Genomic DNA, 72,089 nt, shown 5'->3' with positions numbered 1-72,089 from the left:
AGCCGAAAGTTGGGGTCTACATTATAAGTGAAAACTAGTCTCTGTATGTTAATACGATGCATTTTTCATATTGGGTTTATTTTTTATTGTTGATCCTTTCTGGTGTGAAACGCCAAGGTAATATACCGTTTCTTTCACCACTGCGATTTCTGTTACAGTTTGGGCAGTTTTTTACAAAAATGGTATGATGCAGGCCCATGCCTGGCCACCAGTACACTGATTGTAATTCTTCCAGAGAATCTTTTAGTTTGAGGTGTCTGAGACCCTCGCCCATATGTGCGTCTGCTATTAACAAGCCTCTCCTGTCCATGTTTGGAATTACTCTATCCCCCACTCCAGGGATTCGAGCAAAAGGAACGGAGTTTGCATCGATTATGTATGTATATTTGAGTGGGTAACTGATCGGTAACGCTGGGCAGTCGCCTTTTGATGACGTTTTCACCGCCAGCATTGTTTCACCGTCAATGTATTTTACTGCACGCTTTTTTCTAGCTACGGAAGCCGATTCAGTTGCTACCGTTGTGGCTTTCTCAGCCAATGAATTCCCTGCAACGTGAACGCCATCACGCTGATGACTCAGTGAGTGTATCACGTGAGTCTTTGGTAGTTCTTTTTTTAACAGAACTATTTGTTCCCAAAGCAGTTTTTGCTTTATTGTTGCACCTGTGTCATCTTTGTAACCGTTTTGAATCCATTTCTGCAAATCGCTGTTATATGATTTGACGCAGTAATATGAATCGGACACTATAAGTGTCGGGAATTCGGGATCTGCATTATCTAGTGCCATTTTCAATGTTATTATTTCAGACTGTTGTTCTGAATTAGTTTCTACTGAGTGTGTTTTTGTTAATAGAGGTCTTAGTATACCTCCGCGCCACACTTCTTTTGTAATCTCACATGTGGGGTTGTATGCTTGTTCTCCCCAAACGGAGGGTTGAGCATGTCCGTCTGTATAGATTACACAAGCGTACTGTCGTAATGGCAGAATGTCGATTGGCAGAGGGAATGTTCTTTCATATTCTAGATATTTTAGTTCCTTTAGTTCCGGATCAAAGTAGTATTTTACTTTGTCCATTGTAATGGAATTCACCCATTGTATCCATTCCGGATTCAATGCTGTTGTTGGTAAATTACACGGGGTTGTTAATGCCTCAAAGGCTGATTCTGCTGTTCTGACTGTGATGTGTCTACCGTCAGCTTTATCTTTTTCTCTAGCTATTGCGGTTTGAACTGCATGAACATTGTTTTCTTTAATGCTGAATTTCTTTTCAGCTTCTGTGTACAAGTGTGATTTGAATGCAATTGGTACCTTTTCTCCCTCGTTAGAGGTCAGGTATGTGAATCCGCATCTTCCTGGGATGACTCGAATCACAAGGTTGGTGTGTTATCACGTGTTTCTAATTTTGTTTTAATTAACATATCTTTTTGTAAGGATCTCAGAATTTCTGTGTGTATTTGAGTCCAATTGTTTTTTTTTAAATCTGGTTTTATTAGATCATAAAGGGGTTTGACCCTTTCTGCGTAATTTGCAATGTATGTTCTTCCGAAATTTAGGAAGCCTAGAATTGACTGTAGGTTTTTTAGTGTTCTAGGTGCTTGGAGTACGGCACATTTCTCTAGGAAATTGTCAGCCAGGCTTTTGCCTTCACTTGATAATTCATATCCTAAGAACAGGACTGTTAGATGGGCAATTCTAGATTTTTTAAAGTTGAATTTGTAACCCTCTGCTGCGAACCCAAGTATTATGGTGTTCACTCTCTTCAAGTGAGTATCCAAGTCATCATCTGTTAGGTATATGTCATCGACATAAGATAATGCTTCGTCATCATATGTTTGTAGTAACTCTGTTACTCTCGCTGAGAATAATCCTGGGCTGTTCTTGTACCCCTGGGGTAACCGACAGAATTCTTTTTGAGCGCCTTTTATTGAGAACGCTGACAAGTATCTGCTCTCTGGTGCTATATTTTGACAAAAAAATCCATTAGAGATGTCTAATGTTGTTTTATATTTTTTGCGCACTATGTTATTCATTAGTGCAGCACTATGCGAGTTTTGCACTGCAAAAGTTTTGCAACATGAGTTAAGGTGTCTGTAATCCAAAACTAGACGATATGAATTGTCTGGTTTGGAGACAGGAAACAAAGGGTTGTTCATTTGTGAGGTGCAAGTTTCAATCACCCCCTGGTATTCTAGTTGATCTAGAATTTCTTTTACCTGTTTTTTAGCTTCTTGCTTGATCAGATACTGCCTTTGTGCAGTAGGTTGTGATTTTAACTGGATTTTGTGTGGAGGAGATTCCTCATCCCATCCCACATGATTTTTATATAAAGCAGGAGCTTGAGCTACTGCCCACTTTCTTGCAAGTGTATATTTTTTATGAATTGGAATATGATTTGAGAAGGCAGGCATAATTATTTCTTCGCCATGTGGGCACTCCCTGACAAACTCTGGTGGCCAATCTTTTTCAGCTAGAAGGATGTCATAGCCCTTGGAGAGATTATCCCAAAAAAGGCCCCTTATTTTTCTAGTCTTATCCCCTTCTATACGTTAAGTTATTTCATATATTTTGTGAGGTTTGCTAACTCTGGTGTCTGCAGTTTCCACTTGAATGTATTCATTCGTGTCCACTGTCTCCAGATGATTCATAAGGACTTTGCGTGCTATGCTCACTTCTGCTGCGCTGTCTAGCATTGTCTGAGCCCACTCTCCATTTTTCAGCTGTGTCCTCAGTATTCTCGGCATTGTTGAATACTTTAATACTGGCTACCTTCTTCTTTGGAAACTGTAATTTTTTATTTGGATGAGCAGGTTCCTTGTCTTTGGACTTGACGTGCCCTTCCCTGGGTTCCGATCGTCCTCTTCTTTCCGATTTCTGCGAGAAAGTCTGAAAAGATTGAGAGGGACGTGTATCAAAATCTTGATATCTATCAGGTTTCTTTATGTTATCCCTATTTCTAAGGTTTTATCTTTTCACAGAGGGCTCCCTTTGGGGAGACTTGGGTCCTTGGTCCGGAGATCTTTCTCTCCGCCGAGGAGACCTTCCTCTGGACTGGAATCTTTTTTCTTTTGGATTGGATTGTTTGTTTCCATCCCAGTTCTTCTTTTGACTGTTTAGATTATTTTTAATAAATATTTTTTCAGGACTTTCAATTAGTTGGGGCTTCACTGGTATTCCACCCAAACTATCTCTACCTAGTTCTTCATAGGATTTTTCTATAATTCTGGCAATTTCAGCTGGTTGGTCTGCTATATCTGTCTCTTTTAACCTCTGGCGGATCGCCACATTCGCTGCTTCTCCTTTTATGTTGGCTAGTAATATTGCCGAGACCTGCTTGAAGTCTTTTAGTAATTTCATACCGAGAGTTAAAGCGGGTTCTGGACCGTATTCGTCTTGAATTTGTTTTAGCACATCTGGTATTACTGACATGGATGGAACTCCATGTGTTTTTGTGTAAATGGAAGCAAAGACTGTACCCCAAGTGTCACAGTCCTCCACGTGTGGTGCAATTCCCATTGGAAGACAGATAGTCAGAATCCTGTGTTTTTCTACCGGGGTGGTATCTGGAAATACCGCCTCTATTTGGGTGATTTTTTGTGCTAACCAGAATGGTATTTGTTCCCGTTTAGCTGGTACTTTACCTAGGCAGGACTGTATGTTCTGTGGTGTAATTTTATTTGTGTTCCCCTGATGAGGGGTCAGCTGTGGAATTTTAATTGCTGGTTGGATTGTTGAAGTCCGCATTACATATTGGACTAATTGTCTATATATTTTGATTCATTGTTTTAGTTGTACTAAAAGTTCTGGTGCAGGCATTTCTTCTATGTCTGGATGTGGTGTGTATCCGGCTAGGACCGGCCACGTTGCTCCTGGTCTACCTAGTGGACCGAGCCTGGTGATGTGTTTGTTGTGTTTTAGGGCGCCATTAAACAAGAGCAGGTGCTCTTGAAATTTTAGTGGTACTTCCACCTCCTCGAAAGGAGTGTACTCATTAGGAGGTTCCTCTATTTTATAATAGTGGAAGTCCTTTGTTACAGCATTTGCTGCTGGAAAGTTTATCCATGAAGAGAATACCTCTGTCTGCCGATATTCGTGTGCCTCTATTACGAATATGACTGTACCACCTCTTGGTGTCAGTCCATTTTCTATAAGTTTTAACGTTATAGATCTTCTTATGTTGACCGGGATGAGTTTTATATCCGGGTCATTTTCCTGCAGAGTATTATCAGCTTCTATTAGTTCAGCTGCTAATCTAACTCTCTCTCTTTCATCATCACTTTCTGACATTTTACTGTCAGGAAGGTTATTCTGTTTGTTTGCAGATCAGGTTTCTTATGGAAACAAAGATTAGATGCACAATATTTTGGAACAGTGTATCCTTCAACGTTGATTGAACCAAGAACCATACATAGGAGTTCCCTCCTGCGAGGTTTGGCGGATTTTACCTCTCACCCACTCCAGACATCTTTGGAGTATTATGGGAAAAAAGGGTCTGAGTGAAAGAGCACGACTGAGTTACTCTAAAGTCTTGAGTTAGTTTCATCGCCTTTCCAAACGTTGGGCGCCATGTAGTGTAGTTCCTATTATCCCAATAGGCTCTGCGCATTGGAATAATACCTCCAATAGTATAGACCTAGACCAGACGTTAACTAGGTCTTCTACTGTCGATATTAGACTTAAAGTTTTGGGTTTGCCAGCTAGCTCAGAGTTCACTAGAAACTTTCTCGAATAGGCAAGGAGGAGTTGAACCTCCCTGGATAGACAAGAAGGGATTTAGTTTCTGACAACCATAGAACATGACAACTTTGCTCTCCCCTAATCAAGAGTGTATCTCTAGAGTCGTGTGAAAACAAAAGACAACTTATTTTACTCAGTCAGTACGTGCATTCTTAGTTTCACCAGTTTGTAGAGAAAAGGAAGAGACGGGCGTGTTCAATAAAAGATGTTGTTTATTGATCAGTCTCTTTTCTCGTACAAGAGAAATGGATCGATATTATCGCAATACTTATGGTTAAGTAAAGTGCATACAATAAAAGCAGAATTATGAAATAATACTGTAAAAGCATTGATATGGTTTCTAAGCCATATGCTATTTAAAATGGATAAAATATATACATACACATATACATTTGACTAATCGTACTCAACTGGTGCTTCTAACCACGCCTACCCCGGTGTACCTGACCTAAGCCTAATACGTGGGCTGGAGTAGAAAGTAGCAGTTTGAGTTAAGTTTGTTTTGCCAAGTGACTGACTCAAGAATTCTCTGCAAGGGGTTATTCAGTTCTGTACCTGAGATCTAGGATGGTTGAGTGATGGTATCTCTCGTCTGTGGTCTCGATATTCTAAGCTGCCTGCAAGGGCTGCTCGGAAGCGCCGGAGCTGGATTTCTCGGCAGGAGAAAGGCAGCGTCTCGTTCTCAGCGCGTCAGGAAGGCGGGGCAGCGCCAGTGGGCTTCGCTCTCTGCTGGGCTTCGGCAAGTCTCGCTGCTCCGATCTCGTCACCACCGCGTGTGTTTGCTTAAGGCAATGTCGGTAATATTTATACCTGTAAGGTGCCGAGATTGACGTAAGGATGGCCATAGATACGTCAATAAGGATGTCATACGAGCTGGTCGTTAGCACATTCTTTTACTGAAGTTCTTTGAGAAATCAAAACAATGGCCGCAGGGATTTTCCCAGGTTGTCATAGGTTTGATTTGTTTTGAGAACTCCGTATGCCTTATCAGGGGCTGGAGGAATATTGCTTGCCTAATTAGATGGCAAGCGTTATGACCTAATCAGATAACGCGCTCCTGTGCCGTGGTCTGGCTTAATCAGATAACGGTTTCTGCATCATGGGATGGCTGCTAGTTAATTTGTTAACCAGAATAGGGTCAGGAATAGGGGGATCGATACAGAACCTATAGGAATACATCACAGTACCTGGTACATGGGCCTCAGCAAACCAGCCAGAGCCTAGCACAGCATATATTTGAGGTCCAACAAGCATCCGCGTTACCGCTGCTCTCTCTCCACAGCCCCTCATCGTGACTGTGCCGACACCTTGCATCATGGGCAGATTGCACTCGACTGCTAGGGTCCAAACATCGGCCACTGTGCGGCACACCTCTCCACCCTGCGATGCCCTGTGGAGTGGGAAAGAGGGAGCAGAAACCCTCACTACATCGGATAAGTTAGACAAAGTGCTGGCAGCGATAGAGCACTCCGGGGTCACTATGGAGAGATTCGGAGCCCTGGTGGCCGATATCAGCTTTCTCCAGGACAACCATCATAAACCCTCTGATAGAGCTTCGGATGGTGAGAAAGCTCTTGCCACCCTACAACTGTTTGGAAAAGACCATAAGGCTGCAATCCGAGACCTCCAGGGCTGAGTAACCAAGCTGGAAGACAAGACAGACAACTTGGAGGGTCGCTCCCCAGAGGACTGATCTTCGAAAACTAGGGCTTCCAGTGGGAGATACAGGCTCCAATCCCATTGAGTATTTAGAAATTTGGTTTAAAAACTTCACCACGGCCATGGAGAAGAAGTGCTTGGTGCAGCTAGGCAGATGGGGCCGCCGCAGGTTGAGGATAAACACGCCATGTGTTCCGCGACTACAGATGCTCTGTGCAGTGCCATTGCTCTTCCTTCTTGGAGGTGAAACATCGACTTCGGCATTGCAGAATAAAATGTTAGTTGCTTTTCCCAGCATGCCTTAGGATCATCTTTCAGGCACCACCCTCTTTTTCATGGACACCACTGAGGCATGGGACTGACCAACATTCAAACAACCCCGGGATGATGCATGTTGACCACACCCATAGTGCTCAGGAACCTCAGGATGAGCGGCGGCGCAGAGAAAAAGCCTAGCCAAGCAGAACACCCCTGTCCCGGACGGCCTTGACCAGCTTTCACAGTCCCGAACAAACCATAGTTGATCGCAGATGAGCCCTGCAGGCAACGGTGAATATTGGGCTGGGCTCCGCAGCCACAGATGACAACAAAGGTCCTCACAATTGCTCAGGCAGCACCTGCACTAGTTCACCCACACCTCCTGTAGTGACCACGCAGACGGCAGACACTCTCATCGCAATATCGAAAATGGTGATGCTGCCTCACCTTTTATATTATTTCGTAAACTTGCCTGTGATACTTCCACAATCCATTTTTAACTCTCTGAATACTATACTGGTGAACCTCATCTGGGGCACTGGCCGCAGACGCATTGGCCTGCGGAAGCTATACCTGGAGACACAGATTGGCGGCCTGGGGGTCCCTGACTTCAGAAGTTATTACTATGCCAGTCAACTCCAGTGGCTCTCCTTCTGGATGGCAGGGAGGAATCTGCAAGAGATTGGGTTTACGCCTCAGAGGTTGGACCAGGGCCAACTGCACTCTTTACTATTGCCAAAATCCAATATTCCCGTAGATAGCCCTCCCCTATTAAAAACAGCTTTACACTGTTGGAGGAAGGCACTGTAATACACCTCTGCGGCAACCCCTTACGCCCCGAACATCCCCATCCTGGGGTTCCCTACACCACAAGGATAGGCTCACTAGGGCCAGAATACAGGATTGGACAGATAGTGGAGTGGAGGATAGCGGTGTGTTCTTCGGAGACGGTATTTTACTAGATCATGACTCCTTTGTGCAGGCTACAGCGCGCACCCCCTTGTCTATACTTATCACACGCCACAGTGACACATTACATTAGAAACACATGGGCCCCACAGTGGAATGAACCTAATCAACATAACCTAGTACAGCTCTAATACTATATGGGACCTGGGGGGCATTTGGTACAGTGGCTGTATACTGGTGTCTGAGCACATGCAGCCTTTGCACTCACCTCCTTAAGAGCGCAATGGTCAGGGGATGCTAATGTTGAACTCACTGATAAGGCATGGAAAGGTATGCTGGAACACCCCAAGAAGGTATCGAGTAACGCGAAACTGAAATTCATCCACTCAATGATTCTTCATAGATCATTCCTTACTCCTAAGAGGATCCATCGCATGTTCCCGGACTCCCCTCATTGCTGCCCTCGCTGCAGAGGAGATGAGGCAGATTTCTTGCATATGTTATGGTCTTGCCCCTGTCTCTGAGCCTATTGCGTGGGTGTGTCCCACACATTGACTACTGTCACACAATTACAGATCCCAGCTGACGCTTTGAACTGCCAAATAGGCCTTCGTGAGCGCTCAGGACTACAGAAGGTACGGCTAAAAATTTCTAGACCTAGCCCTCATATTGGCAGTGCGAGCTCTCACCATGAGGTGGAAATTCCCCAGATATCCTGCGATCACCATTTGGAAAGCTGACCTGATCCAGTGGGGTAGAGTGGAGGGCTCAGCTCTTCGCAGAGAGGAAGAGAGGGGGCTGAGAAAACAGCATATCTCGTTGGAATGGGAGGCTATGCTGATTGAGTTGGAATCAATGGACTTAGTACCCCTGCAGGATACCCCGCCTCCATAGCGCATATTACCACCTAGTAACTCCTCCACCTCAGACTCTGTGATATAGGCCTACACTTTATACCCCAGGAAGCTACAGCCTGCAGAGCATGCTGTGTATAATGAGTTACCCTAGTTACCTTCGCAGTAGAGAGCAGGACTGGTCAGGAGTGGGAGTGGGTGGGTTAGGGAGGGAGGTGTTGGGGTTTTGCAGGTTATTATGGTTCACTAGAAATGTACATGGCTTTGTGTTTGATGAATTCCTGTATCGAGTCTTTTCAATTTATACTACCAACGGTATTACTTGAGATCGTGATTGTTTGGAAATATAACTTACACTGAAGGATATACACAGAATCCATATACAGCATATGAGATGTAACCAGTGTTGGACTTGGCCTTTTCCACCCAAATTTTTCGCTTTTGACCCCCTTATCTAGATTGTCTCCCCCATGGGATTAAACCTGTATAGGCCATGAGTGGTGTGAGACCCCTTGTGAAAAATGTAATTACATGACATAATGTGAGCACTTGTAAAATCCCCCATTTTAAAACTGCACCTGATTGAAATGTATTGTATTTAAAATGGATGCCATGGCCCTGGGTGTTGCCACTGGACTGACATAGGTCAGCGGACTAGATAATATTACCCAGCTACCCCTAGTTTTGGAGGGAAAGCCTGGCACCCAGGGTGCTCAACCCCTCCCCTTGAGCCAGTGTGAACCAGTTATCCCCAACATTCCGGAAGGTGCTGGCTCTGTGAGGGAGGAGGGTATAAATAGGGAGAAGTGTCACCAGAGAGTCAGTCAGCGCTGGGACAAAGAAGAGAGGGGACCTGCTGTGAGGTGCTACCGCCACATGGGCCTGTGAGCTGGGCCCTGCACCCCTATAAACCCCCCCCTCTGCTGTCCCCATGGGCCCCTGACAAGGGAGGGCCCCTATCCAGGTCACTGACGCTATTTGACCGGGTACCACGCCAACGCTGAGGGAAAGAGGTGCCCAGAAGAGGAGGAATGCTGTGGGCTTGAACCCCCCCAGGAGGTGAGGAGTGTGCCCCTGGGGCTGGCTGTGGAACCGTTCGCCCCCCCCCTCCGTGAGGTGCGCCTGTCAGACGTTGTTTGGGGAGGTTGGTGCCCCCAGGAAGCTGTGGCCCCTTTGGAAGTGCTGCCGCTGCATTGCGCTTAAGCGTTGGACTGTGAGGAGCTGCGTGTCCTTAGAAGCCCTGGACTGCCTACCCAGCGCTGTGGGAAGAAAAGCGCGTTGTTCTGAAGGCCTGCTGTGTTCCCCCTAGGAAGCGCTATAATCTGGAAGCGCTAATCTGCCCCAGAACTGCCGTGTGGGCGCAAGGAGCAGTGCGCTGTGAATAGCGCCGTGGTTTGAGGAGTAGTGCGCTGTGGAAAACGCTGTTTCCTGAGGAGATTGTGGCATCCTGTGAATAGCGCCGTTTGAGGATGCGCGCTTTTACCGTTATATAGAAAATTAACTGAAAGGGAGCCTACCCCTTATTGCCGCCGGAAATCACCGCCGCGGCCCGGCGCTATCGTGGGGATTCCCCCCACTGCTGTGGGGATCGTTGCGGCGGCCCCCGGTACCAGGAGAGGGCCGCCGAAGTGAGGGAAGGGCCGCGCTCGGCCCTGAGGCCGCCGACTCCCGCATCACGTGACGGGGGAGCCAGGCTGCGTCATCGGCCCGCCCCCGCCACGCACGGATTGGCCTGCGCGGCCGTGACCTCTGAAGGCCGCGCAGGGATTGGCTGTTGGCCGGGAAGGCCGGAGAAGCTGAATTCAAGCCCCGGGTCCCCGTGAGGTAGGAGGGGGACCCGGGTGAAGCGCTGTTGCGGGGCCCCCGTGGACGAAGGGGGAGCCCCGAGGATTGAACGACCGGAGCGGGAGGCCACCCCGCCGGTCTGTGGCTGTGGACTGGGGCCGGTGCCGGGAGGACGTGCTGCCGAGGGAGGCGGGGCCGGGGCACACTGTCGGTGCCTGCCTCGCAGCCGGACCCGAGGAGAATTGAGGCAGCTGCCTGAAGCCGCCGGTGAAGGCGGAGATAGCGCCCCCTCGCGCTGCCGGTTGGGCAGCCAGGAGAAGCAACCTGACAGAGTGGCAGGGCTCCCGGGAGGTCGAGGGAGAGCCCCTCCCTTCCAGCACCATCGCCGGAGGGCCCCAAAAGAAGCCTGGGTCCTCCCCACACCGGAAACCCATGCAAGGGCTCCTGTGTGAGCCGAAGATGTCAGGTAAAGCCCGGTGGGTAGGGTAGCGGCACAGTAGCGGGAACTCCTAGGAGCGAGGTGGAGTACCTGGAACCGCCCCTCCCCTCTGGGGAACACTGCGAAAGGGCCCCGTTGGCCCTGCTTAGCCACAGGAAACGCCGGAACTGGGCAAGAACAGGGACAAAGCCCTTTTAGTGACGGCCTGGCCATAAAAGTTAACCCCTGGTTGGTTCCTGACAGGCGGAGATCAGGTTGATGCCTGATGAAATGCTTGATTCCTAGAGAAATATTGGGATCTGAAGAAGTGTTTTGCTTCCTGTCTATTCCTGCCTGATAAAAGTAACATTACTGCCTAATGAACTGTGGCCTCCTCTTTAATGAAATGTTCCTGTCCAGTGGCATACTTATCCTGGTCTTAATGGAATGGTTGGTTATCCAGTGAAATGTTATCTAACCTCTAAAAGTGTTACAATTGGGCACACGTTTTACATCTGCTGGAATGTTGCCTGGCCAATTACCTGAATGGGTCTACTGCTCCTCTAGGGAAGTGTTAATTGCACAGGGAGATGTTGCGTTTACCCTGATGAAAAGTGTATGCCCTATGTTAAGGAGCCAGCTGCACTGATCCATTACAGGTGTTCCTGTCTGGTATTATATGATGTTTTTCCCTTACAGGGGTTGGGTTGGTGTTGTCACGCATGAGGTGTACTTACGCTAATGTTGCAACTTACAATTTCAGCCAACCCCCTAAGGATGAGAGCCTGAGTTGGCCCCGCCAGATTGGCCCCAGGTCTACTGTTATTTAATCACAATTTTTCTTTATTTCAGCATGGACTTTGGACTCAACCCCTTTTTGTCCCATGTAAATAATTCCCTATAAAGTACTTGGCTCTGGTGCCAGTTGGCACCTTGTTGTGACTACCACTATTCTATTTCTTTTTACCTTGCAGGTTGGAGACATAACTAAATGTAATCTTTTTCCAACCAAAGGTGGTGTCGTGACTCTTTTGTAGTGTGATTGGTGGGTCGTCTGTGTGTACTGCGTGAATGCTTCACATGTCCTCGAAGTTTGGCCTGCCCGCTTGATGCCATGCTACCCCCTTTGAGCCTTGGGCAACCCCCATTTCCAACATTTGGTGGCAGCGGTGGGATAGGACTTGTGTTTGCGCAGTACCACAGCGGCCACGGGTTACACTGCAAATAGAGCTTTGGATGTAATCCGAGCCTTGTTGTGGGGATTATTGTTGTTTGCTAAATTGCTTCCTCCTGAAAGTGTTTGACAATTGTGTCCCCTTGGTCCACTGTGGGTGTGTCCCGGGTGTATCTCGCCACGATGGGGTTGATTTACCAGGAAGTGGAACTGATGGAGTACACCGAACAGGAGGTGATAGACTTCCTCCTGGAGAGAGGGATACCCCCAGTAGGGAACATTAGGAGGAATTTGTTTCTCTATGAGGCCCTCAAGAGGGGAGAGCCCTTAGAGATTGATGGGGACTTGTCTGACTACCCCCCCGAAGTTTTGAAGGGTCAGTGGGTTAGAGACCAGAGAGAGGGCTCCCCATCCAGAACCCTGGGAGGTAATTGCTCCGATGAGGAGGAGGAAGAGTCTAGCAGGGCAGAGACGCCAGTAGCTGTGGAGGACACCGAAGATAGGGAGTCTCGCACTGGGTCCAGTCCCGGGGGCACTGCCCCATCCCTTTCCCTGTCCCCAGAAGAATGGGTAGATAGGAGAGAAGAGAGGGAGCATCAGCTGGCGCTGGCAAAGCTCAGGCATGCCGAGGGCTTAGCGCAGCTGAGGGTAGAAGAGCAGCGACTAGAGACTGAAAAAGTCCTAGCGCAGGAGAGGATGGCGGAGGCGGAGAGGGCCTTCGCCAGAGAGAGATCAGCTCAGGTGGGTAGGTTGTCCCCTGAGAGTGGTTTTAGGAGTCTGGATTCACCGAAGAGGGTGGGATCCAGTGGTGGCAGCGAGTGTAGGTCCAGTGCAAGGAGTCCCACTCCCGAAACCCAAGAGACTGTGCCTGATTCCCCGGAAGAGGAGGACGGGTTAGTGTTTAGGGGCAGGGGAAAGCTGTTCCATCAGTCCTGGGGAGAGTTCGAGGAGGAGTGTTGGACTGTACTGGAGGATTGGGTGGTGAGGAGAGCAGTGGAGGATTGGGTAGGGCTGTGCCATGCCGTTATCCGGGAGCACATGCTGAGGAGTTGTTTCCCAAGACTGCGTCACCATCTGTTGCGGTGCGGGTTCTCAGACCCCAGGGAACTTGCACGGGAGGCAGACCTCTGGGTAAGTGCCAGAGCGTCTGGGAAGGCTGAGGGGAGTGATCCTGAAGGGAGTGAGACGGGGGGGTGTCCCAAGGTGCCCCAGCTGTGGTCACCGGGCTGGAGTGTTCTTTAAGAGAACCCCAGGTTGGGAGTCTAGGCTGTCCCGATGTGTCATCCAGAGGAAGGGATCCCCTCATGTCAGGAGGACCCGGAGCATCAATAATTGGAGCTCCAGTGGTTCGGGGGTCTGACCAGTCACAGGATTTAGATCCTGGACTGGGGTTCCAGGTTAAGGGGTTGCCTGACCTGGAGGGTGGGGTACCTGTAATTCAGGTCCCTACCAATTTGACTCCCAGGGGTACTACTCCCAGTGGGAGGGTGCGGAACTCTGGGAGGGGGTGCAGAGGGAGGAAGGTCTCTTCTCTGTCACCAGCTCAGCCACAGGGCGCAGATCCTGGGTTGGGTGGCCAGGGACAGGGGTTGCCTGCCCTGGTGGGAGGGACCTCTGTAACCAGAGTCCCCCCGGAAGTGACTCCCAGGGGTACTTCTCCGGGTAGGAGGGTGCGGAACTCTGGGAGGGGGTGCAGGGAGAGGGAGGACTCGCCCCTGTCACCAGTTCAGCCTGTGGGTTTCGACTCCAGGTTGGGGAGAGAGTTGTGTGAGGGTGTCCCCAGGCGTAGGAGATGGAGGAACCCTTGGAGGAGAAGTAGGGGGAGGAGAGCCTCGCCCCTAAGGGCTGGTCAGTCTGAGGGTGTAGACCCCAGGTGGGTGGACCAGTGGCAATTTGGAGAGAGAAGAGTGGTCCAAGAGAATTACAAGCCTGAGGCTAGAGCCTCCCACTCTAGGAAGGAGAAACATCCCACTAGGGAACACCAGTGGGGTGGTTTTGTTGGTGAATGGAGGGTTGCGAAAGAGAACCATTGGGTTCCAGAGTGGAGGAGAGACTGCAGGTGCTCCTGTAGTTGCAGGCCTGCGTCCACCTTTTTCCGCCCCAAGCAGGGAAGCCCATCAAGGCATTGATCAGTCTACCCTGGCTTTTGGCTGGGGGGGAGTCGTGTTGGACTTGGCCTTTTCCACCCAAATTTTTCGCTTTTGACCCCCTTATCTAGATTGTCTCCCCCATGGGATTAAACCTGTATAGGCCATGAGTGGTGTGAGACCCCTTGTGAAAAATGTAATTACATGACATAATGTGAGCACTTGTAAAATCCCCCATTTTAAAACTGCACCTGATTGAAATGTATTGTATTTAAAATGGATGCCATGGCCCTGGGTTTTGCCACTGGACTGACATAGGTCAGCGGACTAGATAATATTACCCAGCTACCCCTAGTTTTGAAGAGAAAGCCTGGCACCCAGGGTGCTCAACCCCTCCCCTTGAGCCAGTGTGAACCAGTTATCCCCAACATTCCGGAAGGTGCTGGCTCTGTGAGGGAGGAGGGTATAAATAGGGAGAAGTGTCACCAGAGAGTCAGTCAGCGCTGGGACAAAGAAGAGAGGGGACCTGCTGTGAGGTGCTACCGCCACATGGGCCTGTGAGCTGGGCCCTGCACCCCTATAAACCCCCCCCTCTGCTGTCCCCATGGGCCCCTGACAAGGGAGGGCCCCTATCCAGGTCACTGACGCTATTTGACCGGGTACCACGCCAACGCTGAGGGAAAGAGGTGCCCAGAAGAGGAGGAATGCTGTGGGCTTGAACCCCCCCAGGAGGTGAGGAGTGTGCCCCTGGGGCTGGCTGTGGAACCGTTCGCCCCCCCCCTCCGTGAGGTGCGCCTGTCAGACGTTGTTTGGGGAGGTTGGTGCCCCCAGGAAGCTGTGGCCCCTTTGGAAGTGCTGCCACTGCATTGCCCTTAAGCGTTGGACTGTGAGGAGCTGCGTGTCCTTAGAAGCCCTGGACTGCCTACCCAGCGCTGTGGGAAGAAAAGCGCGTTGTTCTGAAGGCCTGCTGTGTTCCCCCTAGGAAGCGCTATAATCTGGAAGCGCTAATCTGCCCCAGAACTGCCGTGTGGGCGCAAGGAGCAGTGCGCTGTGAATAGCGCCGTGGTTTGAGGAGTAGTGCGCTGTGGAAAACGCTGTTTCCTGAGGAGATTGTGGCATCCTGTGAATAGCGCCGTTTGAGGATGCGCGCTTTTACCGTTATATAGAAAATTAACTGAAAGGGAGCCTACCCCTTATTGCCGCCGGAAATCACCGCCGCGGCCCGGCGCTATCGTGGGGATTCCCCCCACTGCTGTGGGGATCGTTGCGGCGGCCCCCGGTACCAGGAGAGGGCCGCCGAAGTGAGGGAAGGGCCGCGCTCGGCCCTGAGGCCGCCGACTCCCGCATCACGTGACGGGGGGGGCCAGGCTGCGTCATCGGCCCGCCCCCGCCACGCACGGATTGGCCTGCGCGGCCGTGACCTCTGAAGGCCGCGCAGGGATTGGCTGTTGGCCGGGAAGGCCCGGAGAAGCTGAATTCAAGCCCCGGGTCCCCGTGAGGTAGGAGGGGGACCCGGGTGAAGCGCTGTTGCGGGGCCCCCGTGGACGAAGGGGGAGCCCCGAGGATTGAACGACCGGAGCGGGAGGCCACCCCGCCGGTCTGTGGCTGTGGACTGGGGCCGGTGCCGGGAGGACGTGCTGCCGAGGGAGGCAGGGCCGGGGCACACTGTCGGTGCCTGCCTCGCAGCCGGACCCGAGGAGAATTGAGGCAGCTGCCTGAAGCCGCCGGTGAAGGCGGAGATAGCGCCCCCTCGCGCTGCCGGTTGGGCAGCCAGGAGAAGCAACCTGACAGAGTGGCAGGGCTCCCGGGAGGTCGAGGGAGAGCCCCTCCCTTCCAGCACCATCGCCGGAGGGCCCCAAAAGAAGCCTGGGTCCTCCCCACACCGGAAACCCACGCAAGGGCTCCTGTGTGAGCGGAAGATGTCAGGTAAAGCCCGGTGGGTAGGGTAGCGGCACAGTAGCGGGAACTCCTAGGAGCGAGGTGGAGTACCTGGAACCGCCCCTCCCCTCTGGGGAACACTGCGAAAGGGCCCCGTTGGCCCTGCTTAGCCACAGGAAACGCCGGAACTGGGCAAGAACAGGGACAAAGCCCTTTTAGTGACGGCCTGGCCATAAAAGTTAACCCCTGGTTGGTTCCTGACAGGCGGAGATCAGGTTGATGCCTGATGAAATGCTTGATTCCTAGAGAAATATTGGGATCTGAAGAAGTGTTTTGCTTCCTGTCTATTCCTGCCTGATAAAAGTAACATTACTGCCTAATGAACTGTGGCCTCCTCTTTAATGAAATGTTCCTGTCCAGTGGCATACTTATCCTGGTCTTAATGGAATGGTTGGTTATCCAGTGAAATGTTATCTAACCTCTAAAAGTGTTACATTTGGGCACACGTTTTACATCTGCTGGAATGTTGCCTGGCCAATTACCTGAATGGGTCTACTGCTCCTCTAGGGAAGTGTTAATTGCACAGGGAGATGTTGCGTTTACCCTGATGAAAAGTGTATGCCCTATGTTAAGGAGCCAGCTGCACTGATCCATTACAGGTGTTCCTGTCTGGTATTATATGATGTTTTTCCCTTACAGGGGTTGGGTTGGTGTTGTCACGCATGAGGTGTACTTACGCTAATGTTGCAACTTACAATTTCAGCCAACCCCCTAAGGATGAGAGCCTGAGTTGGCCCCGCCAGATTGGCCCCAGGTCTACTGTTATTTAATCACAATTTTTCTTTATTCCAGCATGGACTTTGGACTCAACCCCTTTTTGTCCCATGTAAATAATTCCCTATAAAGTACTTGGCTCTGGTGCCAGTTGGCACCTTGTTGTGACTACCACTATTCTATTTCTTTTTACCTTGCAGGTTGGAGACATAACTAAATTTAATCTTTTTCCAACCAAAGGTGGTGTCGTGACTCTTTTGTAGTGTGATTGGTGGGTCATCTGTGTGTACTGCGTGAATGCTTCACATGTCCTCGAAGTTTGGCCTGCCCGCTTGATGCCATGCTACCCCCTTTGAGACTTGGGCAACCCCCATTTCCAACAAAAAAGAAAAAGACTGCCTCTGTACAATTTACTGTATTGTATATGATAATAGAGTCACCAATAAAGTCTGTTAAAAAAAAATGTCAGACACTCTCATTTAACTGACCCTCGGTGACCCATCTTTGCTACCGAGCGCCGGCGGTGCAATGCTGCATTAGTGTACCTTGGCATGGCTGGCAAACTTCATTTCTGGTCATTAATGGGCACTTCACTTCACCACCTATTTTCTTGGCTAAAGAATTAGCTCACCCCGACAATACACTAGAACATGCCACGCACATTATGGACATTTATACCCTTAATACAACACACAGACTACCTAGGTCTGGTAATTTCAGATCATTACACACACCTCTTGGCCCTCAAATGGAGGCCCCCCTTGCCTCCCAATTCCACATGAAACTGCCTTGAGATTGTCTCAAGGATCCTGTGTTGTGCAAGGAACAGTAGACTAGTATTCGTAATAATTTTGCTGAAAACCAAAACACGGTGTCCACCAGGATGCTAGAGTGGGATGATTTTAATGTAGTGGCCAGGGGAACCTGTATCCAACAGATTGCAGGGGTTTGAAGACAGCAGAACATGACGTTGCTACCCTTAGTAAAGCAGCCAATGCTAACCCTACACACACCCCGTTTGACAGGGACAAAAAACACCTATGCAGCCCTCCTTAAAAATCTGAGGCAATATCATTTTAAGGCTGATGCCGCCTAAGTGCACATAAAGGGTGATAGACCGGGCACAATCCTAGTGTGGCTCATCCGGCAAGCCTCAGTGTCCTGCTCTATCATGGACGTGATCGCCCCCAGCAGCATCAGGGTTCATGCTCAAACTGAGATCTTGGAAGCCTTCTACGACTATTACTCCGATATTTACTGGCTGCCACTCCCATTACAGTTACTAGATCACATCCCTCTACCTCGAATCCCCTCTCTCGCGAGGGACTCTCTGGATATGGAGATCACCCTTGCTGACGTAAAACAGGCAATACTGGACCTGGCACAGAACAAAATCCCGGGCTTAGACGGCCCCCTCTAGAGTATTATAACACATTCTCAACCCTGTTGAAGCCTTGATTGGCTACAATATACAGGGCAGTGCTGGAAGGTGGCTACCTCCCCACTCCCTCTGCGAATCCCTCTTTGTTTTGGTCCCAAAACTGGATAGGGACCCTACCATATTGGCATTCAAAAGGCCAATTTACATACTAGGGCTGATTACAAAATCCTAGGTAAAATATTGGCTGATCGATATGCTCAGGTTCTCCTGTAGCTTGTGCACCCTGATCAAAATGGTTTTGTTCTCAACCGAAGCACTTCCTAAAACAAATGCCACCTGTTCCATGTCCAGGACCTGGTAGGAGGTTGACTGCCCTGTGTCACCAGCCCTATCCTTGAATCGGAGAAGGTGTTTGATACCCTGTCTTGGCACTACTTATTCTCAGTACTCACCAGCATGGGGTTGGGGCCCAAGCTCCTAGTGTACACAAAATTACTATACTCAAGTCGCACCTCTCGGATCTGTCAAGGCTGTCTCATTTCAGTGCCCTGCCTAGTAGGCCAAGGCACACGTCAGGAGTACCTGCTCTCTCCCCTACTTTTTGCGTTAGCCATGGAGCCTTTAGCCAAATGCCTGTGAAGAGAGGGGCTAGAGTGTTTATGGTGGGAAAGACTCAGTGTGCCCCTGTATGCCGATGACCTGTTTCTGTACTTAATTGGACAAAATCCACGCTTTACCTGCTCAGTCCAGATTTGCCACCACATTACGTGCGCATTGGAGACACCTGCCTTGTCTGCCATGCACAGGCTCCTCGCTACCTGGGACTTAACCTGTATCATGCTCCTCGCAATATGTAAGAGGGTAATCATTGCAGGGCCTTGATAGGCACATACTCCCAACTAGCTTTTTGGATGACTCTCCCCCTGCCTCCATTAGCAAGAATGCTCTGGTGAAAATGGTCTTTCTACCTCACCTTTTATACTACTGTTCTAATCTTCCAGTCATCCCACATACTATCTTCTGCTCTGTTCCCTCATTTAGGGTGCTGGCCGACGGTGAGTCACCTTGGCCAAGTTAAAGCTGCCGATGGACCAGGGAGATTTAGGAGCCCCATAATTCGAAGCATATTTCCTGCCGGCACAGCTTCAATGGCTGTCTCCCTGGACGGCGGGATGCTATCTCAGGGAGATGGCCTCAGAGGTCGGGCCTCTTTCGGCAATTCGCTGTTTACTCTTACCGGGGTTCAGATCTGTTGCAACACACCCATTGCAAGTGGTCATAGCGAAAGCCAGGAAGGCTGGAATACACTGTCTATCCCGAAACCACCCACTCTACACCCCTCTATTATCCTTGGCTGGCTTGCCCTAGGGCCTTGGAAGTGAAAGACCTTTTTGCAGATGGTCATCTTCTCCTCTTTTCCCAGCTAGCTGAGAAGAGCAGCCTTCCAGAGTGAAGTTCCAGCTCCACAGGTAGCTTGTACACTCCTTCCAGCACCTATGGGATCTGTCAGGGGAGAACCGCCGACACACCCAGTGCTTCAGGCTATCTTGACTATGAGACCAGGCCTTCAGCTCATCATTTGGTTGTACACAGCCATATGTAAGTTATCGACCACATCACTAGACACACTTTGCCAAAAGGGGGAGGACGAGTTTGGAAGGGTGCTTCATGATAAAGAATGGGACAAGGCTCTAGAATTACCCCAAAAAGTCCCACAACACTACCAAGAATATATAGTTTTCCATCCTCCATCTCCCCTATCTAACACCAGCACAGCTAGCTCCTCCACCATTTTCGAGAGTCACACTTTGCTTGCCCCCGATATCAAACTCTGGATGCAACACTTATGCATATGTTATGGTCTTGCTTGACCTTACAACAATATTGGCACAACATACATGCTACAACGTGGGAGGTCATGGGACTACAGGATATATACACTTAAGAAGCCTGCTTGCTAGGCGTCTTTAAGTACAGGAAGCAGCAGAATGTGCCCACGGGATTTGTGACTCTGTCCCTTATTTTAGCCAAGCACGCGATCATGCTCCACTGGTGCACACCCACGGGACACCCAGTGGAGGCATGGGTGGGGGCGGTACACAGTTGGGGCATGGCAGAAGAGGAGGCACCTTGATAGAAAGAGTTGCATCAGATCCGCAAATGCCCTACCTCCCCACAATGGGCTCTTTTGCTCGCACACTTCCGACAAACCACAGACAGGAACCCAACACCCCCACCGTCATAATGCCCAGTTGTGATACCCGTGGGGTGCCTGTCTCTGCAGTGTCGAATGCTCAGATTCCGCGGGGGTCGCCCCCGGTCCATACTTAACCCTACCACTATTTAATAAAATAGAGACCCTTGATGCAATAACCCAGAGCCCAGTACTGTGCCCTCTACAGCGAGTGTTAAATTAAAACTACACCACCCTCCCTTCTCTCCCTGTACTCCCTAACAGATTTCACCCTGTGTTAGCCGTTTTGTTCCCTTTTGTTTGTGGGTGAGCCACACAAAGACACCATCAGTCACAGGAGCGACTTCTACTGTACGCAATTGAACAACTCACTATGCTTTTGGACTAAAATGGCGCTTTATATGTACCTAGATACACATGATCACTGTCTGTAATGCTACTTATAAAGTCTGTAAAACCCAATCAAAATGTTTTTAAAAATCAGGGAGGGCACCTCCATACCTGTATGCTTATTGTCTGTGGGATAGGCTTGTCAGTCTGGGCCTCCTTGAAGATGGCCCACAGCCTTAATAGTGCCCCTCTCCTGTCCTTCTTCTTCCTGTGTATTTGGTCTGTACATGTGTCCTCATATGTTCGATTATGTTAGTGTCAAATGTTTCCTCCTTTGGTCAGGGAAACGTGTGTACCTTAGTGCATATGTGTCACTTGTGGCAATACTTGCTAAATACTTTAGCCTATATTAGGAACCTGATTTGCATGTGCTTTAGTGGTGGCTCCATGCTAAGTTCGGTACTTTTTAAGCGACAGATGCACCCTGGTTTTTCCTGGTTGTAGGTAATATTTAAGTTTTACTCTGGTCGTGGGGAAAGATCATATACTAGGATTGCTGGCTCTAACTACTTACTATGAGCTTAACACTATTTACAGATGCATCACAAACACAAATAATAATGCATACCTAGAAGAAAGTACAATTGTGAAAATGTCATGAAATTTGTCAGCAAATATATGATATGAAATACTGATATTCTGAAATAGCAATGCATTCATATAGCACATTGAGACATCGAAACAACACAATACTCAAGACAAAATGCAGTTGTGTTTATTTACCAGCACCACTGCATCAAATAACATAAAAATATATCTTGCATCAATTTTAGTGCTACAATAGGAAAACAACTTGACAGAGAAAAAATGTAGCATTTGTCAAAAAACTGTATTTTTGACTAATCCAAAAAATGTTCCCTGTCTTTGCACATGATATCTCATGACCAGGGCAAGCCCTGCGCAGTACACAGGAGTAACTGAGCCCAAACATCTGCCAATATTGGCTCCGGGGCAAAGAAAATTAAAATTGTTTCATGGAGAAAAGGACTAACTCAAACAATCACAGGCCCCTCTTGGTCAAACACAAGGTGAAACCGATCACCCAAATCTAATTCTCTATTCCTAATGTCCTAATTGCACCCTGTTACACACCCAGGGGCTTAGTGTACCATCTGTGTCACCCCCAGTGGCAGTCCAAGCGAACAACACCTGTGACTTCTTTCAAATACCAACAGTGTTAAGAATCTGGTAGCACTGAGAAAACCCTTTAGACTAAAAAGTAAGATTGAGATCCTGGCCCTATATCACACCATCTGTGTTACGCCCAGCAGTCCAAGCAGTGAGGCCTCAACCTTGTATCACACCCAGGGGATACGTGTACTCTCTGTGTCATGCCCAGCAGTCCAAGCAAAACTAGTATTCACCCTTGCTAGCATGCTTACTGTCGAAAAAGGTGACCACTGCGGAAACGCCTCTGAGGCCGCCTTGCATTTACTCAGTTCAGGCACTTAAAATATGTAACATGCCAGAGTTCTGTCAATGGCAGGAAACTCAGGTTAGCCTTTTATGGTTCTTCCTAGTATGCCATCCGCCATTTACTGGGGACTAAGGATCAGATGTTGTCTCTTACCCTTACCCTCTGATGGCAGTTTCAGGGCAGAAATCCGCCCCACGGATTCTGCAGATCTTCCAATCGTTTGCAGAGTCTGCTCACCTTCCTTGCTATGCCGATGCTAGTCTGTCAGGGCAGGATCCCTTTCCTTCAGCTGCAGTCGTGTCCAAAGTACCAATCTCTCCTATCTAGCTTACCAAAATGTTGCTCAAATGTGAATTTACCTTGAAAAAAACAAAAAGAAGAGGCATTTGGCAAAACAGGAACAGTTGGTTTAATTAAGCACTTCAGGCGAGAGGACTGTCTCAAAGTACAATCAATCTAAATAAGCCTCCATACAGTTTTGTGGTTGTCACAAATAACTTCTGATGATTCTTTTTTTAGGAATATAAGGCAGCCCATGTTCGTGGAGTCATAAATAAGGCCTCTGCTAACAAATACAGGTGTACATCGATCTTGCGTGGACACAGTGGTGGACTGTGGCTAACGTCTCCAGATGTCCGATATGAGGGGCGCATGATCACTGTGTGTGCTGTGTCCTGATTGGCTATGTGTTCCTAACATTGTGTGGCATCTGACTTTATGATGGTTTGTGAGTGCGCGCACGCCTCTGGCCATGTGTACTTTATTGGTGCGAGTTTAATAGTTATGCAATTGTGCTCATAGATGCGAGTTTATCATTATAAAATTTGGCATTAATGTTATCAATATTAACACTAGAACCTACAAGGAAAAACATTGCCGTCCTGAGAGACCTACCTAAGTTAGGCGGTGGCAGACAGAGGAGGGGGGTGGCTGACCCAGGCAGAGTTCTTCAAAGTGCAGAGGGAGTGCCTTACTCGTGAGGGCCTTTCGCGACAGACTGAGGTCCATGCAGCTGGCAACACCTCTGGTGATCACTTTATTATGGGGAGAATGGTCTCCTGTATGATGAGCCTAGGGTTCCTGAGGCTGGTTCAGCCCCTCCCTTAGTGATCCCCTAGTGATTGCTATTGGGCCTTCTTACCGTAGTTGGCTCATGATATTCCTCTAGCAGGACATCTGGGGCAGACCAAATCCTTTCACTGACTGGTCACCCACTTCTTTTGTCCTGGATGCATATGAAGTCTGATGCCTTCTGCAAATCTTCCCCCTGGTGCTAGGTCAGTGAGAAGTCAGAGGCAAAGTACAAAGCCCCAATGCTTCCATTCCCAGTAGTGTGAACACTATTTAAGAGCGTGGGCATAGATATTGTTGGGCATCAGGACCACAAGATTTCTTTACTATACTCTATTTACTTAAAAAAATATATATAAACATTAAATGTCATCTAAAAGCTGTACAGATGCCACGTATTGAATTTTCTTAAAATCGCCTACTATTGACTTAGGGACACAAAAACAAGTATATAAGTGCTGACCACAGACAAAAACCTAATATGGTTCATCCAGCCTATAGTACAGTTTATTCATATCATGCAGTCATATTATTTACGTTTCAAAAACTTACAAGCCAGAAGCAGTAAACTTTAAAAAAGAAAATACATTACTAGGCATACTCATATTGCATTTATCACAGATCCTAAGAATGTATCCGATATGAAACAGCAGTCGTACAGGTGCAAGGATACAGCTGAGGTTTTTTTCCCTACCCTGCCTCGTAAGATAGCCTAGCTAAATAAAGTGCAAGTTCTCCAGATACTTTATAATAAAAAAGCACAAGTTCTAAAATCAATAAAAACACAGTATACAGTAGAAGGAAAATTCACATTACGGTTTGGCTATAGTGAAGGTAAAAAAGTAAATTTTTGTCAAATTGGCGATATTTTCTCCAAGTGTTTAGCAATGGAGAAGACAATGACCAGAGATGTGTCCGCTCTACATAATCTTATTGCAACCCTAAATTGCACAAACACCTAAAAGAAGGCACAAGGGAATGATCCTACGCTACTTGTAATACTTTGGACAGAAAAAAAGAGAAGATGGTTGTTGGTTTATTTCACGCTTCTAAAAGCAGGACCTCTCTGATTTCCTTTCCATTTAGCAGTAAAGATAGCAAGAGGTAGTGTACCCAATCTGAATCTTATACAAAGAGCTTTTGTGAATGAGGGATCGATATCACTCATATCATTTTCAAAGTACGAGGCCGGCTTGAACCCTATAAAACAATTAGTCATGTGGCCCAAGAATCCCTCTTTGGAAAATGTGGCCTCCTCAAGCTCTCAATTATTAGCTTTCACTTTATTTGTTTCGGAGGATGTAATATTTTCAGGGGACACCGAATACTCATGTAAATTCATGGAGTGTAAGGCCTGCTTTATATTGTCCAACCAGGGTAAACAAGACTCCTTGTGATACATCCAAAACATCTATTAGACCCAGCCTGTAATCTAGCAGATCGGCGGTAGACCAAATTTATAGCCAGTACAAAATAGGTTTCAGGTGTGCTCGGGGAACAATAGACAGAAAACCTAGGTTATGTTTAAAAATCAATGGTGTGCTTTGTGGCAGTTTAAGGGCTGTTCTTAGAAATGTATTCTCAGCTACCTCCAGAGCTTTTAAATTGACTTGGCACAGAGGAGTTCCACCCATATACTGCAGTTTCTGCAGCTTTAGCTCTCCAAACCTCAATGAGGAATGAAATTGGGTGGAGCAAGGTCTAATTTGCAAATTTTTGAATGGTTGCTGCACTGTTCTTAATATAAGGGTACCTTTGGTAATCTGAGGATCTTTGCACAAGAGAGGATACTGCCAATATAATAAAAATCTAGTACTTTCTCCAACTCCTCCCCTCCCAGCTTTAATGATTTTCTGAAGTCTGTATGAGGGTGCATAGCCGTTAATATTTTCTTACTCACATTGATTGCCAGGCCATGATATAGGCAAAATATATTCAACATAGTCAAAAAGAATTTCTAGGACCTTTTTTTTATACTGATAAAGATTCATCTGCAAATAGTAAGGCAGGTATTTTAGTTCCACCTAGAACCAGAGAGTCATTATCACAACCCTAAAGGTAATAAATAGAGCCATTTATAAACAGCAGGGACAACGTGGGGGGTGAGGTAACATCCTAGCCTGACTCATTTTTCAACCTTAAAGGGATCAGTATTTTCCCCATTTATACTTCATCTAACTTGTGCAAAGCTGTTGTGGTAGAGCCCAGTAAATAAGTCAAGGAGGGGACGGGAACCCCTAAATAACCTGGTGTGCACCATAACTTATCTCTAGGGACCATGTTAAATGCGGTTTGAGGTCTACAAAAGCAACATAGGGTTATCTCTCCTTCTGAGGACTTCCTAACACTTTATTAATTGAAACCTGAAAGCTAATTTTGAAATGGAATTCACCTGAAATTGTGTTAAAATTCTATTTTTATTGATCCAAGTAAGGAGCTGATCTAGTAAATGCTTGCAAAAGATTTTTGGGCTGGAATGAATGAGACGTATTGGTTGGTAATCAGATGGATCAGACTTTGGGTCTTTCTTATGGGTATAAATAAGTTCTGCCCCTTTCCATGAGGTTGGTATCTCACCTCCTGATAAAATAGCATTAAAAAAACATGTAAGGTAAGGTGTCGAAATTACCTGTTCAAACTTAAAAAGGTCCACCAGATTTGATCTAATCTTGGTGTCATTCCATCCGCTGTGATCTAATGGCCACAGACACTGCAACCTCGATGAATGCCTAACCAGCTTTACCAGTAACTGGATTAAGAGAAGAAGTCTTGCCAGGCATAGGAGTCTGCATAAAACCAGGGGCATCAGGGTTCCGAAGAGTCACTCTGGGGCTGCTAAATGTAGATTTAAAATGGTTTACCCAGTCTTGTGGAAGAATGTGTGATTCTGGTTTCATCTTAGTTGTCTTTGCATGATGTGCTATTATATGCCAGGAAATGGTCTGGTGTACTGAGTGTATTGAAGACAAAAAGCCACTCCAAATTTCTCTGTCAAATGAGGATTTTGCTTCTTTTCAGGCTAATTTATAGTCTGCTGTAGCTGACTTTATGTCATGAGGGTACACTACGGAGATTAATCTTTGTTGACCTACAAACCCTGTTTACCATGTGGGATCAGCCTTCTGTGGGTGATTTTTACATTGGGGAGGTTTAGTAAAGAAACACATTTTCCCGTACCATTTGCAATGCACATCCTTTATCACATCGGGTGCTACCTCCATGATGGCCTAGGAACTAGGTCTTGGTATAATAGGTATACTTGGACTCGTTATCCACAATGCCCTCCCACTTAACTCTCCTCTAATTATTGCTCACAGTAAGGACTCCCTGAGGCAATTGATGAGTCTCACTACCCGCTCACCACTTCCATGAAGGGAAAGGTGAAGAGGGAAGTGGCCAAGCTCATGTCTAGACAGAACTTCCATATCAATGGTATTTCCCCATAGTTGAATATCTAGTAGAAAATAATAATTTTGGGTCTGGTAATTGTTTCTTTTAAAAGTGAGATGCATCTCTAAGTCAGATTTGGTTCTGCCATTACAAACCCTCAAATGGCAACTCATACAGAGATCCATCAACTGCAGGGTAACCCGTGCGAGGAAGGTTAAGAATGGCCTTGTAATTTGGGTATTCCCTCAGTATTGATCTTCTTCCTCTTATACTGCAATGTGGAGTGTAGATTAGATAACCTACATTGAAATCCCTAGCCACAATCACAACTGCTTCTTCCTGTGGTAAGGTGGAAATATAATCATTCAAAGTATGGAGGACAGGGGAGTCAGCTGATTTGGAAGCTCTCTTAATATATACAATAAAAAGAAGAATTTCAGTTTTATCAGGGATGGAAATCTCAATCCTTACAAGCAAAAGGAGCCCTAGGGGGAAGAAAGGAGGAAGCCGCCCCCACTCAATCAATATTCAACAATCAAGGCCTCCCCCACCTAACACCAATTCATGTACGACCAGTGGCAGAGTTAAACGGTCAATTGTACTGTTGCCCCAGATGCGTTACTTAACACTAATCTATCGGGTCATGGTGTGTTTACATAAAAGATTTTTACCCAGGTCTAATCCCACTCTCAATAGTGAAAAATAAAGTGAGCAAAGAGAGAGTGCCTCACGGTAGCAACACCCGAGGAGGTTCCTGGCAGGTAATTGCCAGTTTACCCGCTTCTCATCATTGGTCACTCTCTCTTTGTTGTGAATAAAGAACAAAGAAAAACACAGAAATAGTAAATATCCAACTAATATAGGTGCCGTGCAAAAAATGAACAACCTATCTGTCCACTCATCTAAATTGAAAGTGAAGAAGTGAGTGTGTACACCTAGAATCCCTGTGATAGCCAAAGGCAAACGGCCACCACTGCTAAAATATGGAGCAACTTGCTAGCTTAATGACTTTATTCCGCTGCTGCAAGTAGTCCCAATTAAAAATGGTTCCTTATGTACCATATATATTTACATGATGCCGACATGTTTCACTGCTATAACTTCAGCAAATTCGTCAGGGCAAACTTGGGGTTCTGATTTCAGTTTTTGCTTTTCTTAGTTCACACGACCTGTAGTAATGTTAAAAAACACACAAACAACAGCGGAAATAGAATGTTAGTCCCCAATATCGGACTGCATGAATCTCGAATGTTATAGACCACACCAACAAACATATACCAAGCACACAGAGTAAACTATGTACAATGTTACCTGATGGCTGCCTTTTTAAGTGATGGCTGCTTCTAATTTCCAGAAGTTTACACTTTTTAGCCCAGTCTCAAGAGACTTCTCAGCTCCTTGGGATCTGACTTGTTAAGTCTAATCAATCCTAGACATGCTGCCTCACCTCCTGAGTAACTGTAATTATTGGTGAGGCATGAGTGTTCAGCTTGGAGACTTTATGAATTAATGGGCACAGAAATGCGAGCCTAAAAGGAACCAGGTGGTTAAAGAGCAACTCCTGTGTTCTGTTCTTAGCAAGGCTATCACAAAGATTTGTAAGCCACTTGGCAACCACACCCTGCCTCCTGACTACCTCTTGCCAAGATGGTATGCCCAATGGGTGCCCTGAGGGGGCCGGTATCAATGTCCATGTCATCTCTTCCAGATGCAAAATGATTATGTAGTGGCTGGATGCGACATTGGCTCGGTAAGGGTCTATAAGACCAAATATCAGGGGGTAACGCATGAGGCCAGCAGTCAAACGCAGTCAAACACCACCATGAGGCAGAGTCAAATGCACTTGTAGGATTGTAGAGGCGCAATGCCAGGCGTGTGGGTGTATTTACACCCATATGGCACATGCAATTATTTTATACAAAGTATATTGGAAAGAATGAAGTCTTCGATTGATGTTTTTCAGTCTTGATCTTTGCGATTACTTTATTTCATTGCATAATATTCTTCACAATAGCCTCCACAATAGCCAACACATGTTTAGTCATAATCACAACTTCCTCAGGGATAAGGGTACCAAAGAGATAATGGGCAATGTCTCATCTCAAAAGGTAAATAACTTATATACCGCCACCAGTGACTTTTAATGTGACAACATTATTTCTCTCATGAAAACACAGTGAGCACATTGTGACCTTGTTACAAACTTAGGCACATTTGCCCTGTTTTAATCCATGATAAGTTATTACACTGGTCAATTGCCCAAAAAGAATATGACAAATGTACTTAAAACCATGCTAGAAAAAGACTTTATGGGAATTTACACAAGTAGGTGATAACATGCAGCAACACTTTTAAACACAGAATCACAGAATTAGCTCATGACCAATATCAGTGTTGTACAGTATCATGAGGTCAGAACAATTTAGAACCAACAAGAACCTGCATGCAGGTGAAAAGCGGGATAGCTATATAGCCATTTACCTCAATATCAAAGTCCCTGTATGAGGGCATTGATGCTCCAAGTCTTATATAAACTACAATTCCATCTACAAAAACACGTCTAAATAAAAGCCAAGCCCTACAGATATCACAAGTTTGTTGTTGTATCCCAAGGCTACAAAGTATTACTCACCCTCACACAGTATGGATTTGCATGATGCTTGCTCCCATCCCTCCCTGATAAGGCTCAGAGTTCTCCTACCAGGGTGTCCATAAAGGAGTTTGAAGGGGCTAAACCCTGCTTGATTCTGTGGCACATCCCTGTAGGCAAAGAGAAGGCATGGCAAGATGATGTCCCACTTATGCCGCATGCGCACAAGCAGGCCGATAATCATGCCATTCAAAGTCTTGTTCTATCTCTCCACAAGACCATTGGTAGGGGGATGATAGTGTGTGGTGAACTTGTAAGTTGGTGAAAATCACAAGTTCATAATCAACTCGTATACCTGGTCACAAGTATATGCTGAAATGTCAGCAAACAACGTTTTCAATAAAGTGCTTAATTGCTTGAAGTTGTTGAGAATCTCTTCTTTATTTAGTGATCCATAAATTAATTTGACATCTTAATGTTACTCCACATTTTAATGTCACCATCAGATTTCCTTAACTTCTGTTCATTTTAATCACCAAAAACATGGCCACTGTTGGCCTCCCAATGCATTTCGGCGCAAGCCAGCGCCTTTTTCAAGGGATCTGCAAGTTTAAATAATGATAATTACCACTGGATAGTAAGCAAACAAACAAAACTGTTCACATTATGATAATGTCAATACATTTTTTGAAAAGTAACCTAACTGGTTAAAAGATGCAAATAATAGGTTGACTCGCTGTTGATGAAACACTGTCTTCAGACGCGCTGCGTGTATCTTAAACTCGCTTAACCGTTACTAGTGTATGAAAAGCCTCGATAATAAAAGCTATACCACATTAACTGGGGAAGTTACTCGTGTTCAGTGCGAGCGCCTCGCATTTATAAAGCTCCATTGTGACAGCTCTAGCGGGAAACCGCTGTTATATTTAAATGCTTCACCCGAAGCTTTACGCGCCTTTCTTACGCTTCCAAAGCTATTGATGCGATCGCGCTTACCAAAAGTCAGTCGGAACGACGCTCTCAAAAGGCTGCTACACTCCGGTGCTCAATACACGGAGTGGCGGGGACGGTTAAGAAAATTAGAGGGAGGAGTTAGCTACCTAGCCTTGCGCTGTGGATCCTGGTACTCGTAGGCATGGGTAATTACTGAGGCCACATTATCCTCCGTGCGGGTGCAAAACAAACATTGAAGACATCCGCTGCGCAATGCATAGCGGTATGCGAGTTTAAAGAAAACATGAATCAAAGCACAACATGCAATAATTATATACATTGAACGGTCAAATTCTTTACAGATAGCACTGAAACTACACCCTTTCATTGAGCCCCAAAGGTTTTAAAGTCCTAAGACGATATATCCAGTGATTTTCTCTTTTGAGCAGCTGGGCTTTGTTGTTAACCCCTTCATGTTTTTCCACATTTTCCAGAATGCACGCTTTCAAATCACTAATTTCATGACCAGCTTCCATGAAATGCACCGCTACCGTAGATTTAACTTGCTTAGTCCGGATTTTGCTTTTATGCTCATTCAAACGAGTTTTAAGTTTGCGCTCTGTATGGCCAACATAATGCAATTGGCAAGGGCAACTCAAGACGTAAATCAAGTTCATCGAATCGCATGTGCCATTCACCTTTAGATAGATGTTCTCTTTGTATTCTGGGGGTGATAGCTTATTGCCCTTCTTAATGTTCCCACAATTGCTACAATTCAAGCAGGGTAAAGTTCCTCTCCACACCAAGTATGGGTTTACTCTGGTTTGACTTTTCAACAGTTGGCCAATGTTTTTTGAACGTGTGTGAGCAAACAATGGGTCTGATTCGAACGCTCCCTTAAAGTCTGGTTCAATCCGCAGAATGGACCAGTGCTTTTTGATGATAGTTTTAAATGCTGTGCTGGCTGTGGAGAATTTACTCACACATGTCATCCGCTGCTCCTTACCACTGGGTTTGCTACTCAACAAAGTTTCTCTTGGGATTTCCTTCACTCTATCTGCGGCTTCTTTCAAGACTGATTTGGGGTAACCTCTTTTTTCAAAACGTGTGGACATTTCTATCATCTGATTCATTGCTTCCTGCTGGTCCGAGACGACTCTTTTCACCCTCATGAGTTGGGACACTGGCAGATGTTTTTTAAGCGCTGGAGGGTGGAAACTATTGAAATTCAATAGGTTGTTTCGATCTGTATCTTTTCGGTATAAACTGGTGTCAAAACTGAATTCTCCTCGAGTAACATTCACATCTAAAAAATTGATAGTCTTGTCTTGAATGTCCCAAGTAAACTTGATGCGTTCATCAATTAGGTTCAATTTCGAAATCTCTAATGAAAATATTTCTTTGGCACCTTCCCAAACAATAAAAATGTCGTCGATGAAACGGACATAAAGTTTAATGTGATGTTTCCAAATATTTTGGCTCAAAATGTTCGTGTCTTCAAAAATCCTCATAAAAATATTGGCATACGTCGGCGCAGCCGGATTTCCCATAGCTGTACCACTCTTCTGGATATACCATAGTTCACCATGCCTGAAATAGCTGTGCATGAGGGTAAACTCTAAGAGTTCCATCAAAAAAATCTTCATTGAATCATCATAGTTACTATGCAGTAACACATTTTCTACTGCCTCAATGCCTGATAAATGAGGTATCGACGTGTACAATGCTTGTACATCTATGGTGGCCATGTAAATCGGTTGTTCTTTGCTACGTTTGATATCCGCCAATTTTTTAAAAAAATCTGTAGTGTCCTTGATATACGAGTAAGCTCCCACTGCAAATTCTTGGAGGTATTTATCAAGGAATTTCCCCACAGGTTCGTGTATGCTCTTGACTGTTGACACGATAGGTCTACACGGAGGTTGGTGTAAATTTTTATGAATTTTCGGCGTCATATAAAATGACGGACTCCGTGGGTCTGTTTGCACAAGGTATTGTTTGGTCTTCTCTCTTATGGTGCCATTTTCCACTGCTTTCTTCAATATTTGGATCAAAATATCTTGGATTTCTCTTGTTGGATTGTAAGTAATACTCATGTATAAATCGGTATCTTCCAAATGTTCTTTAACTACTGAATCGTAGTATGATCGATCCATGATGACAAGTGCGCCACCCTTGTCTGCTTTCTGACACAATATGCTTTCATCCTGACTGATGTTTTTAATGATCTTTAATTCCCCTGGAGATATGTTACCATGTTTTTTCCGGTGAGGGTTAATCTTGTGTAAATCCTGCTTACATACGTTCAATGTATATAATTATTGCATGTTGTGCTTTGATTCATGTTTTCTTTAAACTCGCATACCGCTATGCATTGCGCAGCGGATGTCTTCAATGTTTGTTTTGCACCCGCACGGAGGATAATGTGGCCTCAGTAATTACCCATGCCTACGAGTACCAGGATCCACAGCGCAAGGCTAGGTAGCTAACTCCTCCCTCTAATTTTCTTAACCGTCCCCGCCACTCCGTGTATTGAGCACCGGAGTGTAGCAGCCTTTTGAGAGCGTCGTTCCGACTGACTTTTGGTAAGCGCGATCGCATCAATAGCTTTGGAAGCGTAAGAAAGGCGCGTAAAGCTTCGGGTGAAGCATTTAAATATAACAGCGGTTTCCCGCTAGAGCTGTCACAATGGAGCTTTATAAATGCGAGGCGCTCGCACTGAACACGAGTAACTTCCCCAGTTAATGTGGTATAGCTTTTATTATCGAGGCTTTTCATACACTAGTAACGGTTAAGCGAGTTTAAGATACACGCAGCGCGTCTGAAGACAGTGTTTCATCAACAGCGAGTCAACCTATTATTTGCATCTTTTAACCAGTTAGGTTACTTTTCAAAAAATGTATTGACATTATCATAATGTGAACAGTTTTGTTTGTTTGCTTACTATCCAGTGGTAATTATCATTATTTAAACTTGCAGATCCCTTGAAAAAGGCGCTGGCTTGCGCCGAAATGCATTGGGAGGCCAACAGTGGCCATGTTTTTGGTGATTAAAATGAACAGAAGTTAAGGAAATCTGATGGTGACATTAAAATGTGGAGTAACATTAAGATGTCGAATTAATTTATGGATCACTACATAAAGAAGAGATTCTCAACAACTTCAAGCAATTAAGCACTTTATTGAAAACGTTGTTTGCTGACATTTCAGCATATACTTGTGACCAGGTATACGAGTTGATTATGAACTTGTGATTTTCACTGAGTAAACGTCACACCCTGGAGTAGAGGGTGTTCCTGGAGCAGAGTGAACATTTTGGGTTGCCCATACAACTTCAGCAGTGCTCGAACCACCTGTTTCTTTTTTCTGAGAACTTGTAAGTTGCACACACTCATCCTACATGGACTTCATGTACGCAGACATGAAGTAAGTGCCTCTGTCAGACACCATCTCCCTGGGGAACCCAACACGAGTAAAGATCCCCATTAGAGCTCTATCTAACGCAGGTGCAGTCACCTCAGGGCAATCGCCTCTGGGAAGCGGTGACATGGCCCTTTAGGACCAGGAAAAACCTCTTGCCGTAGGCTATCTTGGGGTAAATTATGTCGATGCCCAAACTTTCAACAGGGGTGTCAATGACTGGTAATGGGAGCAGGGGAGCTTTTGCTTTTTCCCTGATTTCCCAATGGCCTAGCAGGTGGGACAGAACCTGAAGAATTCATCTCAGGCTTTCTTTATTTGGGGCCAAAATAAGTGGGAGACAAGCCTTGGAAAGGTCTTGTCTTACCCCATATGTTCTGCCAGGGGTATATTGTGAGCTAAACCCAGTAGGAAGATCCAGTAAAAACGGGGGACCACCAGCAGTTTGGTTGCCCCAGCAACAGGAACCTTATGCTCAATATAAAAGAGCTTTTCTGCCAGTAAATGAGGTGATCCTCAGAGGCTTCACCTGCTGCATGGGCTGATGCCTCATTCCTCAGGCCCTCAAGAGTAGGACATTCTTTCTGTGGTTAGCAGAATTCCTCCCTGGTGGGCCCACCCTCAACTTGCCAGCTGGCAGGCTCAGGTAGGTCACCCAGGGCAGCAATGTCTTGCCTGTCTCGAAGGCCTCTTACTCAGGGAGCCTGTCAACCTCTACAGCGAAAGCATCAAGTATCGGTTTATGTGCTGCTTGCCCCACTTCTTGGCAGCTGTCTGGGCCACTCTTCTAGGCTTCATACATCCTTAACTCCATTTCTGGGCAGCCAAGGCTTGAGTGGCAATTCTATCTTCTCAGACAATCTCATCATCACTGAGTGAGACCAAGCACTCTAACTCGCTCCAAGTAGTGTGCTCCAGGTCGTGGCTTAGCAAACAATCAACAAGCATGGCAGGGCTCACAGCTAGTTTCAGAGAACCTGAATCTCCCTGAACTCAAAGTTAAAAAGAGCCTCCAGGAGATGACTCCCATGATTGACGACAACTATGATTTGGTGGAATATGGTTGATAGGACCTGTGCTGCAGTCACCAACTGACACCTGACAGTTGTCATGCTGGCTTATGCTTCTGGGAGAGCTTCCACACATTGCCCATTAATGCTGACCCACTGCCTATACTTTGAAGCATTCAAAGGCATGTAGGCTTTGGCACCATTTATCTATCTTCCAGGAAAATTAGGGTCACCTCTTTCTGTCCTCCAAAACTAACTGGGATTATCTCCTCCCCGAGTGCTACACCCGCCAACCCTGGTGTCTGCCCACCAGTGGGGGGCTGTGCTCTCTTGGGATATTTGGAGTTGCCCTTATTAGACCCATATTTTAAGTACTCTGTACTTTGGGATGCAAACCTCCCTGTCTTCTGGTAAAAGAACCACTTCCTTTTAGGCTCAGACTGTGACTAGTTATCACAACTCCCATGGGAATTATTTTGGGGTACCTTTCGAGAACTCCTTGCTTTTAAGTTTTTTTCCTTCCTCTTTCTTTTGTTGGGGACCCTGACCACCTTTGTGGGTTTCTCCCCAGATACCTTTTTTGGGCACTCTGGTGCTGGTCCAGAGGTCCGTCTCCTCAGCAAACTTCCTGAGCTTGTGCACTCTCATGATCAGATGGTACAACCCAATAAAATCATTAACTTTGCTGCTCCTCACCCTGCCATTTAATGCCTTACTAAAGTAATCAGCAAAATCTACCCATGATTGGTTGGGGAGGTTCTGGCTGTCCCTGAATCTTTGGCAATTTTTTTCAGGAGTCAGCCCAAATTTGGCAATCAAAATGGCCTTCATGGGGTATAATTTGCCCCCCAACCTCTAATGTTAGAAGTGTGTCTATTACTCGTGTTGACATGTGTTTCCACAGGCTCCCCTAGTGCACGTTCGGAACTCTGTGTACTGCGCAACCTCATAAGCAGAATACCACTTATCAATGTCATCTGCTACCACATAACTGGGCGCCAAATCCTTGGTTATATGAATCCTCTTGTCTCCATCAGGTAAGTTGTGCATGCTGCTGCCATCACTGCTGGAATCAGACTGCCTGGCCTTGATGTTCAGCTGTTTTAGACTCAATTCATGAACCAGAAGAGGTTTTGTCTCTGCTAAGGCTCTCCTTGCCTCAGCCTGTTAGGTGTCCCTTTCAGCCTTTTTCTTTTTGGACTACATACTTAATTTGGCCAACTGTAGCTCGAATTCTCTCTCTTCTCTCTTCTCCCTCAGCTCCTCAGAGGATAGGCCACGGGAGGAAACACTGCTTCGTGATCTCACAGGAAGCTCAAATCCAGGGGTGTCCCCTCATTTGTTCCAGGTGGTTTCTCAGGCCTCCCATTGCACCATTCTCCTTAGAGCGGGCTTCTGCCCAGGTCCTCAGAGCCTTTTACAATTCCACTTTCTTGCTTCTTGGTTGTATTCTTGGCAGGAACTCCCATCTCCTTTCGAAAGTCTTCAAACTGTGTGACGGTTATATGATTTCAGGTTGGCCAGCTCAAATTGTAACCAGGTTAGGATAATAAAGAATAATTTTATAAAAACAAGAATAAAATGACAAAAACGTCAAAAATCCAACAAGCAAAAGTATAAGTATAAGTTTAAAGAAACTAGATAACTGGTTGCGCTGGGCAGGGGCAAAGTCAAACGTTCTGTGCAACAGCCTTGGAGACTGGGACAGATACAGGTGCCCACTTGCCCACTGAAGCAAAGTACCTTGATCCGGGATGCATCATTGATAATGTTACGAGATGCAGCCGAAGTGATACCACGTTGTGGATGCGATGCATCAGTTTTCACCATTAAATAGTGGTAGTGAGTCAGTTCCAAGTGCGACTCGCTTGTCTGACTTATATGTGGCTGCTCTGTCTACAGGAGGCAATGCGTTGATCCCATAGGCGATGCACTGTTCCCAAAGGTGATGTGTCTGGTCTGCTCCAAGCAATGACGAGGATGCATTTGTTCTGGCTCACTCAAAGAGAAAGATGCGCCTGTTCCAATGACGATGTGTGAATTCTGGTTGAAACTGGACTTTATTTCTCACCAATTGCAAGGGCCCAGGACTGGGTAGGCACCACTTTGCAGTGCAAGACTTGCAGCAAGCAAAGTCAAGGTGCTGTAACAGGATTAGTTTAAGACTTTGATATCCCTGAAACGTAGAATAGGAGGCAAGCCAGTAAATCCTTGGAATCACTCTGGGTTCAAGTGGTGCAGGTCCAGTCATTCTCATCCAGGCAAGAGAACAGCAGGCAGCAGGGCAGCTCAGCAAGGCAAGAGTTCAGCAAAGCAGCAGTCCAGGAGAGTGGCAATCCTTTCAGCAGCACAGCAGTTCTTCTTTATGGCAGAGTCTTCACAATTCCAGAAGTATATACTAAAGTCACGGCGTCCGATGTCCAGTACTTATAACAAGTTGTGCCTTTGAATTGGGGAGACTTCCAAGAAGGGCTGAAATGCATAGAGGTCCTCCCTTGCTTCCCTGACTCCAGACTCACTATAGGGTGGTATGCAGTCCTTTGTGTGTGGACACGACACAGCCTATTCAGATGTAAGTGTGAGGCTGTGTCCAACTCCTCCCCCCATCTTCCAGCAAGGCTCATCAAGACACACCTCAGCTCCCTTTATGTCTAGAGGGAATACACAAACCTGAGTTGTCACCCAACCCAGACTGATTAGAGGCAGGCAGCAGGCACCAAATGGCTAAAGTAAGCTGCAATTTAAAATCTGACTTCACCATACCTTGTAATTTTAAATTATCAGTCCCCAAACACCAAACTTGAAAAGTCTATCTCTTCACAATTGAGAATTATGCTTAAAAGATATCAGATAGTAATCTCAATGTTATCCTATGGAAGAGATAAGCTGTGAAAAACAACATTGGAATGTTTTCACTACCAAGACTTGTAAAACTAAAAAGTTCATATCCTGCCTTTTAAATACATTTAACCCTTCCATGTGGCGCAGAGGGCATACCTTAGGGGTGACTTATGTGTATAAAAGGGAAAGTGTATGCCTGACAAGAGGTTTACCTTGTCAGGTCAAAGTGGCAGTGATTGATTGGAGGCTGCCAAGTTCCTCAGTACCTTTGATTTACATCAACATATTGTTATGTTACATTTTAGGACCCTATTGTAAGTTTCCAGATTCATGCCCTTATATAGGTATAAATCACCATATCCTTATATAGGCATAGAAATCATAACCATATTTAGGCATAGCTCATGCAATCCAAATACGGCAGGGCTACTTCCACTTATTCCGAAAATCCACAACGATTTCTTGGAAAACTCAGCTTCAGCAGCCGGGGACGTCCCCTTGCTTGAATATTGATTTGTCGAAGAACTCAAGGAGTTTTCAAAGAACTGAGACCCTATGATGACGTTATTATGTCCAACTGTACGTCAAAGTCGGCATCTTCAAGGTATAAATATGCCCACACTCGCCCAAGCAAACACACGGTGGTTTGGAGCAGTTCGACTATCTACTTGCCCGACGTGCCCTGCTACAGCAAGTGCCGAAGGGAGCCGATCCTCCAGCAGACGCACTGAGAGAGACGCTGTCTTTCTCCTGCCGAGAAATCCAGCTCTAGTGTTTCCAAGCTACCCTTGCGGGTTGTTGGGAAATCGAGACCTGAGCCTGACCTTCTTCATTCTAAACTAAGGTACGGAGCTGATTAGACTCGTAAAGAAATATTGAGCAGATTTGTGGCAAAAGAATACTACATTTATGCTACACCTCACTTACTTCCTCCCTCTTACTAAGCTTAGGTTAGGTACACCGGGTAGATGTATTTTAGAAGCACCAGTTGAGTACTTTTAGCCTCTGTTATTTATGTATGTATTTATATATGGTTTAGGAACCATACAATGCTCTTACAGTATTATTTTATTCTACTATTTATACTGTACGCATTATATTTTACAAACAGTTTTACTATTGTAGCAGTTCATTTCTTATGCTTGAGAAAGAAGACTGTTCAAAACCTTTTATTGAAAAAGCCCGTCTTTCTACTTTGTCTGCACCTCTAGTGAAACGAAGTGTGCACGATTGACTGAGTGAAATATCTATCTATTGTTTCCACGACTCTGAAAATACGTATTATCTTGGGGAAACAAAGTTGTCATGTTTATGCGGTTGTCAGAGACTAATCCCTGCTTGTGAATTCAAAAAAGTTTCTAGTGACCTCTGAGCTAGCTGGCACACACAATTAAGTCTAGTATATTCGATAGAGACCTAGTCGACCTCAGTCCTACGTCTAATCTATAGGATATGTTATTCCAATGCGCAGAGCCTATTGGGAATATAGGAACTACACTACATGGCGCCCAACGTTTGGTAAGGCACTAATTTAATGCTAGATACTAGAGTAACTCAGTTGTGCTTTTCAGAGACCCCTTTATCCAGTAAAACCTCCAATAGACGTCTGGATTGGGTTAAAGGATAAAATATCCACCTTAAACTGAGTATGACGAAAAATCCTATGTATTAGCTTTTGGTTTTGTTCAACGTTGAAGGATACAGTGTTCCAAAACATTGTGCACCTTATCTTTATTTCCTTGAAACTTGCTCTGCAAAAACTTTCATTAAACAATGTTGAATAACGACAACAACGCAACCGGTGGAGTTGCAGCAGCCCAACCGGGTTTAGACGTTACAGGGTATAATGAAGACGACGCGGATGCTATAATCATCCCAGAAAACGTGAGAAAAACCATAGCTATAAAGCTTATAGAAAATGCCCTATCACCGAGAGGTGGTACGGTTATATTTGTCATAGAGGCACATGAATATTGGCAGACATAGGTATTCTATTCATGGATTGTCTTTCCACAGGCAAATCCAACAACACATGTGTTCCACTTCTACAAGATGGAGGAACCTCCAGCGGAATACGTTTCTTTCGAGGACGTTGAAATTCCACTAACTTACCAAGAGCATCAGCTCTGGTTTAAAGGTGCCCTACAATATCAAAATCACATTATCAGGCTCGGTCCACTAGGTAGACCAGGAGCTACATGGCCGGTACTAGCCAGCTATACACCACATCCTAACATTGAAAGAATGTCAGATGTAGAATTGTTAGCTCAGCTAAAACAATTAATTAAAATACATAGACAATTGGTACAATATGTCATGCTGGCTTTAACAGTCCAACCTGCTATAAGAATTCCACAGCACACCCCTCATCAGGGAAACACAAACAAAATCACACCACAGACTATACAGTCAGTAATCGGTAAGTTGCCCGCAAAAAGGGAACAAATTCCATTCTGGTTAGCCCAGAAAATTACTCAAATAGAGGCAGTATTTCCCGATAGTGCTCCTCATGAGAAACACAGGATTCTAACAATATGTTTACCAATGGGGATTGCACCACACGTAGAGGACTGTGACACTTGGGGTACAGTCTTTGCTTCAATCTACACAAAAACACATGGTGTCCCGTCTATGGCGGTAATACCAGACGTTCTGAGAGAGATTCAAAATTAATACGGTCCAGGACCGGCCTTGAATCTAGGTATGAAATTACTGAAAGATTTCAAACAGGTCTCAGCTATCTTATTAGCTAACATTAAAGGTGAAACAGCATCAGTGGCAATCCACCAAAAATTAAAAGACCTTGATATTACTGAGCAACCGTATGAACTTGCCAGACTTATTGAAAAATCCTTTGAAGAACTTGGAAGAGATAGTTTGGGAGGGAAACCTGTAAAGCCTGAACTAACAGAAAATCCTGAAAAAGTTTTTATCAAAAACAATCTAACTACTCCTAAAAAGAAATGGGAAAATAGTAGACAGTCACTTCCTAAAGAGAAGCGCTCTCAGTCCAGAGGTCGATCTCCTCAAAAGGAGCACTCTGAAAAGAGGTATAACCTTAGAAATAGGGATAATTTAAGAAAACCTGATAGATATCAAGATACTGATACACGATCCTCTCGAACCTTTCAGACTTCCTTTCAGAAATCCGAAAGTAGAGGACGATCAGAACAAAAAGAAGAACGCGTGAAGTCCAAAGACAATCAACACATTCCAAAAAATAAGAAAACTCAATTCTCCAAAAAGAAAGTAGCAAGTATTAAAATCCGACATGCCGAGGATCTTGAGGACACAACTCAAGAACGGGGAGTGGGCCCAGACAATGCTGGACAGCGCAGCATAGGTCACAATAGCTCGCAGGATCCTGAAAGATCATCTGGCGACAGGGCATCTGAATGAATGCATTCAGATTGAAACCGTCAACACCAGGGTTAGTGTACCCCATAAGTTATATGAAGTAACACTCCAAATAGAGGGGATATAACTAGGAAGATAAAAGCACTCTTTTGGGAAAAAACTATCTAAGGGTTATGACATCCTTCTAGCTGAAAAAGACTGGCCACCTGAATTTGTCAGGGAGTGCCCACATGGCGAAGAGATCATTATGCCAGCCTTCTCAAATCATATTCCTATAAAAAAAATACACCTATGCCAGAAAATGGGCTGTGGCCCAGGCTCCAGCATTATATAAAAATCATGTGGGATGGGATGAGGATTCACCTCACCATAAAATCCAGTTAAAAAATCAACCTACTGCTCAGAGGCAGTTTCAAGTAAGGCAGGAAGCTAAAAAACAAGTCAGGGAGATCTTAGATCAACTTGAATACCAAGGGGTGACTGAAACATGCACCTCGTCAATGAACAATCCTTTGTTTCCTGTCTCCAAACCAGACGAAACATATTGTCTAGTTTTGGATTACAGACATTTAAACTCTTGTTGCAAAACGTTTGCAGTACAAAATTCACACAGTGCAGCACTGATGAATAATATCATTCGGAAGAAATATAAAACTACTTTAGATATTTCAAATGGTTTCTTCTGTCAAAACAGTGCACCAGAAAGCAGGTACTTCACCGCTTTCTCAATAATGGGGACACAGAACACTTCTGTCGTCTTCCCCAGGGATTCAAGAATAGTCCTGGATTATTTTCAGCCAGAGTAACAGAGTTACTACAAACGTATGATGATGAAGCATTATCCTATGTCGATGGCATCTACCTTACAGATGATGATTTGGACGGGCACTTGAACAGAGTGAACACCATAATACTTGGGTTCGCCTCAGAAGGGTATAAATTCAACTTTTAAATAATCAAGAATTGCCCACCTCAACGTCCTATTCTTGGGATACGAATTTTCGAGTGAAGGCAAAAACCTGGCAGCAAACTTTTTAGAAAAATGTGCGCTGCTCCAAACTCCAAAAACGCTGAAAAACTTACAGTCAATTCTAAGATTCCTAAACTTCGGAAGAACTTACATTCTGAATTACGCAGAAAGGGTTAAACCTCTCAACGAACTAATCAAATCTGATTTCAAACCAACTTATTGGACTCAAAAAACACACAGAAATTTTGCGTTCAGTACAAACAGACATGTTGGCAACAACACACTTACAAACACACGACAATGTATGCAACCTTGTTATCCGAATCACCCAAGGGAGATGCGGATTCACATACCTAACCTTTAATGAAGGTGAAAAGGTACCTATAGCTTACAAATCACACTTGTACACACAAGCTGAAATGAAATTCACTTCAACAGAAAAAATTCTGACAGCGGTTCAGACTGCTGTAGCAAAGGAGAGAGCCCTCGCACAGGGTAAACGCATTAAAGTCATTACACCTGTACCTGCCTTAGAGGTAGTGACGAAGGCAAGCATTCCAAATGCAAAGGCTCTACATCCGAGATGGATACAATGGGTTAATTCTCTTGCTGCAACAGACGTTAAATATGTGTTTGACCCTTACTTGAAGACACAAGAATTTCTCCAATACAAACAAGAATGTCCTCTGCCTACCGAAATTCTACTTCTAGAACATTACGGCTGTATAATATATACAGATGGATCAGCACAGCCCGCAAATGGGGGAAAACAAGCTTATAGTGCTGCATGTACGATTGTTAAAGGTCGCTGGCACGAGGGTAAATTCAGACCTATGGTAACAAAAACTCAGTCACTAGGAGACTGTACAGCTCAGCGAGCTGAACTCCAAGCATTCAAGATGGCGCTGGAAAATACTGATCGCGAATTCCCCACACTCATAGTGTGAGATTCGTATTACTGCGTCCAGTCTTACAATGAATATCTGCAGAACTGGGTGCAAAATTGTTTTAAAGACATAAAAGGTGGCACAATCAAGCATAAAATGCTTTGGGAACAAGTAGTTCTTTTGCAGAAGGAACTACAAAAGACTCACCTGATCCATACACTGAGTCATCAGCGTGATGGCATTCACGTTGAAGGGAATTCATTGGCTGATGAATCCGCGAAGGCAGCTGTGCAAACGGCTTCCGTAGCTACAATCAATCGTTCAAAAACAATGATAGATGGTGAAACTATGCTCGCTGTCAATGCCACGAGCACAGGCAGCGGAGCCGCGTTACCTCTAAATTATCCACTTGTGTATACATACATAATTGATACAAACTTTGTTCCTTTTGCTCGAATCCCTGGAGTGGGGGATAGGGTAATTCCAAACAGGAACAGGAGAGGTGCTCTCATTTTTGAAGCACATATGGGAGAGGGTCTGATACATCAAGGGATCTCTAGGGGACAGATGTAGGTAGGCTTTTACCGGTCGGTAACGGCCGAATTTGGCCGTTACCGACCGGTAAAAGGAATTTGAAATGTAGGGGGCAAATTATTACAGAATCGGTAAATTTACCGATCGGTAAATTTACCGATTCTGTAAATTACCGAATCGGTATTTTTACCGATTCGGTAATTTTGAGATGTAGGTGGGACTCTACTGAGTCCCACAAGCCTTACAGAATTGGTATTTTACTATCAAATTCAATTTGATGGTAAAATACCGATTCCGGTGTGCATGCACATGTGTGCATGCACACCTATGCCATATGACAGGCAGACCTGCCCTTAGGGCAGGTCTGCCTGCCACATGGCACCCGAGCCTCTTTTGGGGGTGCCAGAGGGTTTCAAAGTGACACCCCCTGCACCCTTGTGACATTCGGTATTTACCGATTCGGTAAATACCGAATCGGTAATGCCCATGCATTCCTATGGGCTTCAAAGCCCATAGGAATGAATGGGCATTACCGGTCGGTATTTACCGAATCGGTAAATACCGATTTTTACCGATTCGATAAAAAAACCATCTGTATGTACCTACATCTCCCTGCTTCTATGTTACCGAATCGGTAAAATTCGGTATTTATGAGTCGGTAAAATAGATTTACCTACATCTGGCCCCTAATCTCTACTAGAATTAGAAGAGATGTACTGGTGGCCAGGGATGAAAGCTCACATATACGAATTTGGAATTAATTGCAATGACTGTTACACATACCACAGCTTTGAACACCACCAGATTCCTGACTACAGCGTAGCCAGCCCAGTACAGACACCACTGTTAGACAGCATAAGACTATCCACATGCAGACGTCCAAATTGACTGATGCAGTCTCACAAATATTAAGACAGATTCATTTGCATGTGGCCTCAGCGCTCAGCTGACGCCCGAACTGTTATAAAAGATTTGCGAGTCTTTATCGGCACATACGCAATCGGCACACTACATTCTGACCAGGGTCCTGCGTTGAGCTCCAGGGCTTACAAAGAGGCCATGGCCAGCTTGGGCGATGCATTGCGATTTTCGAGTCCATTCCATCCTGAGTGAAATTCGGTTGTGGAGAGAAAAAACCGTGACTTGAAGCAATATATAACAGCTAGGGTATTAGGTTTGGGTGATGGGTGGGTCAAACATCTAATAAATGTCCAACGTAGTCTTAATAACCTGCTAAGAAATTCTCTGGGTGTAATCACTTCATATGAAATCCTTTTTGGTACTAGAATGTTGGTTGAAGACCTCGATCGTCACACTTTAGTGGTGGAACAAAAACCCTTTGATATCAAAGAGCGTTTGACTGTTTTACAGGACTTAAATGAAACAAGAAGAAGTCCAAGCAATACCAGCGAAAAGCCAACGGCCACTGAAGAAAAACCACCTGTCCCAGCCAGACCTGTCTGGATTCCAAAGATTGGGGATCTGGTCAGGGAGAAAATAGAGGACAAGAAGGAATTTGGGCCTTCGTACAGAAAACCAGTACCTGTACTAGCAATCCACGGATCAAGAACAGTACTACTGCCGCCACTTGCTGGAAAAAAGGAGAACCGGTCTGTGTTAATTGACCTGGTAAAACCACACCATGTGGCCGATAATAAGTAGTAGGCCCTGTAGACTCCCAAGATGTAGCAGACAGCCACATCTTCCTACTATCCAAGAGGTTCAAACTGAAAGACTCATCACCTTCGAAGATTCTAAAGTGAGAAAAGAAGGACTATGCAACAAAACAATGGAACTTGTGCCTCTTGAAACCCAAATAACAGTTTGTCAAGAAACTCCTGTCTACAATGATGTAGCATCTGACTATACAAACATATCACAGGAAAAAACAGCTCCAGCAATTTCAAAGAATCGGGATGCAATACCAACAATTGACACAACTGCCTCTGGCTATTTTATCAACTTCGATAACTTTTCTGAGGATCCCAGTGAACCTGAAACTACGCCAGCAAACAAATCTTTCAAGGAAAAAGTAAAGGAACTTGGTCAAGAGCTTACAAATACATATCTGGTTTCACCTTCGGTTGAACTTTGGATTGTGTTAGGTGTACTTTATCTCCTGCTATGGCTCATTCTTGTGTTAAGTTTGGGAAAGCTGATAGATGGAAAGCACATTAAAATGGAAACAGCAAGTTAGAACATCAACTTGCTCTTGAAGCCACACAAATCATCTCATCGTGAACGAGACCTGTCATCAGTAAACATCACAGCAGTCCCACTACCTGGTGGAATAGCATGGGATACAACTGATTAAGACATTTATGGCCCTGTTGAGCTGCTAAAGATTCCTTTTCACTTTAACGTTTCCTTGAGTGATTTCGTCACACCTAGCACATTTTCTGATGATTGGGACTTTGAGACTGTTAATAACAAGATGGCAGACTTAGAAATGTCTGCAAAATTTACAAAACATGAATACTTAGAAGGTTCATCAAATTATGAAGAACTGTATTGTTTTAATCATTTTGGCCATCATTACTTGCATAAATCTGCAAACCCTAGAAATGTTTTAACTTATAATCAATAGGAACATTGTCCAATGCCTCCAAAAGGTAGTTCTAAAAGTTTCTTAGAAAATTTTCATATTTCATAGGTTTTAATGTTACAAACCCAGAAAGTTTTTACTTTAAAAATGTGAATCAGACTTGCATGAAAAATATGTTGACAAATACTAAACAAATTTATTCTGCTGCCTTTTATGCTCAATTGTCCACCTTAGGCTTTGACTTTTGGAAAGACAACATTGAGACAAAATCTGTTTGGGGCACAAAAGACTGGCAGGTACAAGGTTTAGAAGCATTGTTCAGAGCCTGCATCATCCCAGATCAAATGATGTTCCTAAATGACGATGTTCCTAAATGACACTGTTCAACAGACATCTTGTCTTGGCATTGCTAAGATAAAAGATTTAAACAAACCCTCCATACCTAAGCCCACACCTGATAGTAATTTAACTTCAGATGAGGAGATAGACATAAATTATATTTTACAACAGAACAGAACAAATCCTGAATGAAAAAAATGGTTAATCTGGCCCACAGACACGAATAACTTTCAAGATAGATTCCTGAACAAGACACAAGGGTTTACAATAACTCTGCCAGATCCAAGATATATCCGAAGACACTTCCAGAAATAAAACAACACTTTACTTTGCTTAAAGATGGTGTTGATTTACGAGAATTCTTAATGGGACCTCGTAATCCACGTCATAAACGTATCATATTCGCCTGTAGATTCGCTGCTTACAATGAAGCTTAGAAAGTCACGCAAATGGAAACAGCTGAAAGAATACGAGAAATTGATCGCATTAATTTAGAGAAATCACTCTCTGTAGTTAACAATGGGTTAACAACTCTGTCGTCCAGAATTTATTACTTGGACAGCATTGTATCATCTGCCATAGACATAATGGAACAGGACTTGCTAATGCTACAGCATGGCAAGTCTCAATTACGTTCTACAATGCTATTAGGCTGGACGTTGCAAAATCTGCGTTCTGGCTATGTGCCCTGGTGTCTAATCAAAACTACGACATTGTTTACTGTATTTAACTTTACAGATAAACAAATCTCATTGGCACAGAGGGGAGCAGACTATACGGTGCTGAGCATTGAAAAACTGGAGAGATTTCTATTGACCGTTTCTGAGAAACCATCAGTTGAATGGATAATACATGGCACAATCACGATACCACTGACGACTTTCCAGTTTCAGTATTGCCTAAAACACATACCAGCAGGCCTGTATGAAAGGTTGGGTAAATAATACATTAAGTCGACCTGGGATTTACCATACACACACAAATGTTCGAGTGGGGGAAAGGAAGTATTTCTTAGTGGTAAAAATAGTGAAAACTCACTAAGCGGTACACTGTTGTGTCAAGGTATTAATTTACACGGAGCCTGCGCAGGTTCTTCCAATAACCTTTCTTGCCACCTGCAGGGTTCGCCCACAGCGGTGATAGATCCAATTTTCAGGCAGCTTTCCAATGGTAGCTACGTTATGTTAAATGATCACAGCTGTTGTGGAATGATGCCCGGAATAAGCTATCTCGTTACTGTGTCAGCCAGGGTCACTTGCTGTATGCAAGTTTTGTTTCCTAAAACCAAGACAGACGGGGAGTCGCCACTATGGCCTTCACTGAACATCTCTTCTATACAAATTGATACTTTAAGCAGAATGAAAGCCATTCTTTTGCAAAAAACTGTGCCACTGACTTCATCCAGAGAGACATATCATCTGCAGGTTGCAAGGTCCTCTGCAGAGATACATGTATTATTATCAACAAACTGCCCAATACATTTCGCAGAAATGTTAGGTCGTATCTTTAACATGTCTGATACCAGCGGTATTGCACATGTAATTAAGACAATTTTTTCGGGACTGTTAGCACTCTTTGAAGCAGTCCTGGGCATTTTTCCTAACTTCGTCCACTATGTGTTCGGCGGCCTGCCTCTCATTTTGAGACTCGTAGCAAGGATCTTATTTTTATTTCTTCTGCTCCTTTATGGCAAATCCGGCCACCAGCTATACCCAAGTCAGCATGGAAAATGAGCTCCAGGCCATGAGGAATCGGGAGAGAATAACACAGTTCCTTGGCTTGGCTCGTTTGAGAGATCTGAATACCACATGGTTCCTGTCATTCAGACCAATCTGGCAAGATTGCATGTTACCTGTTCTACGATGCCTGCTTTGTGGAGAGGAATGCGTGTTAGATGTCTGTCTAACACTACCATCAATTATGCCAACGGATGCTGATGCATTACTGGGTCCGGTAACGGCTCATGTGTTGCGTTGCCCCCAGCGGCTACCAATCCTAATGATGGCATTCATTGAGATCTCACTGGCAAATCCAACTGGAGGTGAGATACGCGGACCAACAGGCACACAGGTACCATCTGATATGAACATTGCTAACGCGGCTGAAGCTGACGGTGATGCTTCACATCTGTGCCGAATTGACCTTCTTAATGAAGTAGTCGAACTTTCATCTACTGTGGTAGACGATTCCTTTGCCAGCCTTGATGACTTAATGTTTTCTCCTTATTTAGAACAAGGGGTGGTGAGGGACAGAGTCTCTGAATTAAGCAGAATACTCTCACCCAGTCAAGAGATCAGGGCTAGATCCAACACCGTTTTTTAGCTCATTGCACCATCCCAGTTTCAGAACCTGGCTGTATGCAAATTAGTCTGTTCCTGTCCCAGTGCATGATGGGAACAGGGCAAACCAAACTACAAAAGCCAATTCTTACACTGGGAAGGAAACAAGCTTCCGGGGACCGGTTTCTGGCATTACAGCCATCTTCGGCCCGGCTTGCTTGAATCCTGATGGTGCAATGAGCAAGGGACTCATGTCTGAGTATACCCTTCCACGCTTAGGGTGGACAAAATTATTTACAACAAGGGATGGTGAGGGACAGAGTCTCTGAATTAAGCAGAATACTCTCACCCAGTCAAGAGATCAGGGCTAGATCCAACACCGTTAGCTAAAAAACGGTGTTGGATCTAGCCCTGATCTCTTGACTGGGTGAGAGTACTCTGCTTAATTCAGAGACTCTGTCCATCACCACCCCTTGTTGTAAATAATGTTGTCCACCCTAAGCGTGGAAGGGTATACTCAGATGTGAGTCCCTTGCTCATTGCACCATCAGGATTCAAGCAAGCCGGGCCGAAGACGCCTGAAATGGCAGAAACCGGTCCCCGGAAGCTTGTTTCCTTCCCAGTGTAAGAATTGGCTTTTGTAGTCTGGTCTGCCCTGTTCCCACGATGCACTGGGCCAGGGACAGACTAATTTGCATACAGCCAGGTTCTGAAACTGGGATGGTGCAATGAGCTAAAAAACGGTGTAGGATCTAGCCCTGATCTCTTGACTGGGTGAGAGTACTCTGCTTAATTCAGAGACTCTGTCCATCACCACCCCTTGTTGTAAATAATTTTGTCCACCCTAAGCGTGGAAGGGTATACTCAGATGTGAGTCCCTTGCTCATTGCACCATCAGGATTCAAGCAAGCTGGGCCGAAGATGCCTGAAATGGCAGAAACCGGTCCCCGGAAGCTTGTTTCCTTCCCAGTGTAAGAATTGGCTTTTGTAGTCTGGTCTGCCCTGTTCCCACGATGCACTGGGCCAGGGACAGACTAATTTGCATACAGCCAGGTTCTGAAACTGGGATGGTGCAATGAGCTAAAAAACGGTGTTGGATCTAGCCCTGATCTCTTGACTGGGTGAGAGTACTCTGCTTAATTCAGAGACTCTGTCCATCACCACCCCTTGTTGTAAATAATTTTGTCCACCCTAAGCGTGGAAGGGTATACTCAGATGTGAGTCCCTTGCTCATTGCACCATCAGGATTCAAGCAAGCTGGGCCGAAGACGCCTGAAATGGCAGAAACCGGTCCCCGGAAGCTTGTTTCCTTCCCAGTGTAAGAATTGGCTTTTGTAGTCTGGTTTGCCCTGTTCCCACGATGCACTGGGCCAGGGACAGACTAATTTGCATACAGCCAGGTTCTGGAACTGGGATGGTGCAATGAGCTAAAAAACGGTGTTGGATCTAGCCCTGATCTCTTGACTGGGTGAGAGTACTCTGCTTAATTCAGAGACTCTGTCCATCACCACCCCTTGTTGTAAATAATTAATGTTTTCTCCTGACACCAAGAATAACCTTTGAAATTAGCACACAGCGTTCTTTTGAACTCTGAAATTCGACCTTCACTTTTTTCAAAACAAAAGCTACCAAGTTTGGAACTCTATTTTAACGACAGATTTATTTGACTTTTTCCAAAAAACAAAATGAACTTTGGCACAAAAAGTAATCTGCTTAAAGTAGAACTATTCTTAGAGAACAAGAAATTCCTTGAACACTTCCTAGAAACAATATTAGCCTAATCCACAAACCAAAACAGTTTGTATATTCTGCTATGGGATGGTCTCGACCTTTTTTCTTCTGTAACTAGGAGCCATTTCATAAATTTATTTTTTGTGATTCATTCAGTTAGCATTGCTAAATATCATATCATATGCTTACAATGAAGTCATTTCCCTTAAATGTGTACTATTCAAAATGCATTTTATATGGTTTTTTGGGGGGTTGTAAACAGATGCTCTAGATTATATGTTTTAGTGCTTGAACTTAGATGAACATGATAACGTGGAGTGGGTGTTATGTATCATTTTAGGCCCTTATTGTAAGTTTCCCGATTCATGCCCTTATATAGGTATAAATCACCACATCCTTATATAGGCATAGAAATCATAACCATATTTAGGCATAGCTCATGCAGTCCAAATACGGCAGGGCTACTTCCACTAGTTCCGAAAATCCACAACGATTTCTTGGAAAACTCAGCTTCAGCAGCCGCTTGCTTGAATATTGATTTGTCGAAGAACTCATGGAGTTTTCAAAGAACTGAGACTCTTTGATGACGTTATTATGTCGAACTGTACGTCAAAGTCGGCACCTTCAAGGTATAAATATGCCCACACTCGCCCAAGCAAACACACGGTGGTTTGGAGCAGTTCGACTATCTACTTGCCCGACGCGCCCTACTACAGCAAGTGCCGAAGGAAGCTGACCCTCCAGCAGACGCACTGAGAGAGACGCTGTCTTTTCTCCTGCCGAGAAATCCAGTTCCAGTGTTTCCAAGCTACACTTGCGGGTTGTTGGGAAATCGAGTCCTGAGCCTGACCTTCTTCATTCTAAACTAAGGTAAGAAGCTGATTAGACCCTTAGAGAAATCTTGAGGAGATTCTTGGCAAAAGAATACTACATTTATGGTACACCTCACTTACTTCCTCCCTCGTACTAAGCTTAGGTTAGGTACACCGGGGAAGGCGTATTTTAGAAGCCCCAGCTGAGTACTTTTAGCCTCCGTTATTTATGTATGTATTTATATATGGTTTAGGAACCAGTACAATGCTCTTACAGTATTATTTTATTCTACTATTTATACTGTACGCATTATATTTTACAAACAGTTTTACTATTGTAGTAGTTCATTTCTTATGCTTGTGAAAGAAGACTGTTCAATAAAACCTTTTATTGAAAACGCTTGTCTTTCTACTTTCTCTGCACCTCTAGTGAAACGAAGCATGCACGATTGACTGAGTGAAATATCTATCTATTGTTTCCACGACTCTAAAGATACATTTTATCTTGGAAAAACAAAGTTGTCATGTTTATGCGGTTGTCAGAGACTAATCCCTTCTTGTGAATTCAAAAAAGTTTCTAGTGACCTCTGAGCTAGCTGGCACATACAATTAAGTCTAGTATATTCGATAGAGACCTAGTCGACCTCAGAACTACGTCTAATCTATAGGATATATTATTCAATGCGCAGAGCCTAATGGGAATATAGGAACTACACTACAATATTGGTGATCACCCTGACTGAGGGGGCCAACAAGAGGTTGGCATTCCCCACCTCTGAGGGCCACTTCCAGTTCAGATTAATGCACTTTAGACTAAGGAATGCCCCTGTCACTCCCCAGAAGTTAGTCTACTGGGTCCTAGCGGGTCTAGAACACGTCAGTGCTGCCTACTTGGTTCACATTGATGTTTTCAGCTCTATTTGGGAAGCCCATCTGCATCACTGCTGTGCAGGCCTATCAGGCCCAAATAAGGCAGGGATGAGGGGTGAACTTTGGACACTACGTAGTGGGGGCAAGGTGGAGCCCCTCCTTCCCAAAGTACAGACCATCATTGCTTGGGAACCTTTCAAGACCCAGACGGAAGTGAGGGCCTTCTTAGGCTAAATTGGCTTGGGTTTTTCTTATGTTGTGCTTTCAGGTCTAAACTTAGGGTCCAATTCACAAAAGTAAACTGAGACAAAAGTCTAAACTTTATGACTTTCGGTATTCATAAAAGGCATTTACCAGTAGTAAAGTTAAACTTTTGTCTCAGTTTCATTTAAGTTTTGTCTCAGTTATACTTAAGACCAAAATGTAAGTTAAACTGAGAAAAAAGTCAAATTTTACTATAGTGAATGCCGTTTGTGAATACCGAAAGTTGCAAAGTTATACTTTTGCCTCAGTTTACCTTTGTGAATTGGGCCCTAAGACTTCAGGACTTTAGATCCAGACTCCCGGTGGAGCAGGAGTGGCTGTCCACCGTTTTGCTGATTACGACTTCCAAAGTCGTTCCCTGGTGGTGGCGCAGGAGCACTACAACGCATTATGCCGAGCAGGAACTGCCGCAGTCCCGCTGAGAATATTTTGAGTTCTTGCACCACCAGCCTTTTCATGGCGGAGCTCCGCCATGAAAAAGCTGGCGGTGCAAGAGAAAATGGGGCCTTACAGGACCCTATGTCCCCCACACCATGGGGATACATTCAGGACGGCACAACATGTGACTCTGTCTGTATCCCCCCAGTTCCAGCAAGGCATGGACATCACCGTCCATACGGTGCTGGAATGTTTTGGCCATTCCCATGGTGGTGCAAGTTTTCAAGGCACCACCATGGGAATGGCCAAAGGACCAACGACCGTATTACGGGTTGCAGATTTTCCACTCGTAATATGGTTGGTGGCACTTGCGCGGCTTTGGCAGTGGATGTGGCATTGTGCCGGCGCCGCTGTGTTAAAGTCATAATCAGACTTTAGGTTTAAGGTTTCACTTCAGATCTAAATTTAGACTTTAGGTGTAAACTTTGACTTAGACTTCAGGTCTCAAGTTAGACTTCAGGTCTAATTTTACCTTTGTGAAACGGGCCCAAAGTCTTTTAAGTGCCTGCATGTATTAAATATTAGGCACCGGGAGACACTACAATATGTTTTTATCTAAGAAGTTACCTATGGATTTGTGGTAAAGATTGCTTTAACCTGAGATTGATTTTCTCTCCTGATAAAGCCAGTGCAACACCACTGAGCCTCATAGAATGTGGGTTGACTACCAAAGACTGAGCTGTGATCCTCCTTCACTGCTGCCAAGTGCAGAAAACTGCAACTTAAGTTACATTGAGACAAAAGTCTATTGGTAAATGCCCTTTGTGAATACCGAAAGCTGTAAAGTTAGTCTTTCATCTCAGTTTACCTTTAATTGGGTCCATTGATGGAGTGGAATTAACCATCAGAAAAAATATTGCAGAAATGGTTAGCTGAAGTGTGGTTTGCTGCTTTCAAGAAAAAATGTTTGGAGTCAGACTTGTAATTAACAAGAAAGCACTTGGTGCCACTGGTGGTCCTTCAGAACTAATGGCTTCTGCACGCATACCAAGAGGACTTCAATAAGTGTGCTTTTCAGAAACCTGTGTCACTCTCGTTACTTTGAATTCATAGTTCGGTTGTTGTCTTCAAGTGTTTTTGATATGAATGTAGTATCTCACCTATTTCTTTATTTGTTTCAGTATAATTGCTGTCTGTAATTCCTCATACTGGCACCAGGGAACTGCAGCCGTTTTCCATCATTGTAAAGATTTTTTCAGTTAATAATGCATTATGTTATTTTTCAATTGAAATGTAGGTTTCAATATTTTTTTAATTGTTTGTCTACATTGGATTTTGATACATATATTATCCCAAATGCTCTGCTCAAAATCCTTGTGCTCTGCAACACTCTAGGAAAACGAACAGTTTGTTATCTGCTCTGCATAGGTGAAAACAAGCAAAACTCGCAAGTCATCGTGAGATCTGCTGAAGACAATGTAGATTTTCCTAATAGTTTATGACGGAAAGTCTTAATTTTATTAAAGACACGGAGGCGAGTATTATGCTTTCTTATTTTGCTTTATTTTTCCATAGCAGCCGAGATAAGTAAAAAAACTATAGTTCCCAGAGGGCCGAGCGACACAAACCGGCCAATGGGAACGTAAACAGAAAACACATCACACCCAATTATGGAGCATCAGTCAGGATAACATCACCATCTGACTGCGAACATTCCTCTTTTCGCTGACGAGCAGCTCACATAGAGTCAATAAACAGAGGAGCAATAGAAAACAGAAAAGCAAGAGCTAAAATCCAGGAGCAAAGCTCTTGACCAACGGCCAACCAGGGTCGATAAACTGAGTGCAGTCCAGGTGGAGGCTTGAAACCAGAAGAAGAGGCGTGCAGGGGAAGCTGAAGGTCTTGAAAAGGATCCAATCCATCATGAGGATGCAGGAGGCGGTGCTGGAGCGTCCGTGTCTTTAATAAGATTAAGACTTTCCGTCATAAACTATTAGGAAAATCTACATTTTATGACAAGAACGGAGGCTTCTATTAAGCTTGTTTAAAGCATATCAATCACTAAAGAAGTAGCAGTAACAACAGGTTTGCAGTAAAACATACGGAAAACATAGTCATTAGACCAATCTGCTGAACTCACAATGTCCTCCAGCCGGGAGCCTGCCCAGAAAGCTTTGGAAGCCATGGCTCCCCTGGTGGAATGAGCTCCGAAGACGGAGACGTCAATGCCCGCAAGGAACATGACCCAGCGAACCCAGCGGGCAAGGGTAGCAGAGGAAACAGGGCGATGATGTTTGCGAAAAGAAATGAGTAGCTGGGAGTGCGAGGACATTCTGAGGTCAGAGGTTCTTTGTTCGTACACTTTAAGGCATTGACCAACACATGGGTGGGCAGGGAAATAGGGATAAAAAACAGAATTCAGATTTGTCTTAGCTCTCCTATTAATGTGAAACATAACACCTGTTGGAGAGAATTGTCTGGAAGAAATGTCCAGGGCTTTAACATCCGAAACAAGTTTTATAGAAACAAGGCAAAGTAACATTGTAAGTTTAGCTGACAAAATATTGATAGACAAAGCAGAATTATCTGGCCAATCAGAGAACAATTTAAGCACAACATTAACATTCCATAAATTAGAATACTTAGCCAACGGAGGTTTTGAAAACCGAACTCCTCTCAGTAGCCGGCAGATCAAAGGATGAACGTCCACGAGCTTGCCCTCAATCAGGGAATGGTTGAGAGAAATGACCGATCTATACAAACTGACTGTCCTGTAAGACTTACCTGCACTGGCCTCCGAGGCCAAAAAGTTCACCACAAAATTCAAAGGGGCTGAAAAGGGATCGATGTGTTTCTCCAAACACCAGCTTGCTCATAAAGATCAAGCCGATCTATAGGCCTTGGAGGTCCCAGGGGCCAGGCTTTGCTGATTAAGAGAGAAGCCTTTTGTGAAAGGAAGATGTCAGGAGGGACAGGCTGGAAACCTTCCAAGCCGACAGGACTGGAGGATTGTCCACAATGAGATTGTGAGGAAGACCTACAGGACTCAGCAGTAAGTCCTCTCGGGATGAAAGAAGTACCGGAAAATCCGCAGCCATCTCCAGGAGAGACAGAAACCAAATCTGAGATTGCCAGAATGTAACCACCATGACCAAGGACGTCAATTGTCGGCGCACATGGGAAAGAACCCTGTTGATCATGAGGAATGGAGGGAAAGTGTAGTTGAGATGAAGGGACCAATCCTGCAGGAAAGCATCCGTAGCCAGAGCTGAAGGGTCTGGTCTCCAGCTGAAGAAACAAGGTAACTGTGTTGAGGCGTGAAGCAAAGAGATCTATAGAAAAAGGACCCCATTTTTGAGAAAGGGATTGGAAGACGGATGGGAGAAGCTTCCAGTCACTGGAATCTCGCAGAAAGCGAAAATGCCAATCTGCGACCGCATTGAGATCTCCCGGGAGATATTCCGCTGTCAGGGAAGGTTGGTTGGCAAGGCAATATTCCCACAGGCTCTTTGCCAACTCCGCAAGCGGTTTGGATTTTGTGCCACCGAGATGGTTTATGTAGCGAACCGCAGAACCATTGTCTATCCGCAGAAGAATAGAACATCGAACTCTGTTTTTGGAAAGGCTTTGGATTGCAAAGGAGCCGGCCAGCATCTCTAAACAGTTGATGTACAATCTCGGCTTCTCGTGCGACCATGTACCGCCAGTCAATATTGGACCACAGCAGGTGCCCCAACCCGACAGGCTGGCATCGGATTCTAACACAAGATCTGGGGCTGAAGCGAAGATAGTTTGCCCGTTCCAGGCGTCTAAATGGTCCATTCACCACTGGAGCTCATCGCGGGACTCTTGATCCAGTGCGATAAGGTCGCCGTAGGCCAAGCCTTGACGCAGATGCCTGATTTTTAAGCGTTGCAGAGCCCGATAGTGGAGAGGGCCGGGAAAGATGGCCTGAATAGAAGAGGAAAGAAGACCGACAATCCAAGCCAGAGCCCTGAGGGAAAAAAGAGAGGTCCGAACCACCTGCGAAATCTCTGCTTTGATGGTCGAAACCTTTGAGGGAGTAAGAGAGAAGCAGAGGGGGAGTCCACCAGAAAACCCAAAAACTCCACTTGCTGGGTATGTTGGAGCATCGACTTCTCGTGATTGAGAAGAAACCCCAGGTCCAGAAGTGGTGTGCAGATCGGACAGAAGGAGCTGTTCATTTGAATTTATGATCAGAATATCGTCCAAGTAGATGATGAGTCTGATGCCCAGGGAATGAAGGACAACCACCACTGGTCTCATGATTTTTGTAAAGCACCAGGGTGCAGAAAAGAGACCGAAAGGAAGAGAGGTGAAACTCCGCTACAATCTCAACGACCATCCAGATTGGCGATAAGATCACAAAACATGCAATAAGGCGTGTTAGCTGCAGGATTTTAACACCTGCTCTGACCTGGTGTAAAGTTGGACAACAATCGGCACCAGACAAGGGAGCAGAGCCCAGAGCCACACATGAAAAACAACAGATGCCCTGTAGCAACTAAACATGCAGACGGGAGCCCCAATAGGGCAACAACACCCACCGCCATCACCCCCAGGACCCCTCCCCCCGGGGCCCTGCCGCTGGTACCTCCACTTTGGAAACAGATACTTCACATCAACTCTATGAAATCATGAACCAAATAATTCGCCTAAGTCGTCCAATCACAACACCTAACATATGTGGTCAGAAAAAGGAGAATCATACATTCATCTTAAAATATCCAAATAATTTGTTTATTACAGAATAAAACCAAAACAACAATTCTGAAGAGACATGTTGGGTCTTCCCGAGACATTCTATAAGTCACAACCTGCATGACAAAAATCTAGATAAGAAGGTGTGTCATGCACTCATCAAAATACAGAGAGAGAGAGAGGGACAGAGAGACAGAGATAGAGACAAGAGAGTAAGTGAGGGGGAGAGAGAGAGAGAGAGAGAGAGAGAGGGAGACAGAAAAAGAGGGAGAGGGAGAGAGGAAGAGAGGGAGAGGGAGAGGGAGAGCCGACACTGCGGACCCAGGCCTGACTGCTCACCTGCTGCCACCGGTGTGTCTCCAAGAGGGCCCAACACGTGCTAGAGCAAGCTCCAAGCCCGGTGCCCACGACCATGGCACCCTCCACATCATCAAGAATAAAGGTTTGTGAAAAAACCAATCTGGAGGGTGATGCATGTTATACTGGTGGGACACCATAAATGTATAAAAAGAATACCCAATAAACCGTATATGATAACCTGAGTAACATAGCTATGTGAAAAAAAATCATGCTGTGTCCTATAAAATAAAAAATCATAAGTAAAGCTGGACACAATATACGTATCGAATATGGAATATTGAAACTCTTGAAAAGTCGTACGTGGTGAATGTCAATGCAATCCTTAATGCGTATAAGTAAAATATACCTTGTGCGCTGAAAAATAGACACAGTGTGAATACTTAATAAACGCTTTGCCTTAAAAGAAAATGCCAAGTTCACTGCAGAGTACTGAGAGACTCACCCAGAGGGAGCACTGCAAGTTCGATTATACCAATTCAGCTCAGACCTTGTACTGAAAAATAAAACCGTACGGAAACATAAATCCTCTAGATATGCATGCTTGTCAGATGCTGGGGCGAAACGCGAACAATGAATAAATAATCTTACCGAAACTTTTGAAGAAAGTGCATAACACGTTTCTAGTGGTTTGTGCAAGAGCTTCCGAGACTCCACCCGCATTAATACAAGCGTGAACGTAAGCGACGTTGGAAATAGAAATGGAAAACGGACAATGATATGAACCTTAATAGAGTAGAAAGAAAGACTCGAGTGGTGTGTAATCTCAAGCCTATTATTAGACTTATTCATAAAGGATATAAACCGGACCAATATGAGCGCGAAGCAAATAAAACTAGCCAATAAGATATTCAAAGGAATATTGTGTTGGAACGTAACCGCAATGTATTCAATATAATGTGATTAACGAAACAACTAAACAATTTGTATGTGCGTTTAAAAATGTAAAAGTATTGCAAAATATTAGTTTAAGTTTGGAGTGCTCCCCTAAACCCCCATATCAACCGCAAGGCAACGCCACGTGTTAGTAGGCCCACACTGCCCGCTGGCTCAGGCCTACAGTGCAGTCCAGCAGGGCTCACTCAAATCCTTATCAGTCTGGACCGCCAGGATGGCACATCATCTCAGCCTGCACACCCGCTCAGCACTTTAGGTGCCCCTACCTCCTTGCACCGAAAGTCACAGTCCCGTGGTGGTGTGCATGTGTCTGCTGCAGTGTATCCAGTGCTACCAAGTTTGTGCACCACAAGTCATGGACCCTTTATGATTGAGTCCTGTGGTGCTGACGCCATCAAGTCAACCCCTGCCACTGGGAAATGTGAGGTGCTAGGGCCCTAAGCCCTCATCCATAAATGATAACCACATGGAGACACGCAGTTAGAGATAGGAAATGGCATCCTGCACATGCACCAGGCCCTTTTTATTGGCAGGGTCACATGTCCTCTAACACCTGTGATGGATGGGTGTGGTGTGGCTGTAAACCAGCCATGAGGGAGTGGCTGTGGCATGCTGACAACTAGACCAGTGAGCAGCAGATCCCTACAGGGAAGACCTGCGCCATGTAGCGTTGTCATCCCCCCCTGTGAGCATAAGTGGAGTGGGCTGGCCTGGCGTATACCAGTCCAGTGTAAGGGTGCGAACAATAACCCCGGGGCTCTGGACGTGGTTACATCTTCGGCTGGACAAGGAAGTAACTAATTTGTGTGTCTCTGTTGTAGTGTTGGTGCCAATAGAACCGCAATTGGCAATGTGTCACCTTGTTACCCAAGTCCCAAAACATGAGCAACATGGACGTAAGGGGGAATCACTGACCCTACATACATCCATACTTCCACACTTGAAGGATCATAGACATGGCACATCTGTGTGAATGTGAGTGTTTATTGCACATTCAGTGGAGTGTTGAAGCTGGAGCTGTACAGGGCCATGCAAGCCCCACTTTACATTGTTGGCCCGTGGAGGGCCAGCAAGAGTCCTTCGGAAAATGACAAGTACAGAAGAGGAGGAGCTCAGTCCACAGTCTGCTAGCTGTGTCATTCATGACCAAACAGAATATGGCAGTCCATATCGAGGTCCAAGGTGAGTGTCACAGAGTGCATTGGCGTACAGTGGAAGGTGATGATGCAGAGGGCAGAACCATGCAGAAACAGGCCATATGGTGGAGCTGAATGCTACTGCGTCCTTCTTACCACTGAGGCAGACTCTTCTGCATCTTCTTCCTCTGCTGTTGCATGTGCCTCACATGTGGGTGGTAGTGTTCTGTCTCCAGCACTGTGTGGCACTGACACCTCAGGGGCCGGAGGTGGAATGTCTGCCGCACTGTGTGGCACTGACACATCAGGGGCCGGAGATGTTGATGGAGTTGCTGTTGGGTCCGGTCATGTTGAGCAGTGTCCGGGCCACCAACTCCTGCAACCGTCTCCCAACTGGTGACTGTGCACACCAATTCCTCCATATCATCCAGCTCCTCCTGTGGCGCTGGACTCCCACCTCCAGTCTACATTGCTGCCTTCCGGTTGTTTGCGAGTTTCTGCTTGGTTTTGCGCTTCACATCACTCCAGCGCCACTTGACCCCTTCCAGTGTCCTCTTCAGCACTCCGACTGCATTCACCTTGTCCATGATGGTCTGGCATATTCCATTTTTAGTTGCCAGTGACACAGTGGAGGTGACAAAAAATAGTTGATGGTGTTCCCCAACCTCCATTATCAGGATCCTGCTTTCCTGCAGACTAGACCGATTCTTCCTACTCTTCTTCTCCTTGCCCTTCTCTGACACCGAGGTCCCATGCTGGTCCTCTGGGGGGCTTGTGGGGTTCTGGTTGTCCTCTGTACTTGCTCCGGCTACCTCCATTGGGCTTCGATATTGTTTGGCTTTTGTTTGTATGTTTTTTTTTCTACTTTTAGAGTGCATTATCCCGCATGACGCGTGGGAATTGCAGGCCTGTGGCTAGTTTTTGCTTATTTTTGTATCACGATTGGCGTCATGATACTATTTTCACGTTCCTGTTTCGCATTTTTGCGGCGTCACCTTGATTTTAACACGTTCATCTGACGCGCTATTGTGAGACTATCGCATGGTACCGCTGTGTTGGGAATACCATGTTAACACAGCTTTATTTTCCCATGATAGACTGCGATGCGAAGACTTGTGTTAAGCTAATTTTGCGGTAGTTATCACACGTTCTTGAGAATATGCCCCTATATTGTTTAGTACAGCAATAAGAAATAATAACGAACCATAGAAAATCCATGATCTCTTCAAATTGTTCAAAATTCAAAAAAAGACAATTGAACATTTTTTATTTATATGTACGTGTTCTGCATGTATCGACTGTATATATATATATTCTTATGCAGAAATGCTTCATACACGGTAGGTCGCAGTGACCCTGTTTGTGAAGCCTGTGCTGACTACATAGAATTTCAGATAACTGAACAATTTATTGCATACTTCATCACCGGTTCCCACTGGAGAGGGCTATATATTCCTGACATGTTGTGTTAGTACATTATTTCATTAGCCCTATTTTAATGGAATCCAATGTGAGATAACACTTTTTAGTGGCGTTGTTTAGAAGAAATACACATGGGGTCAAAATAAAAACAAAGTGAATACTGAAAGGGTCATATAGTAGGCTAACTTGAAAAAACGTTTTCACTGTGCCCTTTTAAAATGATTCCTAGCCTTTCTTAAAATTTCTCTTGAATGTTGTCAGTGAATTTAACTTTTCCCAGACTCTTTCTATAACCTTAGTGCCTTTATAAGAGAGCACCATCCTGGTGTCACAAATAAAGAAAAGCATTTCCTGGAAACTTTTGGGAACTAAAACATCAAATACAGAAAGAGTCATGGAACAAAAACATAAAAGAAGAAAGAAATGGACTAAAAGTTATTGAAGTACTGAAAAGGGTAGAAAGGCTTGTGTACAGTGTGCTAAGTGTCATATAGTGCAGTGAAGTTTTAGGTGTTTCATAATAATCTAAGAAGTAGTTATATGTACAATATAAGTGCATGGATATGTAGTGCATGACATTCTACAGGCAATAGATGTTATTAACAATGTTGACCATACTTCAAAAGCAGATATCCTTTTATCTACTTGAGTGATGCATATACACCTCAATTTTACACCACGCTTACTCACTTGTCCTGAGAGTATGCATTTATATGTTTCTCCACAAGACTATAACAGAGTAGTCAATCAAGTTACACATTAGGTGAGGGTAAAGAATGAGTTGCCCATCACTAAGTACTTTTCTAGGATGGTTGTGATTCTGGAGAAGTCTATTCTGAAAGAAATCTATTCTTCAGAAACTGTATCCATGAAGCTGTTTCCTCGAAATTCTCCAAGTAAATATCAGCTCATATCTGTGTTAATGACTGCCTTTCATGTCAAAGCAAATCCTAAAGCCTTTCTTTTCCAGCATCACATATTCTTTAGTTCCCATTTATGAGTGAACCTCCTCACCTACGGCTGTGCTTTCCCTTCCCTGTCTACACTCTCTCTGTTTTGTTCGTAATGTATTGGGACTTCGCAAATTACAAGGAACCCAGTAAGAGGACGTCTTACCCTGCCTAAGGAAAGAGACAAGAGTTAAAATGCTTGAGGAAAACATGACAACACGCAACATCACATTATATGCACTTTGAACAAACAATTTTGACGGAAACAACTCAAAAAATAAATTGGTCAAAAATCCACAGAAACAAATACCTTTTTTTGTATAATTTCTAATTCATCATTCAACTGGCAAACATATGCCTGTGTTACATATGGTGTCAGAAGTAGGGTTTTTAAGTCCATTTGATACAAGACTGAGTGTCTAGTGCACCCTTTAATTGAAGGACAACAAATGTTCGAGTGGGCCCTCAAAAGATACATTAAATCAGCTAATGTAGATGGAGGAGTATCTCAAGACACCCTCAAGAACAGACCAACTACATAAGACATCAGAAAGCCAGTCCAACTGGCCACCAGGAAAACCCAGAGTAAGTGACTCATTCCTGTTTCCCGCAGTACTTCCTGCAAAAAATTGTGCCTGGAGAGGCTCCTGCTGCCTTTTGTTTCTCAATGTTGAGTGGGCTGTAAAGACAAGTCAGTGGTACAGGGATAAATTACCCCACTATTTAGCTCCATCAGTACTAAGGCAAGCCCAAGTGGGTTTTCAAATAGCCAATCCTATTTGGTCATCTGCCTATCAGGGCATAAAAAGGGTAATACTTGGCAAATTAGGAATCAATGAAGAGAGTTACAGACTGCCATTTCAAAAGGAACGAGGAGCAGCGAGGAATACTGCCAGAAAATTATTAAGAAGTATTGTCTTTTTTTTGTTTTTTGTTTTTATTGAGATGGATCAGAATATAAAAAGAAAAGAAAATATACACATTTACAGATATCAGCTGGATAAGAACATGATAAATTCAGACATTAGAATTAAAATTCTGCAAAAATAAATATACATACATACATCTTCTACATCTTCCGGCTCTTAGAAAACATCCAAAGAGCTTAACAAAGGATAGGTCTGTGTGAGAGAAGTTTACATTCCAAAGCAGCAGAGGTGGCTCAGAGACTACTCAAATTATTCATCTCATTTTCCTCCAATTACTAAGAGGAGCCCAGATCTTTTTACCGTACTCTTTCCTCTTTTTGCCTTTAAAGCTATACAGACATTCCTCGATGTTATGAGTCCCGAGCAGTCTCGTGAGCCACAACTGAAAAGTGGGAGCTGTCGGATCCTTCCAGGCCGCCGCAATTAAAATTCTAAAGACAGCAACACACAGAAAGATAAAAGCTTCGGCTTCCTTTCCTATTATAAGGTTTTCATCCCTGCCAATCAAAACATTAGTAGGGGATAGAGGAATTTGACACTCTAGCAGCCCCGATAAAAACTTTTCCATTTCTATTAAAACTGGCTTAAGATTCTGACAAGAATAAAACATATGCAATAAATCCGCCGGGCCCTGATTACACCTTGGGCATCTATCAGTATCTCTTTTACCCCATTGAAACAACTTAGCGGGGGTATAGTAAAGGTTAAACACCATCTTATAATGTTGCGCTTTTAAGTTGGTTGCTCTTAGTACTTTTCTATTCAATGCCAGAGCATAGTCTACGTCTATGTCTGGGTCCCCAATTCTTTGAGCCCAGGCAGTTTCTACTTGTCCGATGTCCTCTCCCATACCCTGTAGCAGATATCTATACCCTATTTTGATCTTCTTGCCCCCATTCCTTATATAGTTCATAATCGGATTTAACTCCTGAATAGAGATCCTAGGTCTTAGTGAATTCAGAGTTTGCTCTAATTGTTTATATAAAAACCAGTGGTTCGTAGGGATACCATATTTTTGTTGTAAAACTTCAAACCCTAAAAGATCCTCCTTACACATAACATCCCCCAAACATCTGATGCCTAGACTCTTCCATAAGCCACTATTCCTGTTCTGTCCAAGATGAATGAATGGGAATGAGTTCCAGAGATCTATTATAGCATTAATCTTGGGGATCTTGAGAAATTTCAGTACCGCCTTCCATGTACCCCACGCACTTAACATCACTTTGCTTTTACTTCTTTTAAAATACAAAACATTGATTTCACGTGTTAAAATCCCCCTAGCCCTTTCACCAATTAATAATTCATATATTGTGGGGATTCTATGGGAACCGGGCGGCCTCTCAGGGACGTCATAATTCAATAAATGATTCATATGTAGCATTAAACAGACCCAGTGATAAAGCCTTAAATTAGGTGCATATAATCCTCCACCCTCTAATGGTGTAGAGAGTCGGGCTAGTGATCTACGAATTTTACCATATTGCCATAAAAATTGTGAAAACACTGCTTCCATTTTTTTCATCAGACCTTCATCGACTAATAGCGGTATAGCACGAAATAAATACAGTAATTTTGGAAACATTGACATTTTCAAAACATTCACCCTTCCGATCAGGGACAGATGTAATACATCGATTCTTCTCAGCTCTTTGTCTATTGATGTAAGTAAGGGCACATAATTCTCCTGGATGATTTTGCCTACATTTGCATTTATTTTTACTCCTAGATAGACCGCGGAGTCCACAAACCGTTGATCCCTTTTGTGAATGTTATTTGTGCAAATTATTATCGTTTTTTCCGTATTAAGCTTATACCCAGAATACTTCCCAAACTCCTGAGCCAAATGGTTTAATTCCTGTATTGCAGTCTGCGGATTAGTGGTAACAATTGCCAGGTCATCTGCGTACGCCAATATCTTGGTGGTATGCCCGTGGGAGATAACAGGAGATATTTTATCAGATGCGAGAATCTTCCTAATTAACGGGTCTATATAGAGTGAAAAGAGTATAGGAGAGCAGGGGCATCCTTGACGGGTGCCTCTTCTAATCACCACCTCGTCCGATTGGAGTCCCATTGTAGTGATTCTGGCTACAGGATCCATATACATTGCTTTAATCGCTTTCCTGCATTTCTCCCCAAAGCCCCTTCTGGCCAATACCTCCCACATAAAATCCCAGACCACTCGGTCGAAGGCCTTCTCGGCGTCTAAAAGGATCATGGCCATATCTCCACCCACAGCAGCCATTGCATCAAATAGTGAGATTGCCCGCGCTGTGTGTTCCGTGGTACCCCTCCCTGGGACAAACCCATGCTGCCAGGGTGAGACTAGTTGACCAATAATCCGTCCTAACCTTTTCGCCCATACTTTGGAATATAGTTTGGTGTCTGCATTTATCAGCGAGATCGGCCGATATGAGCCGGGGTTCTCCTCTGGTTTTCCCTTCTTATGGAATATTACAATATTGGTCTGTTTCCAGCTATCCGGGACATTACCTGAGCAGATTATTCCATTAAATAGATCTTCAAGCAGAGGCAGGATTTCATCCCCTAAAATCCTGTAAACTTCTATTGGTAAGCCGTCTGGGCCTGCCGCTTTACCCGATGCCAGTTCATTCAAAGCAATCTTTATCTCCTCTGCTGTTATGTCCTGTTCCAATTGGACCCTATCCTCCTCCTCCACCCTTGGGATTGGGGGGCCCTGATCTTGCACGGATGGTACCACCCCTGGCTCTTGGTCGTAAAGTTTCTGATAACATTTCTGAAATACATCCATTATTGATTCTGGATCTGTATATTCTACCCCATTATACCTAATCTTACCAATTTTGTTACGATTTGTTTCTTGCCTAATGCGGAGCGCTAATGCTCTTCCAGCTTGTTCACCAGTCTCGTACCTCCTTGCTCTATGAGTTTGATACTCACATATCTCCTTCTGCGTGATTATTTTTAGAATTTCGCCCTTGATCCGAGCCATGTTTCTAACAGTCTCCCCACTATCTTTACCTAAAACTATTTCCTCTATATGACATCTCTCTACCTCTGCTAGGTCTGATATGAGTTTTTCAGCCTTACTTTTATCCTCTTTCCTTAATTTTGCTGCACAACTAATCGTCTCCCCCCTTAATGCAGCCTTAAAGGATTCCCAAACTCCATTTCTGGAAGCGCTGTATCTATTGCGCTCAAAAAATTCCTTCGCCCACTTTTTAATATGGCCTACAAACCTTTCATCATTTAATAGTTTCCTTTCAAAGGTCCATCTTGATGTTTTCCTCTGTACATTGGGAACCTTATACGTTAAAATCAAAGGGTTGTGATCGGAGACTATTCTCGGTAATTTGGCTATATTAACCTTACCAATCTCCCCCACTGTGACAAAAAAATAATCCAGTTTGGAATATTTCTGTGCCGGGTGGGAAAAATATGTATAACCTCGGTCTCCGGGCACTTTTTCACCCCATACCTCCACCAAACCATGAGACTGAATCAAGGAGCCTAACGCTCTATTTATTTTCCGTTTACGACCTATATAATTACTTCCCTGTTGCCAGTCTGCTGAAATATTCATATCGCCACATACTATCAACGGGGTGGACCAATTAGCCAATTCTTCTTCCAATTTATCATAAACCATTGGGTCATCTTCATTAGGACCATATATCACGCATAATGTGAATCCCAGGTTTAGTTCCACTAATACCCATCTGCCAGACCCATCTGTTTTACTATGTTTCACCCCACCCAGATTACTTTTTGCTAAGATAGCCACACCTCTAATCAAAGATGATTGCGATGAGCAACCGATCAAGGTATAACCATAAATTTCCAACAGCTTCCTTTTAGCCCAGGGAATATGGGTTTCCTGGATACAGACTATGTCTATATTATTTGATTTAACCAAGTGACTCAGTCTTTGCCGTTTCTTCCAGTCGTTTAGGCCACCTGCATTAATGGTACAGATCCTAATGCCTAACATTGTTGACATGTTTACTTTCCCTACGTTGACTCTTAACCATGTATCTGATATCAGCCCAAATCATATTCCTTTCCATCTCAAAGTTTTTCATTTTTTTAGTCCACCCTTTCCCCCCTCCTCCACCCCCTGCTCCCTCTCCCTCCCCTTACCTAGCTCCAAAACGGAGCACCCCGTCACCCACCCCCCTTGTTCAGAGGCGCTCAGACAAATGGTCTGTGCACGTGATGGTTTGCAGCCCTGATTGAGGAGATACAATCCAGTATCCAATTTTTAGTTCCTGTGACCCTCCACCATATACAATGCACTCCACCCCACACTCTGTATTCCTACTTATATAGTTTTACATACGGTTGACATGGTATCAATTCTTGTCAAAACTGCCAAAATAGTGATCTCAATTGTAGTTACACACCATTATTATCAATTGGAGCTTAACAATTCTAAACATTTTTCTAGACCCCCTGTGACATCAAAAATTGTTTGGCCTTAACCTCGGAGGAGAAATATAAAGTTTTTCCGTCTTTGATTATCTTCAGCTGAGCGGGGTTTATCAGGTATGCCTGCATGCCCCTGTCCTGAAACGGTTTGATCATCTGCCGTAATCTCCAGCGCCTCTCCACCGTAATATGGCAAAAGTCGGGGCGAACAAAGAAAGAATAACCATCGATTGACTTTTTTTTATCTGGTCTCGCCCTCTCAGAGATTGCTTGCCTCAAGTTAAAATTGCCCAGAAAAATTAAGATCGCTCTGGGCTTGTCTCCCTCTTTCGCGTTCTTGTTGATATTGGCAGGAATACGATGTGCCCTCTGAACCTCCCTGGCGAAATCCCATTCTTTCAAGTCGGTAAAGGCATGCTCGAAGAGTTTGACAACAAATGCTTTCATGTCTGTATCCTCTGAACCTTCAGGGATTCCAAGAATGCGTAAATTATTCTGGCGCGATCTGTTCTCCAACGACTCGAGTTTCCACTGTATATCAGTAATCTGCTTTGTTTGCATATCATCCTTGCTGGACGCTGCCGCTGACTCTGCTTCTGTTGAGACAACTCTGTCTTCCAAGTTAGTAACCCGCTCTCCCAGGTTCACACATACCTTAGACAGCTTCCTAACCAACCCTTGCATTTTTCTGACTGCCGCCTGAGATTTACGGCTTTCCTGTCTTGCTTCCTCCCTGTGCGCTATAATCTCCTGGTGAATGACCTCCAGAAGAGACATCTGGGCTGATTCCCCGCCAGGGCTGTCTGGGGTTGGTTTGGTCAGCGGTTGATCTGTTTTCAGGCAGTGTGTTTTGGCTCCCACCAAGGCTTTCACTGCTGTAGTCGGGGGGCTAGCTTCATCTTGCTCAAGGTCGCTGTCTGTATCTGTACCGCTGGCTTCTTGATCCAGGCTGTCCTCCTCTTCCTCCGACCATTCACCACCCTCTGATACTGAATAGAATGCCTCGCTTGGAACCTCTTTTTTATCGCTGCTGCTCCCTCCGGTATCATCCTCCAAGATCTCTTCTAGTACTCGGGGAATTGACAATACATTGGCCTCGGGACCCCTTGCAGGATCCACCCCCTCCTGCTCGCGCCCTCTATATTCCCGGCCACATTGAGCTGTGGAGTGGATACCTCTCCTGTAATACCTGGGCTCACCTCATCCGACTTTGCCATTATCTGAGTATCTTCAATATTGAGGCCCTTAGAGTCTTTATTTTTACTCAGTTTTTGAAATATATCAGAAATTGGGGTGGTGCCCTGAGAGTCTGGGTTCACTTTACTGCCCCCTTGCTGCTGTACCGTTTTTTTTACAGGGGAGACTTGCTTCTTCTTCTTATTATTACCCTCTAGTTCTATCACAGAATCCGCTAACGCTGCTGCCGCCTTCCTCCTTGCGGCGGCTTTGGCACTTGCGTTAGTCTTGGGAGCCATGATTTCCCTCCTCCTTTCCTCCAGCCCGAACTGCTCCTTACCGCCAAAACTGCCAGTAGTGCTGTCTCCGTTATTGTCCAACCTTTTCAAACCCAGCGGAGCCTCCAGGGCATTCAGTTTATCCCCCTCCACCTTTTGTTCTGAGGTCGCTTGCAAGCACGATCGGATCTCTCCTTGCCGGAATCCTGCTGAGCGGAGCTGTCTGCACCGCTGCCGGCTCCGTTTCGTCAGCAAGCTCCGCACCGTTTGTTTGGTGAGAGCTGCCTCGGCGAACTCCGCAGCCTCCGCTAGCAACCCAACAGCCGACCCGCCTCTCAGCCTCCTTGCGACCTGCAACACGTCCAATAGCAGCCGCTTAAGCGGCTGACGGCGAGACAGTCTCATTCAGCAGATTCCCCTCCGGCTCGTTCTGATCACTCGAGCCGCAACTACTCGGGTCTTCCGCGTCTCGTGTCTTGCATCTTCCCGCTAGGTTGAGTATTCAGTATTCAACATCTAACTGCATCGAGGCAGCATAATTCCGTGAGTACGATGTTGTGGAGTCACCATTCACTCATTCCAGCACCTCCTCAATCGAGCTGCTTCCCGGCCGTCCTACACGGCCGCCATCTTGCCCCTCGAAAGTAAGGGACCCTTGTATTAAGAAGTATTGTCTAAGATTTATTTTGTACAATTCTTGTAAGCTCTTCCACTTGCAACCAAAAATTGAGTTAGGAAAGATCTGGTATTGACTATAAATCAAGCCAATGAAATGGCTAATAATTTTGCCCACATACCCCCCAAAACATATTTGAGAAACCATGAATATATCTAAACCTTCACTTCCAATGACATGACAAGCATTTCACTGTCCTACCTCCTCATGGTGTGAGGCCTCAGCTTTATGCCCCAGTAGCCCATTTCAACTTAACTCTGGGGGTGGAGGCCACAATGTTACAAGTGCAGGAGATGGGGCATTTCACCCATTTTTGTAATGTCAAAACAAGAGAAGAACCTATTGAAGTGAACTGTGTTTATTGCCCATTAAATTATACTCAAGTAGCAGGGCCTAGCTTATGTAAATATTTAGGTGAATCACAAGTGGATTACAGCTCTATTAGACTTAGGTAGGCAATAAGTACAAGATTGTACCTCAGTGTAAAGTTATAATTACGTATGCAAATGTTGACCAAAATGAATACTATATGACTAAAGTGTATATGATTGGTCTGGGAGGGGAAAGAAGGTTTATAAAAGTAGGAGGCCTTCTAATTTCCCAGAACAGCGTATTGTGGGCACGGGAAATTCTAGTTTCCTCAGATGTTTGAGGGAAATTCTTAAAGAAGGCAACTCTCAGTTAGAGCAAGCTCCCTTTGCCCAAGAAGTCTTAAAACCCTAACCTGAACCTAAAATCCAGAAAACCCAGAAAGAGAGGAGTCAACAAAAAACAGAAGGAACCTTTAGTGCAGGGTCCCAGGGAGATGGACAAGATTTAAAACATGTTTGAGTAATGTGAAGTAATTGGCTTAACCAACTTAGAAAAAGCTCAACAACATCAACATCAATTTTACAATAGAGGTGTAAGAAATTAAAATAGGGTACTTGTGTTACTTTCAAAAATTGATAATAAATTAAGGTCAATCATTCAATCAATTCTACTTTATTTCTAATGTTTCCAATGCATAAAAAGTGCAAGTACAAAACTAGTTAAAACCGTGCATCAATAAAACTTCTACAACATACATTATACAAAACAATTCCCATAGTTTCACCATTTCATCATTGCATGATAAAACAATCCATTAAAATATCTTCGAAGATAGACATCTTTGTCTGGCCACTGCCCATAAATAAGAGGTGAGGGAGTAACACACATAGGGATCTAAGAGCTGTTGTATAAAGTGCAGTGCAGGCTTACACTGGACAAAATTATATTTCCCTAGCATTGGAACTCACAAAGCTTTCTTTGGGGACCATAAAAGGTGCAGAAAAATAGAATATGTAGTGTTGTGTGAGCTGCTCTCCCATTATATGGACAGAGTTGTAAATTGTTCACCGAGTGATGTTAAATTAAAATCAAAGTGGCAGGGACAATTCAAAGTAGTTGGAAGGTTAGGCTGGTTCACATATAAATTAAATTTAACAGACACAAGAAAGCAAATTTTTCATATCAACCTTCTTAAAAATAGTTAGGCCCTCCTACCAACAATGTGAAATTAGTAACTGATCTCTCACTAGAGGAACGTACTCTATGAGCCATTCATCAAGGAAATACAATAAATAGATATGTAATGAGGGTTTTACAAGCATTCTGATGACTTTTTGCCAATATCATTTCAGATTTACCAGGTAGGTAGGACTGATTTAACTTTACATGCCATTCTTACAGAACCAGGAACAGTTGTTAAACTATGGCATTCCCATATTCTTGAAGCTCGATAAGACTCTATGTGAGCCAAGGCTGAGCAAGTTATAAAATTAGGGGTCACAGAACACTCCTCCAAGTAATGGTGCTCCCCGTTATTCCTTTACCTAAACCGGATGGAAGTATACACATTTACATAGGTTTTAGGGCCATGAATAAAATCTCAAAGTTTGACAGTAACCCTTTACCGAGATTAGACAAACTCGTAGAAAAACTGGGCAGTTCTCAATACATTTCCACAATAGATCTTACATAAAGGTAGTAGCAAATTCCCTTATGGACTGAGTACCAGGAGATAACTGTGCTTTCACCCCTTACGGCCTATTCCAGTTTACCATTCTTCAGTTTGTACTACCCAGGGCACCAGCGACCTTTCAGATATTAATGAATCAGATTCTTGAATGTCATAGATGATATAACTCCGCATATCTAGACAACATAGCAATTTTAAGACCTGGAACGAACATCTAGAATATCTGTCTACTTGTTACACTTGAAGCTGTGGGCCTTCACATATGTGGGAAAACATCTAAATTGGTGCATAATAAGGTCGAGTACTTAGGATATCTTATAGGTAATGTGTTGATAGAGTTCCAAGATGAGAAATTAAAAGCAATAACTGCTGTACCATTTCTAAAGAACTAATGAGATATGTGGGCCTTCTTACATTTTTTAGGTCATTCATTACAGAGTGTTTATATCTAATTAAGGAAACTATTCCCTCAGGGATGTGGCTTAGTTGGCTGAAAAATGACCGCACTTTAAGTGTGCTCTGCCAGCCAAGCCTAACATCCGCAATAATCCTGTAGACTTACACATCCAAACTGCCTGGCACCCTGCAATTCAGACTCACCTCGATCTGGGCTGCCTCCTGATGTGACTCCCTGCTCCCTAGGCTGCTTCGGAGCCGTGTTCTGCCGCCCGGCCTTCGCATTCGGACTGGGCCTCACCATTGGTGCGGCCCAGTTCACCTGTTTCTTCACCGCTGCGACCCCTCATTCCTGGAGGGCTGATGGAAGGACTGCCGCCAAGCACAGATCGCCAGAGCCGGTAAGTGCTGCTGCTGCTGGGGCTCCTTGCAGCGGTATTGGGGGCACGCATGAGGCACCGTCCGGCCCGGGCCTTCCCACAGCACGGGTGCCAATCCTCCATCCATTGGTGCCCACCGCAATGGCCCACAGATCCCGGGTGTGGCGATGGGGGCGGGGCGCCTCCCGCGACTCCCTGCCGCTTGTTGTTTTCCGCTGGTAA

The sequence above is a fragment of the Lissotriton helveticus genome, chromosome 6 (assembly GCF_964261635.1).
Source record: "Lissotriton helveticus chromosome 6, aLisHel1.1, whole genome shotgun sequence".
Taxonomy (NCBI): Eukaryota; Metazoa; Chordata; class Amphibia; order Caudata; family Salamandridae; genus Lissotriton; species Lissotriton helveticus.
This window is presented reverse-complemented; position numbering follows the sequence as displayed.